General features: G+C 30.7%; 10 protein-coding genes across 13 annotated transcripts in view; 7 read left to right on the top strand and 3 right to left on the bottom strand.

Annotated features, from left to right (window-relative positions):
• Window positions 1–3,035: 3,035 nt before the first annotated feature.
• Window positions 3,036–5,831, top strand: LOC124840304 (uncharacterized). Its single transcript, XM_047316345.2, has one exon. The coding sequence runs from the start codon at window positions 3,297–3,299 to the stop codon at window positions 5,661–5,663; it is 2,367 nt and encodes a 788-aa protein (XP_047172301.2). The 5' UTR covers window positions 3,036–3,296; the 3' UTR covers window positions 5,664–5,831.
• Window positions 5,832–8,596: 2,765 nt separating this feature from the next.
• Window positions 8,597–11,470, bottom strand: LOC124840305 (putative protein phosphatase 2C 63). Its single transcript, XM_047316346.2, has 4 exons — window positions 11,029–11,470; window positions 9,951–10,324; window positions 9,229–9,465; window positions 8,597–9,138 (listed from the first exon to the last, which is right to left on the bottom strand). The coding sequence occupies exons 1-4, from the start codon at window positions 11,291–11,293 to the stop codon at window positions 8,869–8,871; spliced, it is 1,146 nt and encodes a 381-aa protein (XP_047172302.1). The 5' UTR covers window positions 11,294–11,470; the 3' UTR covers window positions 8,597–8,868.
• An 8,725-nt stretch (window positions 11,471–20,195) lies between these two features.
• Window positions 20,196–22,562, bottom strand: LOC124840309 (RING/U-box superfamily protein). Its single transcript, XM_047316352.2, has 3 exons — window positions 22,198–22,562; window positions 21,828–22,012; window positions 20,196–20,834 (listed from the first exon to the last, which is right to left on the bottom strand). Exons 1-3 carry the CDS (start codon window positions 22,336–22,338, stop codon window positions 20,435–20,437), a joined length of 726 nt encoding a protein of 241 aa, XP_047172308.2. The 5' UTR covers window positions 22,339–22,562; the 3' UTR covers window positions 20,196–20,434.
• Window positions 22,563–28,763: 6,201 nt separating this feature from the next.
• LOC124840313 (uncharacterized) lies at window positions 28,764–29,610 on the bottom strand. Its single transcript, XM_047316356.2, has 2 exons — window positions 29,461–29,610; window positions 28,764–29,260 (listed from the first exon to the last, which is right to left on the bottom strand). Exons 1-2 carry the CDS (start codon window positions 29,502–29,504, stop codon window positions 28,996–28,998), a joined length of 309 nt encoding a protein of 102 aa, XP_047172312.1. The 5' UTR covers window positions 29,505–29,610; the 3' UTR covers window positions 28,764–28,995.
• Window positions 29,611–32,934: 3,324 nt separating this feature from the next.
• LOC124840303 (putative prolyl 4-hydroxylase 9) lies at window positions 32,935–36,187 on the top strand. Its single transcript, XM_088097504.1, has 9 exons — window positions 32,935–33,141; window positions 33,227–33,343; window positions 33,934–34,091; window positions 34,691–34,793; window positions 34,887–34,982; window positions 35,194–35,259; window positions 35,354–35,473; window positions 35,669–35,821; window positions 35,973–36,187. The coding sequence occupies exons 1-8, from the start codon at window positions 33,052–33,054 to the stop codon at window positions 35,747–35,749; spliced, it is 831 nt and encodes a 276-aa protein (XP_087953630.1). The 5' UTR covers window positions 32,935–33,051; the 3' UTR covers window positions 35,750–35,821; window positions 35,973–36,187.
• A 3,643-nt stretch (window positions 36,188–39,830) lies between these two features.
• FAR1 (FRS (FAR1 Related Sequences) transcription factor family) lies at window positions 39,831–45,008 on the top strand. 4 transcript variants are annotated; one of them, XM_047316351.2, is made up of 8 exons: window positions 39,831–40,171; window positions 41,178–43,307; window positions 43,397–43,453; window positions 43,568–43,636; window positions 43,730–43,798; window positions 43,897–43,965; window positions 44,058–44,108; window positions 44,217–45,008. In XM_047316351.2, exons 2-8 carry the CDS (start codon window positions 41,247–41,249, stop codon window positions 44,262–44,264), a joined length of 2,424 nt encoding a protein of 807 aa, XP_047172307.2. In that variant the 5' UTR covers window positions 39,831–40,171; window positions 41,178–41,246; the 3' UTR covers window positions 44,265–45,008. The 4 variants fall into 4 exon arrangements, with proteins under 4 accessions (XP_047172307.2, XP_047172305.2, XP_047172304.2 ...); XM_047316349.2 differs by having other exon boundaries at window positions 39,832–40,171; window positions 41,182–43,307; window positions 43,727–43,798; XM_047316348.2 differs by having other exon boundaries at window positions 39,832–40,171; window positions 43,727–43,798.
• Window positions 45,009–46,140: 1,132 nt separating this feature from the next.
• LOC124840317 (myosin-2 heavy chain-like protein) lies at window positions 46,141–50,196 on the top strand. The gene is made up of 5 exons (XM_047316359.2): window positions 46,141–46,375; window positions 47,116–47,274; window positions 47,364–47,536; window positions 47,702–49,604; window positions 49,782–50,196. Exons 1-5 carry the CDS (start codon window positions 46,274–46,276, stop codon window positions 49,836–49,838), a joined length of 2,394 nt encoding a protein of 797 aa, XP_047172315.2. The 5' UTR covers window positions 46,141–46,273; the 3' UTR covers window positions 49,839–50,196.
• Window positions 50,197–51,845: 1,649 nt separating this feature from the next.
• Window positions 51,846–53,411, top strand: LOC124840319 (uncharacterized protein At2g23090-like). The gene is made up of 3 exons (XM_047316362.2): window positions 51,846–52,072; window positions 52,156–52,196; window positions 53,111–53,411. The coding sequence occupies exons 1-3, from the start codon at window positions 52,000–52,002 to the stop codon at window positions 53,228–53,230; spliced, it is 234 nt and encodes a 77-aa protein (XP_047172318.1). The 5' UTR covers window positions 51,846–51,999; the 3' UTR covers window positions 53,231–53,411.
• Window positions 53,412–56,053: 2,642 nt separating this feature from the next.
• Window positions 56,054–58,789, top strand: LOC124840316 (leucine-rich repeat protein 2-like). Its single transcript, XM_047316358.2, has 7 exons — window positions 56,054–56,324; window positions 56,614–56,746; window positions 56,921–56,992; window positions 57,454–57,597; window positions 57,709–57,780; window positions 57,874–57,945; window positions 58,428–58,789. Exons 1-7 carry the CDS (start codon window positions 56,069–56,071, stop codon window positions 58,492–58,494), a joined length of 816 nt encoding a protein of 271 aa, XP_047172314.1. The 5' UTR covers window positions 56,054–56,068; the 3' UTR covers window positions 58,495–58,789.
• A 1,824-nt stretch (window positions 58,790–60,613) lies between these two features.
• The window catches only part of LOC124840318 (uncharacterized), a 3,732-nt gene continuing 3,397 nt past the window's right edge, over window positions 60,614–60,948 (top strand). Inside the window, exon 1 of the mRNA XM_047316360.2 lies at window positions 60,614–60,948. This exon is cut by the window's right edge and continues 250 nt beyond it. Coding sequence (XP_047172316.1) covers window positions 60,830–60,948 — 119 coding nt within the window. The 5' untranslated portion in view covers window positions 60,614–60,829.

Genomic DNA, 60,948 nt, shown 5'->3' with positions numbered 1-60,948 from the left:
CATTTCATGAAAATATCCCTTTTAATTTCTGAACCAGTGGTGTTGAGATGTTGCCGACATTGGCATCTTACATGCATTCCTTAAAAATGAATTCTTTTTGAAGATGATGAAACAGTAAATATAAAATCTTTTGATGTTAGTGAAGAACTGTGAAGTGAGGCAATTGCCTTGACTTTTGTGAGTCTGGTTTCTCTGACAGTGTTAGCACAATCCTGCATAACAGGGTGAGAAGTTTAAAGAGATGCGTGCGAACACAGAGAAAACGAGTGACGAGGTTGCACCTTAAAATAGTAGTATTACTGAAGTGAAATCGTGGAAGGAGTGTCGGCAGAGGAGGCTTGGTATGCACGGAGATGGAGACAAATTTATTATACTGCTGCCGAGACCTCTAATTCATGCATACATATTTATGACACTGTCCATGTGGTACCATTGCTTCCCACTACACAAATTCAGTATCCCACTCTAAACATCTTCTTTCACTCTCACATATCTCTATACCCTATTATTGCCTTTGCCACCAGGGGAAGAACCACCCTATGCAATTATTACTTACCATATTTTTAATATCCCTTTGCTGCTACTATATTTTTCACAGCTTTACCAAAATAACACAATCTTCTCTCATTTTTATAAAATTGTGAAAAATCTTAACTTTACAAGATTGAGGCAAAAACACCAAAATGTTTTTTTTGAGTCAGATTAAAATGATTTTTGTGTATATAGGTGATTTGACAGTGGCGTGTGATGTATAGCAGAAAATTCAGTATGCAATATATGTCGTTGAGAGGATCGTGAAATGGGCATTTGCACGTGCAGAGTGTGCTGTCATTTATTGTCCACCAGGGTGTGTTCGTATTCTGTACCTGCACACCTTCATGCAATTTAAGGAGGGTATTAGCAACTCTAACATGCCTTGTAAATAACTCTGTACTGTACTTCTCAATTAATATAACCACTCAAATGTAATGTCAATTTAATCACCTTTAATATATTTAATAATGTCAACTTTACAAATGGACAAACAACCAATGCACTCCATTCAAGATTAAGGTTTCATGTCGATGATATATTAAAAATTTAATTTAGTTTCATTAAATTGATTTATGAGACGAGGTTTTTAATCACATGTGTAATGTAGTCTTGAGTTTATCTTTAGTTTATGAGTGGAATTTTATTACTCAGTTACTTTTCTCAATCTATATCGGTGAAAATACCAATATCATATTTACATAGCTGGATCTACAAAAATATATAAAAGTACGTTAGAAAAAATCGTTGATAACGTGTTCAACTATTTATGATCTCATCAAATCATTATAATAATATCTTTGTATATTTTATACAGAACATATGAAATAAAACAAGTGCATCCAGAATTTTAAAATTATAAGAAACAAATATAAACCATACTTTTTAAGGTTATAGGTAAGTAAGTATAAGAAGTGTAAAAATTGTTATTAGAAGAAAACTTATTCTATGTATGTTCCGATTAATCATAAACATAACTATCAATTATAGTCTAATTTATCAATAAGTGATTATCAAGTAGATTGGTGAAACATAGATCGAATTGATCAGCACAAATTATCTCAAAAAATTAACTATGAAACTAATAAAAGGTAAAGTATAATTATTCATGATCGTAATTAGATCAAAGTTAATCAAAAGTTTCCTCAAAACTTACGGTAGATGTTTTAGATAAGGAAGTAAGTTATTATATTTATTGTTACATTAATTACTAACTATCAAACATTGAGTGTTTTCTAGCTATTTGAACAAATTTATAATTTACTTTGTAGACAATTTTTTGAATTTTGATTGATATTACACCCATCTAACGGTTGAACTCGATTCTATACACGATTACTTATAGAATTGTAAGTGTTATTAGTATTATTTTCAAATTGTATTTAAAGTTTTATCTTAATAATATATTGTATATTTAAGAAAATGCAAGTAAAATACTAAATTTGTTGATATCAATGATAGGTATGTATGATTTGTCTTTATTATAACATGGGTTGATAGCATTGAATTACATAAATAGTTTTGATGAGGGTTTCCATCGGTAAGAGCTGTATTGATGTGCATATTGATATCATAGACATGAATTTGGACCGCAGGTAGGTAACTTTATAATTATTATTATTATTAATATTATTATTATTATTATCACCTGCACTCAATGCATCATGCATGCACCTCTGTCATTCTTTTACTGCAGTACATGTTTTGTGAATAAAGATTGTATTTTTAGGGACCAAATAAGAAACTCTACCATAGAAATAACAAACCAAATTAAAAATATGGGATAGTGTCCTCTTTATGAACAAAGAAATAAAGGTTGAAGTGTATTATTGTTTCATGCTTCAAAATCATGGCACCATGTGATGGCTAGCTGGCATATACTGGATTACATCCCACAAAAGCCCACTCACTTCCTATTTTAAACTATGGGCTATCATCACAAAAAACAGAGGACATGTCAAAGAGTAAAACTGTGGGTGTGAATAGCACCAGGCTTTGCAAATTATGGAAGATTCATTTAAATGCCAAACAAAAAACAAATAGATGTCAAAGATACTTGTCACTCACTGGCAAGTCCTAAACGAAGCAAAGTATATTTTGGGCTGGGTTTTGCAACACTATGGGCCCTTTCCTTTCAGGCGACGGACCCAAAAAAAATGGAGAAATTTAGGAATAAATAGAAATTTAATAATTAAAAAAGTTTAATTAAATTTCTGACTTGTAATAAATATGTATATTTTTAATTGAGTTTTTATAGTTTTTTTATTTATTAAATGCAGTAAAATTTAATATTTTTTAATTAAATTCTCGTCATTGAATTTTTCTTTTGAGTCGAACAAATTAAACTACATATATTCAATTAAAAAATATATAATTTTGTAATAATTAACATAAAGAAAAACTAAGAGGAACTTAATTTGTAAAGAAAGTGGTATTGATTAAAACTTTAATTGTATAAAGTTCGATTTTTCCTAAGTTTGAACAGTTGATTTGTTAATGGAAGTGGGTCTTATCTTTGAACAGTTGATTTATTAGTGTTATCAAGAGAAAGTTAAATCTACTTCAGAAGTGTGAGATAAATGTTATGTTTAGTTCATAGTCTTCCATGGATGAGCAGAGGGAGCTCTACGATTGTGGGAATTATTTCTTGCTGCAACTCTCAGCTCAAATTCAACTGTGATCGTGAAAATTTTCTGCCCAGGCTTAAAAATTCAACTCTGTGATTGAGATTTGATTGCTTTTGGAAACACACTGCATCACGTTCCATGGCACAGAATGTTTCTGTCCCTCTCATCCTCCCAAACCCACCCACAGCCACACCCTCAAACACCACATTCCCAAAAACCCTAACCCTAACCCCTCTTCTCCAAGACCTATTTTTTAACAAAAAACCCTCTTCTCCGCCTCGTCTACACGTCACCACCTCCACCCACCCCACTCCCCGCCTCTCACCTCAGGCTCACCGAATTCTCCAAACCCTAATCCATCCTTCCTTCGATTCCAATAGCTTCCACCAAATTTTCCCTCTCCTATTCCACCAACCGGCTTCTTCCTCTCTCTCCTCGGACATTCTCGGCATAATCAAGGCTTTAGGGTTTAACAACAAGTTCGACCTCGCATTGTCCGTCTTCGATTTTATTCGAACCCGAAACGACCTCGTTTCGCTCTTGAACGGTTCCGTAATTGCCGTGATTGTCACCCTTCTCGGTAAAACGGGTAGGGTTTCCCACGCGGCGTCGCTGCTGCACGATCTAGAAACCGACGGGGTTGAGGTTGATGTGTATGGCTACACCTCCCTCATAACTGCATATGCAAATAATAGAAAGTACAGAGATGCACTCAAGGTGTTTGGCAAAATGAAAGAAGTGGGGTGTGAACCCACCTTGATTACTTACAATGCAATTTTGAATGTTTATGGGAAGATGGGCGTGCCTTGGACTAAGATCATTGCTCTTGTTCAGGATATGAAGTGCCGTGGCCTTGCCCCTGATTTGTGTACTTACAATACCCTTATAAGTTGTTGTAGGGCGGGTTCTTTGTATGAAGAGGCTCTTGATCTTTTCGAGGAGATTAAGGTGGCTGGATTTACACCTGATGTGGTTACTTATAATGTGTTGTTGGATGTTTATGGTAAGTCCAGGAGGCCGAAAGAAGCCATCGAGGTTCTGAAACAGATGGAGCTGGATGGTTTTCTGCCTAGCGTTGTTACTTACAATTCGTTGGTGTCGGCTTATGTTAGAGGTGGCTTGCTGGAGGATGCCTTGGAGCTTAAGAGGAAAATGGTGGAGAAAGGGATTAAGCCTGACGTTTACACTTATACTACGCTTTTGTCAGGGTTTGTGAAAGCGGGGAAAGATGAGCTTGCAATGGAAGTTTTTGGGGAAATGAGAGATGTGGGGTGCAAGCCTAATATATGCACCTTTAATGCGCTTATTAAGATGTATGGTGACAGAGGAAAGTTCGAGGAAATGGAGAGAGTTTTCAAGGAGATCAAAGTGTGCAAGTGTTCCCCTGATATTGTTACTTGGAATACACTTTTGGCAGTTTTTGGACAAAATGGAATGGACTCTGAAGTGTCGGGAGTTTTTGAAGAAATGAAGAGAGCTGGGTTTGTGCCGGAGAGGGACACCTTCAACACTCTGATAAGTGCGTATGGCAGGTGTGGTTCATTTGACCAGGCTATGTCTGTTTATAAGAGAATGCTGGAGGCTGGAGTGAGTCCTGATCTTTCTACTTACAATGCTTTTTTGGCAACACTGGCTCGAGGAGGGCTTTGGGAACAATCTGAGAAAGTACTTGCTGAAATGAAAAATGGTGGATGTAAACCTAATGAGGCAACATATTCTTCTTTGCTCCATGCTTATGCCAATGGAAGAGAGGTTGAAAGGATGAATGCTCTGGCAGAGGAAATATACTCTGACAGAATTAAAACCCATACTGTTCTTTTGAACACACTTGTTCTAGTAAATAGCAAGGTTGATCTTGTAGAACAAACTGAACGTGCATTTTTGGAGTTTAGGAAGAGAGGAATCTCGCCTGATATTACTACTATGAATGCAATGCTTTCCATTTATGGGAGGAAGAATAGGAAGGGATCCAAAGCCAATGAGATTTTAAACTACATGTATGAGAGTGGATTGACTCTAAGTTTGACTGCTTATAATAGTTTGATGTATGGGTACAGCCGCACGAAAAAATTCCAAAAATCAGAGCAAATCTTGAGGGAGATTCTGGATAAAGGTATTGAACCCGATGTTGTCTCATACAACGTAGTTATTTATGCATATTGCAGAAATCGCATGATGGAGGAGGCAAAAAGGATATTTGAAGAAATGAAAGATCCTGCTCCTGCTCCGGATGTTGTAACTTACAACACATTTATAGCAACTTACGCAGCTGACTCAATGTTTGTGGAGGCTATTGATGTAGTTCGGCATATGATCAAGCAAGGATGTAGGCCAAACCAGAATACTTACAACTCCATAGTTGACTGGTACTGTAAGTTGAAGTTGCGAGATGAGGCATGCAATTTTGTTCAAGACCTTGGCAACCTTGATCCACATATTGCTGAGGAGGAAAAAAGCAGGTTACTTGAGCGCATAGCAAAGAAACGGTCACAAGTTAAACCATGAATGAGAGAGAGTCTCCTGAGCCTTTTTATTATTGGAAACTTCGTCATCCCCTTGTCCATTCTCTTAGGCTCTGTTTAGATCAACTTTTCAATAAACACTTTCACGACAAGAAATTCGATGTCAAAATGATTCAGAATTTTCTTATAATATAAAAATAATTTTTATGCACCTGATCATCAGGAGTTTTGTGGCAAATAAAGTTTATAAAAAGAATATATATAATAAGTTTTATTCTCTTAAAAAAAAAATTTCTATAAACATGTGACTTGGAAAGTCTATCTAAATGGGATCTTAGTCATTTCCTTCTTATCAATCCATGTATGTAACACTTGGCTTGAAAGGTTGGCATATACAGTCATAACTGGTTATTTGATCTGAAGAAAAATCAGTACCACGAGCTCTACTTTGCCAACTGTTGGGAAGTTACATTAAAGATAGTGAAATTATTTAATTTTTAATATTTTTAGCGAGCTAGTTATTATATTTTTTAGTTTTTTTTATTTAAATGTTTATTTTGTTATTATACTTTTGTCTCTGTTATCATAACTATTTTGTTCTATATTAATTAAATTAAGAGTATAATTTGGAAAGATATTAATTTAAAATTTTTAAAACTAGACCATTAAAAAGAACAAAAATATATTAATTTAAAAAAAAATGTTGAATACAGAAGATGCGCTGCCGACTAACACCGTTATAATAAATTATGTATTTTGAAACTAATTATAAAACAAAAATTAGCTTATGAAATTATCTCATAAATTGTTTGTATATTGAAAAAAAAAATCAGAAATTTCAACTAAAAATAAAATGTTAATTTCTATTTCGACAGTTAATAAGTAAGGAAACACTATAAAATATGAAAGTGTTATAAATTTGCATAGTTTATATTTTTAACATTCATTATTTGTGCCCTGATGTTTTCGAAACATTTCCTTGAAGTAACTGCACATTCTTTAAAGATTGACCATGACTTTTTATTATAGTAAAAATTGTTTAAAGCTAATTAATTAGTTAAATATGATTTCTTCCATGTAAAACGGTTGGGAGAATAATAAAAATTCTAAATTTAAAATTTCATAGAATAAAACTATTAACCTAGCTTTTAATTAGTATAGTATAAAAATAAATGTTGGTTAACATAAGAAGCATGAAATGGCGAAGAAGAAGAGGGGAGAAATGAAAAATGTTAGTTTTTCCAAAAATGTTTATTTCTTTCAAAATCATTAAAAGAAGTTGAAAAAATAAATTGAAAAAATGGTGTCGGCTATAAAAAAAATCAGTTTTATGTTAGAAGAAAAAGCTCGAAAATAACACTTATTTCAATTCTCATAAACACGTTTAGACTAGATGAACTTCTCTTCAAAAGGGAAATATATGAAAAGAAAATTTCAAAATATGAAAAATCCATTTAAAAATCCTTATAAAAAATTATATAAAATATTATCGAACATTTTTTTAATTTTTCAATGAATATTAAATATAACTATTATATATATATATATATATATATATATATATATATATATATATATATATATATATGTGTATATATGTATGTATATGTATATGTATATGTATATGTATATGTGTGTGTGTGTAAAATCGATAATATATTTAAAAAATGAATTCTTATAATAATGTTTTGTTATTTCTTTTTCTTTTCTATTTCATTTTAGTTAAATAATTTGAATTCTCAAATATTTCTCTTCCCTACCTTTCTAACCTACGTACTCTTCTTTTCACAAATTTTTTTCTCTTCCAAACAAATCATCAATGAGTTGGTAGAAGATAAGTTTGGGTTTATTTTGGGAAATTTCTGTCTAACTTGAAAGGCTAAATGAACCAAATCTATGGTCTAAGGAAGTGCTTCTTCAAACGTTGAAAATTAGAATTCTTGCATATGATGCGACTCGAGGAAGAAGGTTTACGCGACATTCGTGAGAAATACCACTTCAAATGAAAACGAGTATTTTGGAAAGTGATTGAGGCCACACCTGCATTGACTTTGGGGCCCAACATCCCGATTGACTTTCTAACAAACCTAAATTATTATTCATACCACATTATTACAAACTATAATAACTACACACAGTAGATTACAAAACCAGTTAATTATATCTTAACACAATATGTTCTATTTAACTGATTTACTTGAAATACTTATTAATTTATTAACTAAGAGCGAACCAAATAAGGATTATTGTTGACCTAAACAAATCTGTTACAATCAATAATTAAATTGCATCTACATAATCACAATTAAAGGACAAAAGCAACTTTTAACTTTTTTTTTTATATTGTAAAATTGCAATATAATGAAAGTTAAAATATAATTTATTTGATTGTTATTGTTTAATTTAAACATAAAAAAGAAATACAATTAATGATATGAAATTATAATTTAATTTGAAATTGATAAAAATAAATATTTATATGAAATGGAAGACGAGCGATTGGTTTACTAAGAATGACAGGCTTTAGGCGTATATAGGAAGGCATCAAAGTATCCACTTTTGAATAGTCTGTCTATTACATTGATTTTTAATATAAGCTTTGTCAGTTTATTCAATTAATTACTGATCCTAATTCTTTATTCACGATAAGTCCAACAAAATGCCGACTCAACGTTGCATAAGATAATAACAATTGAACATGATCCAAAAGTTTCTTGGTTTCCAAACTCAGAAAAAGTCAAATGTCTGATGAAAATCAATGCGTCTGATGAATAAAATGCAGGCTGTTCCAGCATACTTTAGAACGCATCAATCACAAATTTTCAGCCTGTTAAGGTGGGAAATGACACAACCAACTTCCTATCATGGCTGTGATCAATATTAGTACCATGGCAACATGAATGTGCTTGCTTGTGAAAGTCTCCACTCACCCCTCAAATTCCATTACCCTCCATCAACATTACCGGGAGATAAATATCACGACTAAACAATCAATTTAATTTAATTTTCTTTCTTTCCAAAGAAAAACAAAATTGATACCATCAAACCCAAAAAATAGACTTCAAAACTATACATATGCATATCTGCATCAGAAAAAATCTGTCAGTCACTCCAAACTACTATATCTATGCAGTAATTTGTATGTTCTGTCAATAACTTCTTTTAGTTTACCAACAATATTAATCGTCACCTATAAATATTTTCACCCCGAATAATGTCAGTGTATGATCCTTTGAAATAATCACTCTTCAGGCAATTGTACCAAGCATTCTCTTTTCTGCTTCGTCCGCATTTTGGGAAAAAATATCAACAGGAGCAGTTGTATAGCCAACAGCAGTTTGCTTGAATCTACCATTAGAGGATCCCGCATGGTGATCAAGATAGATTACAATCACGGTGATATCATCATGGAAGTGTCGTCGTATTCCTTTGTCGATTTTTTTTATGTCATCATATCTCATCTCTCTCTTCTTTGCAGCTTCTTGAAGAGCCGCTCTCACCAGTCTCTTGGCAATTCCCTGCAAGTAACGGAACACAAATCAAAATCCTTGTAAGGATGTACCAAGTTTATCATTATATGCAGCTCCAGAATAACAGTGAAAACTCACAGCTCTTGGATACTTGAAAACAATCTGAACTGCTGCTTCATCACTTAATTGTTCCCACAGTCCATCGGAAGCAAATATCAAGAATAAATCCTCCGACTCAAGCTCCCTGATAATGATTGAAGGTTCAGCTGTCATCACGGGACGCTTCAAAGGAATAGGATTTCCAAATTGCTGAAAAGCAGGGTCTCGGTAGAAATCAGGTTTCTTTAAATACACATCACCAATAGATCTTGAAACCTGCAACACCAAAACTGTCTATATTAGTTATCCTGACCCCATTCTTGAAAAATGAGATAAACCAGGCGTAACCTCTCTGTGTATTTCACTCCAATGGAAGCAAAAAAACACACGAAAGGCAACAAAGGGTCACTTGTTAGAGCATCCAAATCTTTAGTTATAGCAAGTCACAGGAAACCACAAATTCTCTGACATCTGAGTAGAATTGCAGAACTACATCAAGCTTGTAAAAACCATGCAAGAAAGTTGAAAGAAGAAACATGGAAAATAGATCAATTGGGCTAACTCAGGTGATAACTGTAAATAAAACCTGAAGAAAGTATGCCACAACCAGACACATTTAGCAAACGCGATCATAGACTACCTCATGGATATATTAACAATGTACTTATATATATATACTCAACATGAAGTTTAAAATCATATAAAAATTGTAAAGAAGAAAATGATGACACTAAAAGGTACAATGTATCAGTTTGTTATACCTGAATAATGCCCTTTATCCTCCAAACTCCTCGGCTATAAACCACTATGTGTGAGTCATCAGGATGGAGAGCTTCAACTTCTCTTCTCACCTCCGCATCAGCTACATTATGATCAGTTGACAAGCGCTGTGCCACCACTGGACTGTTCTTTCTCTGGACATCCCTCCTTCCAAGAACAGCTCTAGAGTCTCCGAGGTTGGCAACGTACAACACATTATTAGAAATTGCACCAAAAAGACAACAGGATCCCACAGAAGCAATCTGAGGACTAATGGGCAAGGAAAGCTTCACCAAGTGCAGGAATTCCTCCTCTGTGGCACTAAATGCCTTTTTTATCACATCCACAGACAAACCGCCTTGCTCAGTGGCAAATTCTACAGATTAAAAACAAGCAAGTGAGCATGGTGCTTATTTAGTTCAAACTCTTCGTTTACAAATTCAATACGAATTAACATGACCAATCTTAAACTGGGTAAAGACTAAAAAAAGGGGAATCAGGAAGGGAAGAGGCGGCTATTGATAGCAACTTTCCAATCAATTACAAATGACTCTTTGACGAATGAACCAACCAAAACCATTTGCCTCTTCTATTTGAGGAAGCATAATTGAGAAGACAACAACAGTTAGCATATCACCTTTCAGTTTCTAAGTATCACAAAACAAAGGAAACAAAACAGTCAATCAATTCCAGAATATCAATATCCCACAATTTATACCTTCCAAAATATTCTTCGTACTTAATAAAGAAAAATACTAAATTAAAAAAATTTATATATTCTCTCATCTCATAAGACAAACAATATTTTGTACAATTATATTGATAGTTAATAATAAAGAAACACTAGTCCATACCAGAATATCGATACCATATCTCCCAGAAATATTCTTCAAAAAAAGAGGCTATTAAATTAAATAAATATACTCTTATGTTAAAAAAAATCAAAGGCATTCAATATTTTAATTTTAACAACAATAACAAATGAAATTGAGAAAAAGAAATGAGTGAGGGTTGAACTGGTTCCGGATCTTAAACTCAAGAAAATAAAAGGATTCGTCTATGGATGGACGGATGAATTACTGTGTAAATAAGGGAAGAGTCGTTTGTTGACGAATCTAGAAGCTTCGGGGCCGCCGTGGCCGTCGTAGACGCCGACGTAGGTAGCGGAGGGGGAGGTGAAGACTTGGCTCTGATCCTCGAGACTGTAATTGGCCTGTGCGACGGCGATGGAGAAGTCGCCGGAGGCGTGGGGCTTCAAGTCTGTGTGCCAGAGCAGTGCGTCGGCGGCGCGGCAACCACGGCGTCGGAAGCAGCAATCGAGAGGAGCGTAGCACAGACGCAGCATGATCTGTCCGAATCCGAGTGGGCGCGTGATGAGAATTTGTTTGCTAGGTCGAAGAAATTAGGTTTGCAATATGCAGAGAAGAAAGAAAAGTGTAAAGAAGAATGAGAAGAGAGAGAGAAATGGGAATGGCGCGTTTGGAAGAGGAAGAGTAGAGAGAAGGCTTTGGAAAGATATGATATGATATTGATTTTGATTTTGATATGCTTATTGTTGTCGTTCTTGTTAGTTGAGTTGACGCGTATACTACACAATATTACAATTACAATCTACAATTTCTGTTTTCTTCTCTCCTCACTTTTTCTTTACTAAATTAATTACTTTTTCTTTTTCCCTTTTTACTATACACCTCCTTTTTCCTCTCATTCAAAAATAAGGTTTTCTTCGTAATAATAATTTTTATTTATTTATTTACTGGACAGAGACCAAAATAAATTTTCAAATATTTAAAGTCTTTTTTGAAAAATAGTTTAAAATTAACCTCAGAAGTTGGGACCCATCTTAATCTGTTCTTATCTTAAGAAACCCATTCATAACGTGCATAGTTTACGACTTTTTCTTTTCTGTGGCCATTTTCATTGACTACAGTGGGAACAAAATTTCTTTAGCCAACTCATCCCACACCAAATTAAACGTTATCATTAAGACTTAATTAAATGTGAATTCAACTTATAATACTTTAACCACGTAACATTCATTCAAACCTTACATTATTTTATGTAAAGTCTAAATTTCTAATTTAATAAAAAAAAAATCAACCATGAGTAATTCATTTCAATACAATAAACAAATATTAAACATACGAGGTTACAATAAAAGTAGTTTATATTAAAAAATAATTATCAATAAAATTTTAAATATTCCTCGGTAACGGAAATAAAACAATAACCCTTTTCATCTGTTTTATGTTTTTACTTACATAGGTTCCCACCTATTCATGATGAATCTTAAAAATTATATTTAAAAGTGTGTGCATTGAAAAGAAATGAGAGTATGAGTAGACAAAAACGTTTTGCTTTATCTAATTATGATTTACTATCTAAGTTGTTAAAAATTAAATCATTTCAAAATTTTCAAATTCTGCTTATGATAAAATGATTATATCAAACTTAGTGTACACTGGTTAAATGCTAATTACGTTTTTTTAAAGTAATTTAATTTATGATAGTGAAAAAAATATTACAATAAGTAATTGAATTATAATTTTCAAAAAATTTAAAATCATCAAACATGATCCTAATATATTTCTCCAATTTAATCTTACATGTTTTGTTGACGCTGGTGAAGACAATTCTAGTGTAAAATGGATATGACTTGTAACTATTTTTTTTTATTGTTTTTCACTTCGTGGTGTTGAACGCAACTTTTAAGCCTAATTTGATTAAGATTTTTTGTGTTTGGGTTCTTTGAAATCTATTTCAAAACTTTGGACATTTTGAAAACTAACATATTTACCTGTCAAACATTTATTCGTTTCATTAAGGTAAAATAATTTATCTAGGATTACCTTCATACGAAACTTACAGTTAAACTTTACTTTATATGATTAATCATTTATATAAACAAATCATTCGTAATTAATAAATATATAGTTTTGTCTATAAGAATATAAGTTAAGGGTATTGGAAATATCGATACAAAATCCATTTCAAATAATTAAGAACATTACTGTAAAAGTAAAAAAATATGAAAGAGAATTTAGTTAGCATAATTAATTATAACTTTTCGTTAGCAATGATAATTGTGACACTTGATACTAGTGGTTGAGTGTAAAAAGTACTATCATTTAGAGTAAAATCGGTCAAAACTGTGAAAAATCTTAAATTTAAAAATCTAAAAAACAATTAAAATAAAATATTTTTCATGACAAAATTAAGTTACATTAAGGATATTAACAAAAAAAATCATATAAGCAATCAGAATCTCAAAAGTTTCATATATATATATATATATATATATATATATATATATATATATATATATATATAATAATAATAATAATAATAATAATAATAATTTGGGAGACAATCATCCCTTCTGTCACAACTAAGTCATTGCTCTAAGAGCAAGTAAACTCTTCATAAAAAGCGTATTAATTTGTTCAATTAAAAAAAAAGTTCAAATATTTAGTTCAAATTATAAGAACTAAATAGTGTCTATATTTTAAAAAAACGTATACATTTGAGTCTCTAATTAATAGTCTTTTTTAGTTAAATTGGATTCTTTATCTTCCTGTTACATTGTCCATGTATTTTCTTTTTCTTCTTCAAATAATTTCTCTTTAAGTAACTTAATTATATATATATATATATATATATATATATATATATATATATATATATATATATATATATATATATATATATATATATATATATATATATATATATATATATATATATATACACAAAAAAAGTGCTAGCAATCCACCAATCAACTTCTTGGCCCTATGTACACGTTTTCAGGTTGGAAGAAAACCAACCCAATTTAGTGATAAATTGGAATCTTGTTAACTCAAACCATGACATGCAATAGACAAACTCTCAAATCATTAACTTTTTTATATAATAAAAACATATCAGAATAATTTTAAATTTACAATATTATCTATAATAAAATTTTCAATATTATTATATTTACTTTTATAATAATAATAATAATTTTATTATTATTTTTTATCAATGAAAAAAAAGTGAATTACAAAATAAAAAGCGATGACTTATTCAAATAACTATTGTGTTTTTGTTAAATTAAAAAATATACACGATAAAAAAAATGAAAAAAAGGGATGATTAATTATACAAATATAATGAGTGCAGATACTTTTGTAGTGAAATATAAATCTATTATATTGGTTCTATATAATAAATACTTATTATATTAGTTAAATTAAGAGTTTATATAATAAGTTAAATTTTAGTTTTGAATGTGATTTTTTTTGTTTACTTGTCATCTTCAAATTTATTGAACTTCCTTAAAAATTTATAAACTAAAAAAAATTAAAATAATAATATAGGCCAACAATAATACAAAAACATTTCATTAATGATAGTAAACTTGCAATTAATACTTAAAAAATCTCAACAGCTATTAGTTAAAGATATATATTTGTCAATATTAACTATAAAAATATAAATAAATTTCTATTAAAAAATAATTTAACCTACAACCAAAAAATAACTAAAAGATATTTAAAGCAAGAATTTTTTTTTGTAACCTTTTATATTAGCATATTAAAATAACTAATATAAGTATCACAATTTAAGATATTAAGCACAATCATTAAAATATATATTTACATTATATTTGAAACATTGAAAGTAACGCACATGCACACACCTAAGCACACCTGCATAAATTTGTATACTCATGCATTCCTAGTAACATAATTAAATCAGTTTCACAAATAAAATTTTAAAATTTAATCAATTCATTAGTTAAACAACAATTTCAATTTCATCCATTCGAAATTCATTCATTGTAAATAAACTACTTTTTCTTATTTCAAATGAAAATTCTTTACTCGCAGAGATCTCACACATAAAACTCTTATATAATTCTATATACACAAAAAAAAATTCAAATTAATCACAAAAATATTAGAGATTTAAATTGGGCAACCTAATATCACCTCCAAATCTCATGGAGCTCACGGCAATAAAATTAAACATTAGTTTAATGAAAAGAATAAAAAAAAACCTATTTACTGAGAAATATTGTCAAAAGGATTAGTTGTTCTTAAAATCATAGAATATAATTGAATATTGACATATACAAAATGTAAAGTTAAAAATTTAGAGAGAAAATAGAGAAATTATTTTGGAGAGTTCAAAAGTTTTACAAAATTAATTTCATTTTATTGAAATTTCAATTATGAATTTATTTTTTAATAAAATATTTTAATATATTTCATATGATTTTTTAAAGCTTTACACATTTGATATTAAACTATTTTTTATTTGATAACAATTAACATATTCTACTAAAATAATATAAGCCAAGTCATTTTTTTTTTTAGTTGTAAAATGTGAATAATTGAAGATACAATGTAATAATGATAACTTCTGTTAAGAAAACGATAAAAAAAGATAATAAAAGTAGGCGAAATTCTTTTGTCTGTAACGGAGTTATAATGTACCTTAAAGTTCAGGAATGATTTGGTTTGTTGGTTTAATTAGAACAGTGCCTCACTTTAGAATGTCTGTGCTGTGCTCTTGTCTATCATTAATAAGATGTAACCAACACCAACACCAACACACAGGTTGACTTCTTCCTTTAGGTTTTGTCTTTCCTTCGTAACGCGTAATCGACAACACTTCCGTCTATACTCCAAACTTGGAATGGGAAACACGATGTCGCGTTCCATTAATTAAATCCTCATATTTTTTTATTTTGTTATTTAGATAGTTGCTTAAATTATTAAAATTTATATAAAAATTCCTAAAAAATATGTATCATTTAACATTTAATATTTGTTTTTTCATGAAAAATGCTACAAGATCATTAAATATTCTTAATTATTATAAAATAATAAATAGTAATTATTTATGCTTTTTTAATCTTATTACACTCGATATAATTCCAAAAATGTATTTTTCCGACCCATAAAAAAGTTTCATCTAGGATTGTTTACTTTGATTAAAAATAATATATAAATAAAATAACAATTCTATAAAATTCACATTACTACTAATAGTAATTTTCCCACGGGTTATTATTTTTTTTTCCTGTTTAATCTAGGGATTTAACGTCACTTTTTATTCTCCCAAAGAAATTGAAAATAGTTTTTAAGCCGTAATTTATTGGAGCAATCAATGATATGTTTGCAGAGAATGCGATAAACAGTAGACAGGGTGAAGCATGATGATTATTGTTGTTTGTTGGAAGTGAAGTTTAGGAACACATAAATTATTAATCCAATGGAATTAGGTCTTCTTTTTGTTTAGGTTACGGATATTAGAACTGAGAAAAAAAAAATCTTATTCGATCCAATCCCACCAAATCCATGAATTAAATCCATGAATTTAAGATGGGATATCAGATAATGTTAGATAAATAATATGAATAAATGCGATCGAGTTTAGAGGTTGAAACTTTATGAATAGTTGACTTAATTCAAATTCAAATTCAATATTTATATTTCAAATTTTAATTTAATATGAAACTATCTTATTAAAATTTGACAATAAATTATATAAAATCATAGTATGTTATAATAATCATTACTAAAATTATAATATTATTTTTTAGTTACAAATTTATTTTATTTATGTTATTTATTTAAAATAAAAGTATTTTTCATTAAAAATTTAATTTAATATAAATTTGTAATTCAAAATATTTGACCAAATTAACCTATAATCTAATACATTAAATGGTTAAATATAAATTTTAAAATATTAAATTCAGGTTATATTAAATTAGTTAAATTCTATGTATGAGATTAATCTTTTTTGTGAGTTTAATATTAAATTTGTCTTCGTTGATCAAGATCTTATCATCCTTATCGTCACACCTGTCTAGACTATTATTTTCATTTTCACAAGCTAAATCCCTTGTTGCTACTCCCACTCTCACAAGACATGTATAATCTCTTATTGTTTTGTTCACAAAATACTTAACACAAAGTCTTTATTCGAAACTCAATTTTCTAATTCGTTGTGACACAAAACCTTCATCTATTCATCTTTATCATCTCAAGTCCTTCTAACGGTTTTGTTCTCATTGTCTAATTATCAGTCTCGGCATCACGAAAAGGAAGAAACTTGCTATTGGAATACTTTTCTAAAAAAATCCTTTAGTTGTCTCGATGATATCCACAACGAAAATTGAGAGATAGATATTAAATTCTAGTTGGAATTCATCTAAGATTTTTTTTGGGATAGGAATTCTAATCACGAGCTTCTCTCTTACTGATAATTGAAACAAAACCTTTATTTAAGATGAATAGATGAAGGTTCTTTATGTCGCATAACGAATTAAAAATTAGGTTCAATACGTATTTTGGTCCCTCTTTTCGTAGGATCTGTTCAAATTGGTCCTACTTTTTTTCAAAAGTTCACTAAGATCCCACTTTTCGCAAAAACGATGCACGTTAGTCCTTTTTTGTTACGGCGTTAAAAAGACTAACGGCACACCTGCCCAGCTGGCATAAAACTGATGAGCTGTACATTTTTTGTTGAGGTGACACTGTGAATTGGTGATTCAATCCAGTTACAAAATCGAACCTTCAAACCTGCTTTTTTTTTTATTTCTAAAAAAGGGGAAGAAGCCTAACAGTGTATCCATTCTCCTCTTCCAATTTCTATCCAACCAAACAGGTCGTATGACAAAGACATGCATCCTGATACTTGTTCCATATCTTTCAAAAACATTTTCCATGGAGTTTCAGCTTCACCCAAAGCTCAACTTTCTTTTATGCTTATTCATCCTTACCCTTTCATTTGCCAACGTTCAAGCTACTACCTTTGGATACTGCGGTACTTCCTCTCTCTCTTTTATTCTCTTTCAAATTGTACCCCTCAATTCTGATTTTTTTCGCCCTTCACATTGATCCCCCATATTAAAATTTTACACTTTATTTTTGGGGATTAAATTGTAGTCGGACCCAATTTGTTGATAACTTCTGTTTCTGTCTTCGATTCCATTGAAAATTTATACAGCTGATGTGAACTATGTCGTGAAGGTGTCTGGAGTTGAAATCACACCAGACCCTGTTGTTCGTGCTAGGCCTGTAACCAACAAACCCTAACTTTTAATTTGGGAAAAACAACCATGAATCCTATGTTTTCAGGATGAATCACCAATTCACAGTGCCACCTCAACGAAAAATGTACAGCTCATCAGTTTTGTGCCAGCTGGGCAGCTGTGCCGTTAGTCTTTTTAACGCCGTAACCAAAAAGGACTAACGTGCATCGTTTTTGCGAAAAGTGGGATCTTAGTGAATTTTTGAAAAAAAGTAAGACCAATTTGAACAGACCTTACGAAAAGAGGGACCAAAATACGTATTAAACCTAAAAATTAAGTTTCAAATGAAAATTTTGTATCAGTAATTTTGTAAAGGAGATAATAAAGGATTTCGCATGCCTTGTGAGAGTAGAAGTAACACCCAAATTTAATTTATGGAGACGGTATGGAGAAGGAAGACGAAGATAAACTCAACATTAACTCTACAAGATAAATTAATTCCATACATTATTTTTCAATGATATGTTTTCTATTCAGTTTCTTTTGGTACAGCACTTCCCGTGTCTGTACCACCCTACCCTAATAGATGTTATTTATACATTTAATCTATAGTACATTTAGTTTTATAAAATTAAATATCTGTTTTTATCTTATGTATTTTTTGTTTGCTACTTTGCAAACATTGTGAGTGAAACACAAATCTACAAAAGTTAGAAGCTGTTTGAAGTGAAACTGGCAGGTAGTTTTCAAATATTGTAATAAAATCATCACATCTAACATTAAATATTGGATGTGATAGATTTTAAATATTGCTACATGAACATTACATATTTATTAATTTGTGTAACATTACTCATTAACTTCTTCCATTAATAAAATACTAATAAATAATGATTGTCGATAAAAAGAAAATTTTAACCGAGGGAAGTATTAAAAGGAATTTCTCATTTATCTTAATATAAATTATATTTTTAATTTTCTTTAAATAACAAAGTAATATAGATATGATAGATTGTTTGATTCCTTAAAATATTTGAATTTCCTTTTTATTTTGCACCTTTCTATAATTTTTGGATATGTATGCGGAGAACATAAAATCTAAAAAAATATATTTTAAATTATAAATAAATATTATTTGTGATCATGAAAACTACTTGGAACAGTGGAATTTATGTTTTGTATATTGAATTTACCATAAAAGGAAAAAAAAAGGTAAAGAAAAAGAAATAAGAATTAAAATAGAAAAAAATAGTAACACAATATTAAATTATATATATATATATATAATTATAAAATTGTGTTATCACATCAACAAATTTTTTAACGTGGACTATATTCTTTCGTTAATATAATTTAAAGACAAAAGTGATTCAATGTTTTGCACAAAAACAAAATTCAATACTTTTAAAAAAATTTATACCATTATTTACTCGCATACATTAAACTAAAATTCATTTTCTATAATGATGTTAAATCTTTTGTTTATTTTTTTCTGTCGTAAATATTCAACCAGTGGTAGATTTGAGTATAGAATTAATAATATTCTATAAAATTTAGTTGATTTTTATAATCAAATTATAGATTTTTTATAATTTAAATATTTATCAGCATACATAGGTTTAAATTTTAAACCTTCACAAGACCTCAAGGATCATTTGAAACTCCTTTTTTTTTTACAAACTTATTAAACACGCTTAAATTTACTACTGAACGAATATTTGATTTTTTACTTTTGTATACTTTAATATAAAATCACATCAATTTTTTATATATCTATAGTTTCTCATACTTTACGAAAAAAAATTAATTATTTTTCAGGTTAATGTATTGTTTATCAAATTTTAAAATATATTATATCTGTGAGATAAATTTATTTATAAAATACGATCATCTTATATACTCACTCGAAATAATATATAAATATAATATGAAAATAGGATCTTGAAAACTTTCGTTTACTTTCTTCATATTTGCTAACGACAAGTCCAGTCCATGAGAGCAAGGTACACAGATATTATTGGGCTATGATTCGGCTCTATTTATGAAATTCACATTGTGGATCCATATTCAACATATGCGCTTGCAACAAATTATTTGCACTTGATTTTTTTTTTCATGAAATGGTTTAAATAACATTTCCTTTTATTAATTCGTCAAACAAAACTGTTACAACAAACCGTATTCTAATAAATGAATATTCAAACAAATGAATAAGAAGTTTCTGGTCAGGAATACAAATATTAAAATTACTATGTACGGGACTGGTTACAAGAACACGTCTTACAATAGGGTCTTATTTAGACACCCATATCTTTCCCATTGTCACCAGGAGAGAAAGAAAAACTACATAATTTCGTGATAAGATACAACATGGTTACAAAAAAACAGCTCCATTACAGTATTCTTATCCTTTCATACAAACACGGAACAAGACAAAGTCAATTAATAAAAAACCAATTACTCATGGTCGTATTGTGGTAAGTGAGTATTTAGAACTACACGTCTTCGACAATATGGGCAGTCTCCACAGCAGCGAATCCATGGATCCAAGCAAACAGAATGGAATTTATGTCCACATGGCAGACGTATCAGCTCATCTCCATCCGTGAAAGTTTCCAAGCATATACTACAGTCCTGCATTACCCTGGAATCCAATCCTGCCTCGCTGCTGCTAAAAACTTCCTGATCCAAACAGTCCAAGGCCTCCTGAGTAAGCCCTGGTGGCTTTTTGTGTAGTTCCTGCAAGAACTGGGACCTTCCCATCTGTGAAGTCAAGTCAGTAACTAGAGTGGCCTGAGTTGCAACTTCATGTGATGATTCACTTTCCCGATCCTCACCCCATGAATCTACATGTTGCCTAAGGAAACAAATAAAACACAATTCCATCAGCGAATAAAAGGGCAATTGCTGATCTTTTCAACAATAATAATCAAGAATACACTAAGAACTTCGACCGCGACATCAGTTGGAGCATCTATTACGATACATCGTTGTATGAAAGAAGATAAAAAAAAATCTTATTATTAGCTACTATTAGAGCAGCATCTCCTTCAGGAGTTGATAAGTTCTACATGAAGCAAGTGTGCGCTATGAGAAGCTCAACTAATGCCAAACCCTTGGCTAGTAACCAAGAGACAAATAATTGCATGTATTCATTTGAATAGAAAAATTAACCGTTGATTAGTTCCCTAAAGATAAAATTGAATCCAGAGTAAACGGCTCGGTGTGCAAAGTAGGCATCAACACGGTGACCAAAAGAGTAGTCTCCACATGTTCTAATATTATAGCAAATACGTAGAGCATGGTCTGCACACACATCGCGACAATGCATCAAAGACAACAAAACCAACTGTCCATATGCAATTAAGGATTTTCTTTTTTTTCCCCAAGGATTGTTTTGCAACAAAGGAAATAAGTTAATGTGTGCCCAAGAGGGTATCAACTGGACATTTAAGCAACGACATCAAGAAAGAATTGTCATATTAACATCATAGCCACACTTATCAATATTAAATAATCAGATCAAGTTTGGTAAAGAGATAAGCATCTCAAAACAAAGTTTAACTTGATCTTAGTGTCACGGGGATAATAGAACTCGATTACCTAGTAAAATCACGACCACGATTAATGAAGACAGACTATTACAATGTCATCCAATATCCATATCCGTGCATAGATGAAAAGGATGCTTACAAGGGTACATCATAATGTGCTATTTTAAAAACTTCCAAATAAAGAAAAAAAAAATGATAAATGAAAATTTTCCGGACCAAGCAATTAATATATTTATTTCAGGGTGGGGCAATGACATAATGTAGATACATTAACATACAAAGAGGTAAAAGCACACCTGTTTCTAGACAGAGGTTCCCCTCTCAACCTCTGAATGAGTCTGGCCCGTGCAAGAACCACACCCACGGGTAGCCTCTCACTGTTACTCCCTCCAAGACTGCCTCTTACGTTTTCTTCGGAATCAACGCTATCATTTACAAAAGACCGTCGATACCTCCCACCGGCTCTATCAGATGCACGCTCCTAACGACCACAAAATTCACCTCATTAAAAATCTAATCGCAGCCACAAAAATAATATCATATCAACTTTCCGCTCCTAATAACAATTCAACAGATACTATGCATACAAATCTTCAGAAATTTCAACTTTCAATTGCGGCAACTGATATGCGGAATAGGGCAATAACAAAAGGAAAATGAATATACCGGGTGGTGACGGAGGCGGCGGACGTGGTGGCGACGGCGGAAAGAATCGGCGGCTTGGAGTTCTGTGTCGAACCCTAGATCGATAGAATTTCGTCCCAATCGATGCCTTCTGGTGTGGAATAGCTCCGAAGCGCTCGTCATACACAGCGAATCACGATTCAATGTTCCTGTTTCGACGAGCGAATGGAGAGTGATGAAGAGATGGAGAAAAAGGAAACGGAAAGATAGAAGGGTCAAAGGCAATGGCAAGTTCGATGAAGAAGCGGCACAGCCTGCGATTCTTCGTTCATCCAATCTCTTTTTTTCCGAGAAAGTTCTGGGAAATTGAAATGATCGATTAAATAGAGAAACTAAAAAAAAAGATATTTTAATGATTTTGTCTAATAATAGTTTGTAATGTAACTTGTTAGACACTAAAGATATTGTTATTGTTAAGTTTGGGAGCCATTTGAAAAAACGAAAATGATTCACAACTGCAACGTATTGATCTAAAACTGTTTCAATTTTACTTTCGAATATTGTTTTACTATTATATAACAGTAATTTATATTTTCTTTCAATTACAATGTTACTGTATATTTATATATTAAATTTCTAATGTATATAAAAATATAAGTTATTGAATTGAAAGAACATCTATTAATATTAAAATTTACTATTGATGACTCGTGGATAACAGCGAGGTATAATAGCTTAAACGGTCACATCAAACTACCAAAAAACGTGTTATTAAATTAGATGAATTATTTAATTAGTACAGTACTGATTTAATTACAAAGTTGTTAATTAAAATGAATAAATAAAATATACAAAATAAATAAATATATTTAGGCTATGTATACAGTCCTTATACTTTTCACAACTACGTTTTGTGTACATGATTTTCTTACAAATTTATTTTTAAATAATTAATATTTTAAGTATCACGTAAGTCTGTAAAATTTGGATTAAAACTGATCCAGTAAAAGGAATTCTATAAATGTATCATAAAAAATATGATTAAAAAAAGAATTCTATTGGTTGCACACAAAAAATATTTCAATTCAATGGACGCAAAAAAATAGTTAAAAAAATATAAATCGCATAAAAAATTACTTGTATGACAATTGGTAGATGTAATTAATTTGTAATCCATGTCTTTGTTGTTTTATTTTTCAGTATAATCGTTTTGATATTAAAATAATAAATGCTTTAAAATATTATTTTACATAATAAATTATACTGATCTTAGAATTGATTATGAGTTATTTTTTCTATTATAATAATAATAATTTAACTGGAATAATAAATAAAATCATTTCATTATTATTTTATTTATATCTTATTTTAACTTATCGAAGGTATTTTTTCATTCTAATTTTTTCCTGTTTCACTTTATTTCATATCATCGAAATGAAGTATTAGACTTAAACGAAAAGATAAGGTTGTAGATATTTTGTTAGAAGATAAGGCTTCATTTTTTTTAGTGTTAATCACTTTGGTCCCTATTTCAGTCAAAAACAGAAAAAATTCTCTGAAACATCTACGCTGCGTGTCGAGAAAATTGGCCTGATATGACATTACGAAACGACAATGCAATTTCGAATATTTGATAACACAACGCTTCCAAGTTTCAACAAAATGTCTCTTTTTGCCTCTATAGCCAGTTAGGTAGATTTCATAAAGTATCTCCATAAGAAGGACATTTTTTTAGCAAGGTAGATTTCATAAAGTATCACCAGAAGGGTGTGCTTACTTTGAATGGTGGATTTGAGGAGACGAAATAGATGTATTTTAAAGATTTTAGAGTAAATTGAGTGTTGTATTTTTCAAAGGATTTGTGGGTGAGTGAAAGTAAAATTGAAAGTGAAATTTGTAAAAAATAATATAAAATTTGACATATGTAATGTAACAAAAAAAATATATTTAAATTTATAAAAAATAAAAATTATCAAAATATGATAACAATAATATAAATAATATTTATTAATAATATATTTATTGATAAAAAAAATATTATAAAGAGAAAAAAAATAAAAAATATTTTTTAAATAAAATAATTAAAACAATATATTTTCTAAGATTATTATTATTATTATTATTATTATTATTATTATTATTATTATTATTATTATTATTATTATTATTATTATTATTATTACTACTATTATTATTATTATTATTATTATTATTATTATTATTATTATTATTATTATTATTATTATTATTATTATTATTACTATTATTATTATTATTAACTACATGTACTTTCTTCATTATCAATTATTCACATTTTCAACTTTTCTCATATTCACATCAATAGAGCATAGTATCATTAATAGCAATGGCTATTTTGTAATTTTGTTTTCTATCTGATAAAAAAATTCCGTGTCTACATATATTCGCAGATAAAATCCACGACGGATAGCTGGTACTTGGAGATATTTACTATCCGTAGATATCTGTTACTTGCAAAAAATATAAATAAAAATTTAATTTATATTTTATTATGTTAAATGTGATTAAAATTAAAATTAATTTATATTTTATAAGGTTAAATTTAATTAAAATTTAATTTTAATTTATATTTCATTTAATTTATATTATATTTTATATAATTTTGTAATTTTATTTTAATAACTTATAAAAATATATTTTTTTAAATATTTGCAAGTATTCGCGGTTTTAAAATATTCGCAGGTATTTTTGATGCAGGTATTCATGCGGGTAGTGGATTAGATAGTGGGTAATTTTTTTTTTCGAATCGTGTTGCGGGTGACACTATCTATGTCCGACCCGACCCATTGTCATTCCTACTTATGAGGGATTGTTTTTAATCCACATCCCCACCCACAAATCCACCCAAATAAGATAAATTCATCCATTTTCTTCATTTTCCTTTCTCACCAACCGTGCATTGATTATCCTAAAGTGAACACGAAGTTAGTGATATGTTTAATGAAAAATAAGTAGGAGAAAACAAATGATAAAGAAAATTTTTTAAAAAATAAAGTAAAAAATTGAATAGAAATTAATTGAGACTTTTGATTTGTAAACTAATTATATTTTTTATTAATAATAAAAAATATTTAAAATAACGATAATTTTTAGTGTATAAATTAATATATAACTTAGTTAATATAATGATTTTTTTTCTAAATTAATTGTTATTTAATAATTTTATTATAATGTAAAAATATTTAATAAAATAAATATTATAACCTATTTTGTTTTAATTATGTCACTATTATTTATTTAACATTTTACAGTTGTTTAATATCAATGTTATTTTTATTTACCATGTATTATATCGTGTGAAAATAGTGAGACGTTCAATTATGTGTAGTTAAAAAATGATAATAATTAATAATGATTAGGTTCTTATAAGGAATTGTGCTTTTTGTATAATCTTCGTTTTTAAGAATCAAATACGATTCAAATGTTCATAGTGAAAAACTTTACTATACATCCACCAACAAAATAAAATTACTTTTTAACTCTTAAAGTTGTTTTTGTTTATTTGACTTGATAGTGATTATAGGTAACTAACTCAAATACGCTCAAAATTAATCTATGTATGTTTGATTTTTAATCGCAGTTAAATCAGTTTGTTGAGAATATAACTCTAAGGAACAATTTAATGAAAATGGTAGTGTAACAAAGATAAGAGAAACTAATTTTAAGTCTTGCACTTTTGATTGAGTTAGATTGTTTGGTACATTTTAATTTTGCCTATAAATAAATTTTGCTTGACGTGTGAAATTGGTTGAATTATAAATTTGTCATCTCGTGTTAATAAGATCTTTTGATACGTAAATTTGGATTGAATATGTGAATTAATACCTCTATTGATAATGTGTTATGTTATAAAAAAAATAGTTTGTTTTTACTATAATGAATATGAGTATACTTCATAAAGTTAAAGGTATTGTTTGAAATGCAGATTATGTGTTGACGTTAGATAGACTCGTTGGGCAAACATGTTTTCTACTAAACCAGTGCTAAATTTGAGTTTGGTAGAGAATCAATGGAGATCAAAAGCCAAATTCAAGTTTAGCGAAGAGTCAGGGAAGACTTAATAGTTGGATGAGTTTACTCTCGTTGGACAAATCTATTTGTAGTTATGTTTGTAAGAGTAGGAAAGTGGGTGAATGAGAAAGAAATATTGAATCAGTGATTTGTATTAGATTTGTGATTATATAGGAAAAATACTGTACTTGTTAATTTAATGTTATGCATTGATTGGAGATACACATCATGAACGATGGTAACCTCTACTAGACATTTGACTCATAGATCATGAAGTTTAGGTGATAAGAGTTAAAGAAGGCTCATATGATGGGAAACTCTTTTTTTGGATACACTATAAGCAAACTCACACTATCATGATGAGATTGTGACCGTGAAGTTTAACATAGTCGATCAAAACAAATGTTTCATAATCTCGTCACATGTATACGACTTTTAATTTCCAATTCAATAATTCAATGCATAAATCCAGAATTAAGTTTTGTATAATTATATCATAAGGAATACTTTGTGCTCTCGGTATAGATAAATGCTAATTTTTGTTGGCTTTATGTCTTTAGGTAGTATATTATTAAAAAATTATGAAATATCTATGTTTAAAATTATTTCTAGTTTACCCTATATCTTTTAGTGTGTTTTTTTTGTGTTTCTCTTTTACAATTATTTTTATAATGGCTTGAGTAGATAAATATACTGGTGAGAGTGATGCTAAGTTACACGAAAGATTTGATTAAGTATAAGTTTTATGTTTCATGATTATATATGTTATCAAGTACAATGTCCAAATTTATATTATTTTAATTTAAAGAGTTAATTATTTTAAATTAATTATAATAGAATCAATAATTATTAGTAATAACTTAATCATTAGCATTCTGCTTTATAAAATTGTAAGAAAAGAAGTTTATGACATTAATCATGCTCAAAGATCAATTGCATGAAACTTGCCTACGCATTACAGACAAAGAAAGCCCTCCCCTTCCCATTTTGTCGTTATGTTAACAACTTGTTCCGAGAATAAGAATTAGTTTTGAAAATAAATATAAGGTATTAATATTTTAAAGGTATATGTTATAGAATGTTTATCATATACAAAAGTATTTCATAATTTTTATTTTTATTTTCTATAATAACGGTTGATAAAATAGATTTATGAACCGTTATTCATATTCATTATATATTTATCATATTCATTATTTAACTTGATATAGTATTCATAAATAAATAACATAATCTTATACTTAAAACTTTTCATTATAAATTTATTATAATATTTTAATAAATATTAATACACTTAAAATACAAGAGAATCAAACTATACAAAATTTGGGAACTGTTTTATGTTGTTAACTAACTCAAAATATAAAATATTATATTTGAAATATTATACATACATATATATATATATATATATATATATATATATATATATATATATATATATATATATATTATATGTATACACACACGTATATGTTATATTTAAAAATAATAAAAAATATGATTCTTTTTCTTCAGTTGCAAACAAAATTCAAAAGTAAATTGTTGTATTAAAGAAAAAATAGATAAAACAATTTAAATTTGGTTTAAATTATGTGGTTAAATTTTGAAGACCTCTATTTACAATATCACTCTTTGCTCATCTTCAAAATTTTAAAAATAAAACCTTAAATAATTTAGTAATCAAAATATAAAGTTATATCAAGTTCAATTTTGTAATGAAAGTTTTTTGAGAAATCACTTATGATAAGAATAAGGACTATTTTTTAATAATTTTTTGACAATAAATTATGTGTCACTGTTTTATTGGTCCATATATTTGAAAGAGACCAATCACAAGCTATCATATAGAAAGTTGTTAAAAAATTGGTAAAAGAGATGGTGAAAAGAACATTTTCCACAAAGGAAAATAACTTTTTAACAACTTTTTTTTGACAATTTTTTCACAACAACTTACGTGGTAGCTTGTGATTGGTCCGTTTCAAATATACGGACCAATAAAATAGTGCACGTAGTCTCTTGTAAAAAAATTATTAAAAAAAATGGTTAAAATATATTGGTCCTTAGATCAATCTGATGTATTAGATAGATACATGGGACAAAAATTATTGTGTAATGAGTTTAATATTCATCATTTGTTTTCTTTAGTACTACACCAGAAGAAATCTACTGTGAGATAGATAACAATGGAATCTAGCATAAATGCTTTCATGATTAAAAACGCATTTTTTTCCTGTTACATTCAATATTCCACACTCCGGCTCAGAAGCAATGGCCTCAGGTAATGGAGCAACACAAAGCCCAAGCTGCACCATAAACTAGGCTTTCATAAACGATTCCTTCAGGACAATTTCAACATACATATAACACAAAAGTTGGTGATGTAAAACGTAAACCAGAATCATATCTGGAATCGATCATGAACTTTTAGTGATCAATATTGCCTCCTTTATCAAGTGCTCACAACTATGTGGACTGTTCGTACTCCGTAACTGTACCATATAGCAACTAAAAAAAAAAGGAAAAAGAAAAAGGTAAGAGACTTTTACAGATACATATAGTTTAATAATAAACTTGCTATGATATATATAATCATCTTGCTCATGCATGGTTGGGAGTGTAAGAACACGACAGTGTTGTCCTCAACCAGCAGAAATTATTACATGTTTGGAGACTATTATTCCGAGTACTTATCTATGTATAATATTCTTATACTTTCAAGTTCGTAGGAAGGGTTAACAATGTGTGACACAGGTACATGATTTCGGATCAGTAGAATGTTGTGGGACACTAAGGTTGTTGTTTGGGGATGTCAACACCATCAACGTTTCTGAACCAAAATATCTGGTTCAAACGAGCTGCATCCTCTGGAACATCTTCCATCACCCACTCATGTCCTTTCGGGAAGTAAATTCCTGTGCGTGGGTGTGGGACCCACCAAGAGGAATCCTCTATCCTCCTACCAGTCTTTGAGACTTCTGCAGAGCTTTCTGCAGTAGAAGCCTGAGCAGTACCAGAGAATTTGTTTCGTCCACTCTTTGCTCTCTTAGCTCCCCTGCAGTTAAAGCTTGATCTTTTCAACTTCTCCACAAAAAGAAAAAAAGAAAAAAAAAAGTCTGAAAAGGTTATAAAACATCTTCTCCATGAATTCACCAAATCGGTGTTTGATTGAGTGGAAATACTGTATTGAAAGCAGACAGAAAGACTATGATGTTGATAAATGGTAAAAACTATGTAGGAGATGAGAAAAGTTACCCCAGAAGCAACAAGTTTGATTTGGTGATGCCTCCTCTAACCATTAGCTGCAAGAAACGGAATAAGTAATAAGTGAATGATTGCAGTACTGTCTGGTACAACAAAATGTGTCAAGACACGAAGGCTGCTTTAGGAAGTATGGAGAGCCTATGAGGGTATTTATAATGACAAGAATAGTGTAGCAATAGCAAGTGGTGGAATAAGTTCGAACGCACGTGTGAGGCACGAAACGATATATTTTAGATGTGAAAGGCGAAAAGGGTTGTTTGTGTATTATTGTGCTGTGGAAATGAATCTGCGGCTATAAAAGCTTGCTTTGGATACAAAACGTTTCTAGAAATGGGAGGGAGTTATAAAATTGTGGATTTTTTCTTCCAATTATTTGATCTCCTATCTGCAGGACGATATGGAGGTGTGGCATTGTACTTAGAAAGTTTTTTTTGTGTTATTTAATTATTGTTCTGATGAATCGATCGTAGAAGGGTCCGTTGTCCGTTGTGTTGTATTGTGTCTCGTGTGTAATCCGTGTGAGAATAGATGCTATGAGGAGTATGGTGTTTTGTTCTTCTTTTTCAATATACCAATTTAACACCATCAATGAGTTTAAGCGCGTGCATAAAAGAGTTGAGCTAGTTATAAAAGTGGAAATAAACAAGTGGGTGAGTGGGTGCATTAGAAAGCAGACTTAGTATGTAGCTGCTCTTATTCACACATCCTTTTGTAATTTCTCCTCAAAAACCAAATATAATTAATATGTAATTGTATGGTGACCCTGGATTGAGACGGGTAGGTTTCCGAACATTATTAAAGTAAAACACCAATTAAGGATGATGAGACTGTGGATTGGACCATGATTAATGTTTTGCTAATTCAAAATCCACCACCAAAACTATAAATACAGGTCAACGATGAGAAGTAGACAAATTCATTAATTATGCATTTATTACCGCACTTAACTTACCGATCGGACTATTACTGACTTTGGCATCAGAGCACCTATAACAGCTACACCTTCGGTCGGTGCACAAGTGTATGGAGAAAATTGTGCAGGATTTAGGTGACTTGACCCGTACCGGAACAGTAAAATTAATGGATGAAGAGGCTTTATTCACTATTAAATGCTTCTTGAAGGGTACAATTGTTGTTTTAAAAAAAAAAAATCTATGCCTTAATTTCCCAGTTAACTATCTCATGAATGAACATAACTTTACCATAGAATAAAACAAAAGCTTACAAGAATAAAACATCACCTATGTACATGCACCTGCCTTGGGTATTCGAATATGTCGTTTCATATCAAATGTTCATTTTACACATTATAAGTCAAACTTCGACTCTTAAGAGCATACTCAGATTTAGATCAATATGTGTTAGTGGAAACTTCAAATTGTAATGAGGTAGTGAAATTTGACCAGATTAATAAATTGGTTTATATTGGAAGAGACATCATATATTTTGTGACGGAAATTAATGTGGATTGCATTTATTATTGTTAGCCGGCTTCACCATTTTATCCTTAAAAAACATATTGAAGATTGAAAGAAGAAAGAAATACTTCAACTATATTTGATTTTAAATTTTAAGAAATGTGAAACTATTGAGTGTAATAAATTTTAAATAAATAATTCAAGTTATTCTTATTGTTTATTTGATTTATTTTCATAATTCTTATGATAAATATTATAGAGAATTAAATTTTATTTTATTTATTAAAAATATAATTTTATATGTTAAATATTCTATATTAAGTTATTAAATTTATAATAGAAATCACACAAATGTAATTATTTTTTTAAACTTAGCTACGTTTTTAAATCGGTTTATGAACATAGATTTTTATTTTATTGTCGACTTTGTTTTCAGTGAGTATGAAACTGTAATTATAGTTTCGTTAATTATATCTTTTTTGGAATATTTATTTATAGTATTAAGAATTATGTTTAAAACTTTGAAATAAATCATTAAGTATGATTATTTAATTAATACTATTAATTAAATAATAGGTTTGATTTTTATATACTAATAAGAAGAAGAATGTGTATTAATACGAAAAATTATAAGTATAATCTTTATGATAATTTTTCAAAAGACAGTTATATCACATATGTCAATTTTTGTTATTCCATCACAGTGTACAAAATTTGTATTAATGATATAAACACACACACACACACACACACATATATATATATATATATATATATATATATATATATATATATATATATATATATATATATATATATATATATATATATATATATATATAAAGAACATTAGAAAAATTGTAATGTTCTTGTGTAATGTTTAAATGATTTAGATGCCTGCTATTTATTTATCCAATAATATAAGTTGACATTTTTATTTTTAATACTATAAAATGTACTTTTTTTGTCATTATTACTTTTTCACATCATGATAAATAAATATATGTAAATTAATAAAAAAATGATTAAATAATAAGATAAACAATAAAGAAAGAATAATTACTTTATTGAATTTGTAAAATAACACATAAATAAAAATAAAAATTTATCTTCTGACAGTTACAAAATTAATATAATATAATTTATACACGGTAAGATTACTAATATTTTCATAATAATTATTTTTTAATAGATTGAAAATGAAAAAATGTTCAATTAACGGAACTTAAAAAACATTTCGCTCTTAAGAATTAAAGAATATATATATATATATATATATATATATATATATATATATATATATATATATATATATATATATATATATATATATATGGTTCTAAGGAATAGTTTTCATCATTACAAAATAATTTTTTTGTTGTTTGATAAACAAGAAATTGAACAGAAGAAAATAATAAAATTAGTTTTTTTAGTTTAGTAAAAAAAGAGAGTTAAAAATAGTTTAAAATAGCGGTGAATTTTACTATATTATTTTTTATGCAGGAAATATTTAAAAACCTTGAATCAGTCCTTTAATGGATACAAATCCATCTAAACCAACCTAAATGTTATATTGTTTATATATTTGATTTAATTATTCATTTGATATAATTTAATTTTTCCTTTAAGTTTCTTAAATCAAATTAATAATTTTTCATAAAAAATTGAATAAGAATGGATTGTTTTATTCTAACATAATGTTAGCGTTAATTTTGATGAAAAGTTAACAGTTCGATTTAAAAAATTTAATGAAAAGATTAAATTATATTTTTTTTAAATCAAAACTAAATTGCATCATTTTTAAAAATTAAAAATTAAGACTAATAAAAATACTAAGAGATTAATTTAACATTTTTCTGACAAAGGAGAGACTAATGATAAATTAAACTATAATTTTTTTAACAAAAACAGAAATGTCTCTGAATGTGGAAACAGAAGAAAATAAAAGAAAAATCTCCCGCCTTGCATTTGGTGACATGTTCCTTAGAAACAAAGACCCGCTACCAAAGCCAGGATCTTTAATAATCTTCACTGTTATGTCCTCCTTCACACCCCAATGGGTAGTTGCAGAATCGTTTAAGGAGAAAAAGTAGAGAGAAAAGGAAAAGAAGAAGAAGCCTTCATCCTTTTAATTATTTATTTATTTTTTCTGTGAGGAGAAACAATGAAAGGCAAAGTGAAGAGTTTCAAACTGAAGTTGGGGATACCTGCATTTTTCTTCATTTGCTCCCTTTTTGTCTTTGCTGCCTTTTTTGTATCTCCTCTCCTCTTTCAGGTTTCTATATTGCTTCCTTTCTTGGGTTCTTGTGCTTTCATTATTCACTAGCAACGCATTTCAGGATTTGGACGATGTGAGATCAAAGTCAAGAATACTCCAAGAATTTGAGAAGAAAGTATATGAACCTGTTGAGCATGGTGAATCCGGGGAATCCTTTTTTGATTCAATCCCATTTCAGGTGAATTCCCTTTGTTTTCTTTCCTCTGGGGTTGGATCAGTGGATTTTGGTTTAGTCACAATTTGATGTATATTATCTGATGATTTTACCTGATTAAGTTTTTGATGATATGATTGTGCATGATGGTTCATAATTCATATTTTTTTAATTAATAAAATTTAGCTATTAATTACTGATGTTTCTGGATTGTTATCAGTGCCTTTATTCGTCAATTTTCCTGCACCTGTGATATCATTGACAATTTAGCAGTAACTCATCAGTTGTTGGAGGCACTTTCTCGAGAAAGGTTTTGTTAAAATCTCTTACAAAAATATTGGAAAATATGTTAACTTGTTGGACATTGCAAATGTAAAAGACATATTAGTTTTATGGAATGGGATTTGCTATTACTGGATTGTACTTGGCGTCAGTAAAAGCCACCACAGGCAGATACATTTGATTAATTAACTCATGCAGCATTGGTTTAAAAGTGGATGGTATCTGTTTGACATAGAGACTCCAAATAGAAATTGCTGTTTTATATATTTTGAACTCAATTCTGCTTATGATCGTCACTTCATTTTTTCACTGTGATCCCGTTCTTTTTGCAGATTTTAAGTTGGAGACCGCGGGCGGTTTATTTTCCAAACTTTACTAGTGTGGAAGCATGTCAGCAAATAATTGAAATGGCAAAAGCAAAACTTGAACCATCAAAACTGGCTTTGCGGAAAGGAGAAACTGCTGAGAGCACAAAAGACACTAGAACAAGGTACTGTTTGAGCAAACCCTTTTCCCATCATCTATTGTAATATATGTGGAGTAACTTTTTGGACCTCTCGCAGTGAGAAAGATGCATGTGGAATAATTTAGAATCTCATCGATATATTTTCCTAATATATGATACATGGATGGATAAGTGAATCGGATAACATACATGTCTGATACAAATATACAGGATATGATACCTACACAGAATACATATTTAAGTTTGTATGAAAATCCATAAAACATACCAAATATATAAGTGTATTGTGTAAATTCAAATTAAAAACATTTTTTTAAACATTACTGAAATGAAAATTAAAAATTAGTTTTTATTACTTACATTTATAACACTACAAATCTCGTTGTTAGTTTAGAATAATTTCATAAAGAGAACAATTCCCTTTTAAAGATACATTGTTTCTATATTTTTATATTATAAATATTTACATATTGCTCGTTGTTATATCGTAGATAAATGCTAACCGGTTAACTCGGTTTTTTTGGTAAGTAACTTTTGATTTTGAAAGTTAAAAATGTTACATATTGAAGATGACGGTGAGACATTTGTGTTGCTGCTATATGCTAATTTTTCGCTGGCAACAGTTCAGGCACATTTATCAGTGCATCAGGAGACAAATCTGGCATTTTAGACATGTTAGAGAGGAAAATTGCTAGAGTTACAATGATTCCAAGGAGCCATGGGGAAGTATGTCTCTTTCCTAAGTATTTTTTGTGACTTTCCACAGCACTGTAAGTGTTCATGTATGAGTAAAGCCGGAATGCTGTCACAATTTTGCAGAAATTCAATATATTGAAGTATGAGGTTGGCCAGAAATATGATTCTCATTACGATGCGTTCAACCCAGATGAATACGGCATTGTTAAGAGCCAAAGGGTATATTAAGTTCTTAATCAGCACAACTTGTCAAACACTTTGTATGTTTTCATAGGAATATGCAAGTATAAATTTATCATGTTATTCCAGCAATTCCTTTGTATGCAGGATCTCTCTGATGAGTATTCATTCTATATGGAAAACATTTGGAGGCAATTTGTGTAACTTGCTCATTCTTTTCTGAATGCGTCTTTGCTGGTTTATCATGCAGATGGCTTCCTTTCTGTTATACCTATCAAATGTTGAAGCAGGAGGAGAAACAATGTTCCCTTATGAGGTGGATTAGGAAACTAATTACTGTCACTCTCCCTTATACATTATACTGTGAAATCTTAAAGTGTAAGCAGTCATTTAAGTATTCAAATTTGCAGGGTGGTTTGCATATTGATACGGATTATGATTATCGAAAATGCATTGGTTTGAAGGTTAAGCCACGACAGGGCGATGGACTTTTATTTTATTCACTGTTACCAAACGGGAAAATTGATAAGGTACTCTTTCATTTTCAGATATATGAATATGATTGACGTTACTTTTACAGTACGCATGAACAGAGAAATTTTCATTAAGCAAAAAGGGAAATGAAATACATGTAAAAACTTAGAAATGTAGTAATTTCAGAACTTGGTGAAAAGTGGTGATTTTGTTTGTCAAACCCACTTCTGGTTTTCTGAATATTTCTGCAGACTTCTCTTCATGGAAGTTGTCCAGTGATTAAGGGAGAGAAATGGGTGGCAACAAAGTGGATTGATGATGAAGAGCAATAGTACTACAGCAAAAATGATTTTAAACAACAATGAAATACTATGATCTAAAGAGTAAAAACCGTTGCGTAAATTGTGAGTATAGAAATTCATCTTCTAAAATTTTGAATATTTGTATTTTAATATTTAATGAATATTATAATTTGGTAACACGAACAGTTATGTTACTTTTGAACAAATATAATTTTTGTACACTGAATTATCTTAGCTTTTTTTATTTGTGCAGTGTCTTTGTCATGACATGTTTCTTTCTGTAATACTACGTTGGTTTGAGCGTATTCTACTGTAGACAGATATTTGAGAAAATGAAAAAGCTAGATTTTTGTGTTCGTTTGAGATGACATGGGGTGATGTTGTGGATGAAAAGGAGGGATCATTCATCTTCTCTCATCTCTCGTATTAGAAGAGATTTGAAGAATGAAGGTTAGTTTTATTATATTATTCCTACAGTTTTAATAATAATAATATTAATAATAATAATAATTTTTTTTTATAATAACTTTTACAATTATATATAATATTAATAATTATAATTTTATATTACTTTTATTACTACGAATATTTTAATAATCTTCCATTTTTACTAATTAAATATTTTTTTTTAAATAAATACATCCTAAATGTCCAAGTCCAAATATCATTAAGTGCGATAATAAATCAAATTTATATATTTTATTATTATTTTTTTTAGACTTTAATAGTTTTAATTGAAATTCACTTTTATAAGATCAGGAACCGAAAACACCCATTTGATTTTATTTAATAAAGATTTCCACGATGTTATAATTCAAGTTGCTAACACAGATTTCAGGATGTTATAAACTAAAAACAATATTTTCGAAACCTAAAAAACATTTAAGCTGCAAACAAATTAAAAATGGACCAAAATAAAATATCAATAAGGATTACTATTTGGAGAAACCCGTTGGGTTGAAGAAAAAGAAAGATTAAAAAGAGTTGAAGAAGACGATAAGATTAAAAAGAAATAGAATACGTAAAATGAGAAGAGATATACTTTAATTATAATTCAATATAAAAGCTAGCGTGGGATTTATAATTAGCAATAAATTGATTTTACTTTTAGTTAAGGCAAAATAATAAATTTAATAAGGCAAAATAATAAATTTAATAAATAACAAATTTAATTAAAATATATTTTAATTTATAATTTTAGTATCATGTAGATTTCAAATTTAATTTAATCTTATAAAATTATATTATAAATAATATTTGTATCCAATTATATATGATGATTTTATGACTATTTGTAAAATTTTCAATGTAAAGAAAGAAAAAAAAATGCATAGATCATAAACAACTTGATAAAAAAATGAAAGAGTTTAAGAGAAGATGAAGGTAAAACTAAAAAGGAATTATCATAGAAATAACGTACAAATATAACTTTACTTAGTATTCTTATTATGCACCTTTTGTTTTTTGAACTGCATAGCAATGCTTAGCGTTGCAATTTCTGATAATTAAAATTCTTTCTTTTACTCAATTTTGATTTACTTTTATGTTCATTTTCAATAAAAAAAATTATGAAATTGTTTTAAGTTTAAAATGAATACTCTTCTTCTCTCGTCTTCATTGATGTTCGCCAATATTCATTATATTATTTTTTAAATTACTTTTCATATTTTTGTATGAATATAAATAAATAAATTTTAATTAAACTTAAATACTAATCTGGTTTTTATTTTTTTGAGTTTATTCAATTAGATTTAATTGATTATAACTTTTGTCATTTATTTTTCTGTCGTTTAAATAATTAATCAACAATTAATTATGTCTTCACGTTGGTGATTTTTTTAGTTTTTTTAATAAATAAATGTTTTTAATTTTTTTAATTTAAATAAAATGTTTATGTGTCAAATCAATATTGCAGGTGACATTTGTAAGTTTTTATATTCGTTATTTTTGTTTAATTTATTTTTATTTTAAATAAAATTTTCTTGTCTTTCTACAAATTGAGATTAATTTAATTTTTATATAATTATTATATTGATAGTTTTATTAAAATCCACATTTTAATTGAATATTTTTAATTTATGATTGGAGTTGGATTTAAATTAGAATTAAAAATTTTAAAATAAGGAGTAGAATTAAAATGAAAATTCAAAAACAGGGAACAACACATCTGATACCAAAACGTAACACTCATTCAGCATGTTATTAAAAACTTAAAAAGAATTTGCTCATATTTTAAACGTAGCTATTTTACATCATAAAATAAAATTATAATATTTATTTATTTCATTTTTGAAGAATTAAAATTTATTTCAAATGATAAAAACATTTAAAAATAGTCAATAATTGAAATTTATTCAAAATACATCCGAAATAAAAGAAAATGTATTTCCAAAGTAATATTCAAGTTCTTAACTATTGTGCATATGAACCATTATATACAACATTATCTGATCATGTATAACCACAACTACGAACCTGTAAAAGTGAGATAACTTAAAAGAAAACATAATAATTAAACTTATGATAATAACACGTCATGTAAACATGGTCCAACATGTTCAATCATCAATGTTATATACAAGAGATTTAAAAAGGTTTTTTAAGAAACAAAAACATAGCGCTGAGAAAATAAATGTTTAATATTTTATGATTATTACAAGGATCATCCAAAATATCTTAAGAGTATTTAAGGTTTTAAGAGTGAGAGTGAAACTCATCGATATATACAGTATGTGAGTGAGTGTTACGAGTGGAGTATATGTTATTATTATGATTGTGATGACATGTCAATGTGTGTTTGTTTGAAAACATAAATGTATCTTTATGTATGGTGACTATAGGAAAGATGGTGAAGGATAACTCCAATTGTACAATATGTATACTTAGTTCTCTAGAGAGTAATAAAAAGTGATATACATATACTTTGTGGGGACTCTCAACAAGAATAATAGTCAATCAACTGCTTTTTAACGGTATCAGTCCTTGTTTTTTAATTTTCCGTCTTAATTTTAAACCTTGTAATTGTAAACTAAAAATAATTAATAAAATGTGAATTTTAATAAAAATATCAATATAATATTTATATAAAAATTAAATTTAGTTTTAAGTTAAAAAAATGATAAAATTACTTAGTTTTAAAAAATTGAAAAAAATATAAAAATCAAATTAAATATAAAATATTAACCTTATATTACTAGTTTTAACACATGACATGATTTCACCTATAAATATATTTTTTTAAAATTAAACAAAAATGGATACAAATAAAGCTGTCAAAACGGATAATCCGGCTCAATTCGACTCGGCTCACCACGGGTTGGTCACTTTAGTGAGCCAACCCAACCCGACTTACTTATTAGCGAGCTGACAAAATTCGAATCCGGTTCTACCCACCACAGATTGATGGGTTAAATAAGCGTCACACTAAAATGATGTTAAACTCCAAAGACAATTCAAAGTAAATAAATAAAAGTATCATATCATTCAAGGGTAATAAAAAAAACATGTACAAAAGGCAAACAAATAAGTTTTTAATATTGATAATTTTTGTATCACTTGTCCATTTATAATATTAGACTCTTAAATAGATAAATCTATAATGCTTTTCTCTATTGAAACATTTTCTTCTTTATCACCATCTACAATATAATAAAAAAATGCTAACTAATAATATTAAAACAAAAAATAAAAAATAATTAAATTAAATTAGGTGGATTGGTGAGCTAACCCGGCTCACCGCACCACAGGTTCAACCCGGTGAACCGAGTTTTAAGTGAACTGGGTTAAAAACTAACCTGCATAAAAGAATTACATTTTTGTCAAACCTAACCCGACTCAAACCCGTGGTGAGACGAGTTAGTTCGTGAGTTATAACCCATTTTCACAACGCTAGATACAAATATCATTAAGTGTATGTGAATTATTTAAACAATCTTAATAAAAAAATGAAAATCAAATTAAATTGAAAAAATTAAAATTAAATTAAAATAAATATTAAAACTAATTTAAATAAATTTAATAAAAATAGAAATTATATTAATATTTAAGTTTTTTAATTAATAGAAATAAGGAAAAAAAGAGAATGGAGAGGACAAAGAAAGAGTGAGTGAGCTAAACGCAATGTCGTGCAGAGTGGGGAGAAGAAGTCTGTACACAGAAATATGAAGAGATCGAGCGTGTGTCACGCGCTACGTCGTCGTATGGAAGAGAAAGATAGAGTGAGGGACGCGTGTGGGCAAGGAAGCAAAACAATAGAAAAAAGAAATAAGAAAAAGAGAAAGTGGCAATAAGACGCGCCGTGAGTGCAGAGTGAAAGACGAGCGAGTGAACCAAGCGAGTTGAGTTGCCCTCCGATCCCATCCACAATTCAACTGTTTCCCCCAAATTTCAAAACCCTAGCTTTCCCACTCGCGCTTTTACCCACTCGCGCCTCGTGATCTCCCGCTCTTTAAGGTTTTCCCTTCTCCCTCTTCCCTTCTGCTTACCCGCTCCTCTTTTCAATTTTCTGTGATTTTTTCTACCAAAGGAATATTTTTTATGCTTTCTCAATGCTCACGTACTGAACCTACTTGCTCAAACACCATCTGGGTTTTCTAATTCCATTCACTTCACGCACATTTCTCACGTAAAAGTTCTAAATTCACTGAAAAAATATATACTTGTAGTCTAAGAAAAGTAGAGCCATTTTAGCTGGAACCCAAACCCACAAGTTTGGGTAAAATGTGATTTCTTAATGAAGAGCTGGAAACTGCGTTTGCTCACTCAGTTGTCACTATCAAACTCTACTCACTCAATGCGTCGTTTGCTTTTTGTTGAATGATCATTCTGTGCTCACTGATAAACAAGTTTTTAGCTACAGCAGTAGCTTGCTTATCTTCTTGTTTTATCTATTTTCCTACGGCAGCATGCTTTCTTTGAATTTAGTGTTACTGTTTCTGTAGTTTGGATTGTTCATTTAGTTGTGACTTTCTTGGCGTTGTTGATTAGTTTCAACTCTTGTTCTCTGGTATCATTGGGTTGGGATTTAATGTAATGGCCCTCTGCGTGATTAACAATGTTTGAATTTCTACTGGAAGGGGGTGTTCACACTGAGTATTTCATGATATCTAAAATAGTAATGTTTCTGAAGGGGGGTACAAAATGCTTGTTGGAAACCAAAAAACAATTTCTTGTTCTCTGATTTTGCACACTTCTTGATCAGTGTTCCCAGACCTGGAAACATCTAGAACCTTTGTATTTTCTTACATGTCTAAAGTCAATTTTTGTTTTATAACCTCAGTCCTTGAATTTGGGGCTGGCTAACTTTTTCTGAGTTAGTTTAAGTTGCCTACAATTTCACTCGTGACATTGCAAGGTGTGCGTCCCCTAACCTGTCAAGAATCGCTGTAAATTCAATATTTGGATCATTACACTTTTCTGTTGTACTGATTAGAAACTTTTTTATTTGTATTTTTCAAAGACAGGTAGCATCCAAAGTGCAATTTATAGTGTAGCAGGTATTCAGGAAGCAGTGCATGTGAGTGAAAATATGGGTGATGCACTAAATGAAGTGCAGCACAGGGGTGGTGTACCCGCTTCTTCTCCCAAGAGGGACATTGCATTGTTTGAAGGAGACAAGGATTTTGAGCCGCACAATGGCATTGAATTTGAATCCCATGAAGCAGCATATTTATTTTATCAGGAATATGCCAAATCTATGGGATTCACTACTTCAATAAAAAACAGCAGACGCTCAAAGAAAACAAAAGAATTTATTGATGCCAAATTTGCATGCTCTAGGTATGGAGTTACGCCTGAGTCTGACAGTGGCAGCAGTCGAAGACCAAGTGTAAAGAAAACAGATTGCAAAGCTTGCATGCACGTGAAGAGAAAGCCAGATGGAAAATGGATCATTCACGAATTTATAAAGGAACATAATCATGAACTTTTACCAGCTTTGGCATATCATTTTCGGATTCATAGAAATGTGAAATTAGCTGAAAAGAATAATATTGATATCTTGAATGCTGTTAGTGAACGCACCAGAAAGATGTATGTTGAAATGTCAAGGCAATCTGGAGGCTGTCAAAACATCGGGTCTTTTGTGAGTGATATAAACTATCAGTTTGACAGAGGCCAGTATCTGGCTTTGGAAGAGGGAGATGCCCAAATTATGCTTGAGTATTTTAAGCATGTGCAAAAGGAGAGTCCCAACTTCTTCTATTCTATAGATTTAAATGAAGAACAGCGGTTAAGAAATCTATTTTGGATTGATGCAAAAAGTATCAACGATTATCTTAGCTTTAATGATGTAGTTTCATTTGATACCACTTACATAAAAAGCAATGACAAGTTGCCGTTTGCACCTTTTGTTGGAGTGAACCATCACTCTCAGCCTATTTTGCTTGGATGTGCATTGGTTGCTGATGAGAGTAAACCAACATTTGTTTGGTTAATGAAGACATGGCTTAGAGCTATGGGTGGGCAAGCTCCCAAGGTTATAATCACTGATCAAGACAAAGCCTTGAAGGCAGCAATTGAAGAAGTCTTTCCGAATGTACGTCATTGTTTTTCTCTTTGCCACATACTAGAGAGGATACCAGAAAATCTCTCTTTTGTGATCAAACAACACAACAACTTCTTACAAAAATTTAATAAGTGCATTTTTAAATCGACAGAGGACCAGTTTGACATGAGATGGTGGAAAATGGTCAGCATATATGAACTCCAAGATGATGTTTGGTTTCAGTCATTGTATGAGGACCGGAAAAAGTGGGTGCCGACTTACATGGGGGATACCTTTTTAGCTGGAATGTCTACACCTCAGCGCTCTGAAAGTACGAGCTCTTTCTTTGACAAATATATTCATAAGAAAATTACCCTCAAGGAGTTTGTAAAACAGTATGGGATAATTCTGCAGAATAGGTATGATGAAGAAGCCATTGCGGATTTTGAATCATTGCACAAGCAGCCAGCACTTAAATCTCCTTCACCTTGGGAAAAGCAAATGTCAACAATTTATACGCATGCAATATTTAAGAAATTTCAAGTTGAAGTTCTGGGTGTAGCTGGTTGTCAATCTAGGATAGAGGTTGGAGATGGAACTCTTGCAAAGTTCATAGTTCAAGATTATGAGAAGGATGAAGAGTTTTTGGTAACTTGGAATGAAATGAGCTCAGAGGTCTCCTGCTTTTGTCGATTGTTTGAATATAAAGGTTTCCTCTGCAGGCATGCTTTGAGTGTTCTCCAACGTTGTGGTTGTTCAAGTGTTCCATCTCATTATATCTTGAAGAGGTGGACGAAAGATGCCAAAATTAAGGAATCAGTGGCTGATAGGACAAGAAGGATACAAACTAGGGTGCAGCGTTATAATGACTTGTGTAAACGAGCCATCGATTTAAGTGAAGAAGGATCATTATCTGAAGAGAATTACAATGTTGTTTTTCGTGCACTTGTTGACGCCTTGAAGAACTGTGTATTGGTGAATAATTGTAACAACAACGGTGCAGAAACTAGCAACAATGCCTATGGTCTTCGTGAAGCAGAAGAAAATCAGGGTCCTCTTGCTTTGAAACCAAATAAAAAGAGGAACGCAGCTAGGAAAAGAAAGGTGCGTTCTGATTTTTGTGGCTGATTTGCATATAAGTTATTTTGGCTTTTGTGAAGATCAGGAAATTGATTTGAAAATCTCTTTTATAGGCACAATTAGAGCAGGATGTTATACTTGTTAATGCTCAAGATAGCCTGCAGCAAATGGTTTGTGTTACCTACGTTTCAATCCTGATCTATTTTAGTTTTTACAAATCTAGAGTGCATTTGATACGTTGAAAATTGTTACGCTTCTTGTAACTCGTGCTTTCGTTCTTTTAGGATAATCTCAGCTCGGATGCAATGACCCTTAATGGATATTATGGTACCCAGCAGAATGTGCAAGGACTGGTATGTTATACTTGTCTGTGAATAAATGATTACATATATATCCTGTACTTTAAGAGTCAATGCCATGATTAATAATTTTGGTTTTTGTAGCAGGTACAATTGAACTTAATGGAGCCGCCTCATGATGGCTACTATGTTAATCAACAGGGCATGCAAGGCCTGGTAAATTGTCCCAATGATGATTATATTTTGCAGATACGAGTTTGTCATATATAATTGTATTTTAACAGAATTATAAATTGATATTCGGATCTTCGTAGGGTCCTTTGAATTCCATGGCTCCAAGCCATGATGGGTTTTTTGGAACACAGCAAGGAATTCATGGGCTGGTAGTGTACTTTTTTTTAATGCAATGTTGGGAAGTCAGATTATTTAATTAACTTCATGATGAAAGTTGGCTAATTTTTGTTGGATCGTGTAGGGAGGGCAATTGGAATTTCGTCCATCAACTACTTTTGGATATAGCCTTCAGGTTTGCGTACGAAATAGTCCATATACATACAGTACCATCTCCTTAGACTTGGAATAAAATAATTTATGCTTTGTTTTCACTGTCTTCATCACATAACCTTGATTGCAGGATGAACCTGATCCCCAGTTTCATGGCAACAGTTCAAGAAATACTTAGATTTTTTTCTCTTCACTGAGATGATAGTTTCCTTAGAGGCCATCAAGTTTCTATGTGGTGACTGAAAAGACGATTGAAGGAAAATGGGCACTTCGTTGTCTTGATACAACAGTCTGTACATAGTTGCTTTAACTACATTTACAACTGAAATTTTTGTTCACCTCACATCTTGACAACATTTCAGCATCCTGTATTGTACATTGAAGTTGCCCATATGAGCTCCAAAGTCTGTCTCCACTTCTTTTTCCTTCATTGTGGTGGACACCTCACAATGAATATATGAATGAGTAAAAAAATCTTGCTTTCTGCCTTGTCTTTGTTTATGGTGGCACAGAAGTGAGGAATCAACTGTTCTCAAATTGGAATGAGAGGATGTCACGAAATCCCGTGCTAGTATGATGGGAAAGAAGATATTCAGTTTTACATGTGAGGTGTGGCTTGTGATCGGAACAATTACTTTTCATGATAACCAGAAGGTGTCCATTAGAACGATCTGTATAATCAGTTATACGTTTATATAGTGAACTTTTATATCATAGCTTACTACTACAAGATCCTTTTCTGAATATCGTTCTAACTGTTGTAGTATTCATGTTGTATTTGTGGTGAGTGGGATATTAGTGTTAAAAGTTTCTGCATTCTCCACCCTCTATTTTTAACCCTTCGAGAGAAAAGCTTTACGAGTTCCCTTGTATATAGTAGAACGATTTTGTTATTTGTTCATCCGCATTGGAACCATGTTAATACAGGAGAACTGATTCATGTTAATATGGTTTATGTTTTGGAGGGATTTCGTATAGTTTAGGTGAAATGTGTGTCCAAAAATATAAACCAAATGTGAACAAACAAATAAATGTAAATGTATTCGAGCTACCATTGCTTTATTACTAATAAAATTATCTATTGAAATATGTAAGTGATTAAAACTTACTATCTTAACAAATTTAATTAATAGAATCTTATTTTTAATCACGATTTTTTAATATTAATTAAAATAATTAAATTTTTTTAATAGAGAATTAATTAAGGAAAAATAGATATTAAGTACGAAAAGTTATAAAATGTGTATATAATAACTAAGTAAACAAATTGTTTTATTTAAAAATAAATGAAGAAATAAATAATTACATTGAAAAGTTGCACTTGCACCTAACCAATTATTGTTCACAATTAATATACAAATTATTGTTCAAGCAAATATGACACCTTGATAATTGAGTAATACTGTGTATTTCTCTTAAAACCACTAACCATTGCTGTAAGTGGCCATGAATTTATATATGCAATAAATTTGCTTTCGTTTCTAAGCAGGAATAAAATAAATGCAATGTTTTTTTCTTCTTTAAAGTTTCTCCAACCATCAATTCGATTTTCCACGTCAGCCAAATTCTTAAAAGAAAGTTTATGAAATAAAAAATAATGCATAATTAGATTGGCCTATTTAAAGTAATATATAATGAGATTTTGTCATTTTATATAAAAAATCATTGTATAAACCTGTGTGATGTGAAAAAAAAAAGAATGAGATAAGGTATGATAAAGTGAAAGTGAAACTACAATAGGGAAATCCATTCCATGTTGATGTGTGATGTGCTTTTTTAAATTTCAAATTTTAAAACACATAAAATTAATATAAATATTAAATTTCGACTTATTGAGGTAAAATAAAGTAATAGAAAAAGGAGAATTTTTTTTTTGCTTGTGTTTCCTTAAAGATATTGCACAGTATGATCTAGGAATATAATATTCAAGTTAATTTAAATACAAATATGTGGAATAATTGTAAAAATAGAAAAGGAAAATAATTAATAATTTAAGTGGCCGTTATAAATCAAGGCAACGGCTAGTTTTCCATGTGCCACTTTGTGAAGTAAAAGGAGGGTTTCGTTACGCGAAAACTAAACTTACTTCATCTTATTCTTTGTTTAGTCGAATCTGAAGCTGAGAAGTTCCGTGAATCTGAGAGTGAAAGTAAAGACAAAACAGTGGTGTTGAAGACATCGGATGTAATGGACGTTGGGTGCAACTCTGGGTCAGAGAATCACTCCCCCAATGCCTCTGCTCCTCCTCTTAATTCTCCTACCGCCACCGTCAATTCCAAGATCGGAAAGGTAAGTTTTCCATCTTTATGTTCAAAACGTTTTTCGTCTTCCATTTCGCCAGGCAAATCAGTTGTCTTTTGTCTTTTTTAATTTTCTACATTCTTTGTTTCTGATTGGTGTTTACTGATTCAAATCATTAACCTGGTTGAGCCACTGATCCAATGCTAGTTCTTTGAGAAACCCTAGTAACAGGGAGGGTCGTAGAATTACCTCATATCCAGGTGGAAACTAACAATTTAGACTCCAGTAATTCCAGAGATGAGTGTTGTTCTAGAACTGATCTTAATGAGGAGTTTCTTTTATCCAGTATCATGTTTGAAATTGGTATAGTTAAGATGATCTGAAGGAACAAACCCTAGGGTCTGAAAATATCTAGCAAATTCATGTAACAAACGACAATTGCATCAACCAGGATAATTTAAGTGCCTAGTTGGATACGTGTTGCATTATCCTAACTCACGTTTAAATTTCAGGTAACTTGATTTTGGATCCACAATTGATTTGATTTTTTTGTTAAAACAACTTTAGACAGCTTCTTGAATTGAATATATATACACACACACACACACTATCATCGAATAATTTGATAATTCAGGCTGATTATGACATTATTTTCTAGAAGAATTCAATAAATAATTTTCATGTTTTGCAGCTCTATTTATTTATTTGTTTTTTTATCTGTTTGTAATTTAAATAAATTGTTTAGCTGAGTCTATAACAACTCCGTTTTCTTTTACTGAATGGTGCAGAATAAATTGAGCAGGGAGTCTGGTCAATCTACATCAAGTGCTCTTAACAAGTGCAAATCACAAATTAGAAAGCCTCCTCGTCGTAAAACCTCGCCTGTTAACTGGTTCCCACGCAAAAAAGGGGATACCTACATGAATAGGAAAATTAAGATGCTTCAGGTTTTGCCGTAAACACATATATTTGTTACTATTAGTATTTCGTTTATTATTACTGAATTGCAATGCTAACACACACTTGACCTTTCCAGGAAGTAGATGGTATAAATTTGACGCTTGATCAGACGCTAGGCAGTTCTAACCCACATTATTCAAGAGTGCTGAGGGAGAAAATGGCAGCTAGAGAAGCGGCGCATAAGGCAATGGAGACCCGAAGAGCTGCATTAGTCGAAGCCTCTTGGTGTCGTATTTTACGTTCTGCCAGGTAAAATTTTTCTGCAAGCTGTACTTAGCGTTGTTGAATTCTAATTTGTATATTGTATTTTATGTGGTTCCAGGTAAAGTTTTCTGGAAACAGCCATGGTGAGCATTGTCGATTTCTAATTTGTATATTGGATTTAAAGTCTGTTTTTGGTATTGTTGTTTTCAGGATTCCTAGTGATGATGCCGAGGCTCAACTCTTAAAGGCAGAAAAAAGTGCGGAAGAAGCTTTTGGGACAGCCCAGGCTATGGGTGTTATTATGTTTGACTTGCCAAACTGCCCTAGGAAGCTTTGCCAAACAGAGACATCCTCAGTTCATGGAGAAGGATCATATACCCATGGTGTTACTGCATCTTTTGAAACTGCCTTTGAGGTGGACAGAGAAGTGGCTGCCGCAGTCAAAACTGCATTTATTAGGCTTGCAAAGTGCACTTCATTTAGTAAAGGTGAATTCAAAGAATTGTTAAGAAAAATTAGTGAAAACCCAGATACGGGTGAAAGTAATCAGGACCTGACTGAATTCTGTTCAGAGTATAAATCTGAGTCCGGGACAGAGTTTGATTCAGCCTCTCAAAAGAGTGACTTCAACTCCCAAGAGTTAGATTCCGAGATACCTTTTCTTGGGAAAAGCAGGGGGAGGAGGAGACAGTCTCTTGAGAACAGAATAAAACTTGTGGATATGATGATTGAGAGGTTAAAATGTTTTCAAGAAGATGAACTTTCTTCCCTCGCCACTATAGTTGCAACTTATGGTTTGAATGCTTCCTTGGCTGAAGTGCAGAATGCCAAACTGCATAATCTAGACTCTTCAACTGAGTATTCATCCTCTTCAGCGACTAATTTTCCTGCGAGAAGAATGTCATCGTTGGGATTGGGAAAGTTAGCCTTGGATGTGACGAGAAAGAAGCAAGTTGAGCCAGAAGTACCAAGCCTGGATAAGTTTTTAGTTAAGCACGTGACAAAACTTGAAAGAGAGGTTTGGGAAGCCAAACAGACCCGAAAGACAAAGACAGAACCAGTCAGGGATAGCTCTCGTAAATCTGTTGATGAAACTCCACCAGAGAATGTACCTGATTTGGGAAGTATTCTAGTGAAGAATTATTCAAAATTAGAGAAAGACATCAAGGAGGCAAAAATTAAGTCCGGAAAGGAGATGCCAGCAGTTTCAAGCGACATGCCACACAGGCCAAAGGATCACATAGAAGTACCAAGCTTAGATATGGTCTTAGTGAAACATGTCTCAAGACTTGAAAAGGAGGTCCAAGAAGCAAAAAACAGAAGAATCAATGAGAATAACAGTTTGAAGAAAGAAGTTTATCCAGATACATCAGGTGAACTGGATTCAACTTTCTATTCTGATGAAGCATTGGATAGGAAAGAAAACATAAATTCGAACATAGGGTCCAAATCAGGGGAAAACAAAGATGGGTTGGAGAAAATACGGGCAAGGCCAGTGCACAGATTGGAAAGAGAGAAGCTGCATGCGTTGTCATTGGGAAGCCGTGAAAACTACAAACAAAGAATGAATCATGAGGCAACGAATGTTCCAGAATATGAGAGCTTGGATAAAGTTTTAGTAAAGCACGTCTCTATACTAGAGAAGGAGAAAATGAGGAGCAATCTGGAGGAAGAATGGGGCCAAGTTAAGAGAAGCCACAGAAACATCCATTTAGAAACAAATGAAGGCGGTCTGGATCAGGTCTTGGTTAAGCATAAATCCAGACTGGAGCAAGAAAAGATGGTTGCTGCACAGCAGCCAGAGACCACCTCAGTTAGTCGTTCAATGACTCGTCGTGAAGCAAAGGAGAGAGAGTTGCAAGAAACGTGGGGAGGATTGAGCTTAGGAAACGTCCATTTGGAAACAAATGAAGGTGGTCTGAACCAAGTGTCGGTAAAAAATAAATCCAGACTTGAGGGAGAAAAGATGGTTGCTGCTGAGCGGTCAGAGAACTCGGTAAGTCTTTCAGTGTCTCGTCGTGAAGCAAGGGAGAGAGAGTTGCAAGAAGCTTGGGGAGGACTGAGCCTAGGAAACTCCATTAAAACTCGTGTCTCTAAGCTTGAACGCGAAAAGGTTAGTCCTATCTAGCATGTCTAATTTAGCTGTTGGAACTTCAAAAGCTTTTCCCAAAACCAACTTGCTATCATTGAGTGGTGTAACTCTAAATTCCTTTCATGCTTTTTTCTTCTACATTGACAGTTGCAAAAAGTTATTGACTCTGTACAATCTGCTTTGCTTGGTAATTTTTAGGCTGCCTGGATTAAAGCCGAAGAGGAGGAACGGAAGCAAGCAATGAAAGCACTTTGATTGCAATATCTCGTACAATTCATTCATTCATCCTTGTTGATAAAAATGTGCTAATACTGTATTTTGGCTATTGTGCTTCAGCTTCTGACAAATTGTCCATCTCATAGACGTCCGTTTTGATTTCATCCTTGCATTAACAGAGAAGTCAGCAAAATTATAAAAATGTGAGCAACTTAGTCAATATTTCGGCCCGGGATATATTTCAGCCAGCATATGAGACTGTCAGCACGTTATAAGCTCTCCATAAATTTGTATCAAATGGTAGCCATTGATGTAAACAAAAGATGATAAACTACATATGTAAATGATAAATTCAGACATTACACTTTAATAATTATTTCGCGTTTTAAAATAGTAACAGATTTTGGAAGTCTGTACTTTATTTAGTAATGGCAATGCAGAAAAATATCATTTTTATGGATAGTTAGTATCTTAGTTTAAAACAACACAATTATTTAAAAAGGAGCCAACTAAAAGTATATTTTGAATTTTTACAACTCTGAGATCAATGGAAAGCAGAAAATGAAAAAAAAAATGAACTTTGTTGTCTATCTTTTTCTTGAAAAGTTTACTATTTTAATATAATTTCTTCAAAAAAGATTATAAATATTATAAATTTGAGTTAATTTTACTTAAGAAACACGATTCCAACATTTTAATACAGGACCTCTCTTTGATATATACGATATTTCCCTCCACCACCACACCTTTCTCCCTCCACTTCCCATTTACTATTTTGTCCCTAAGTAAAATTTTATTTTTAGGGTTATTTTTTAATTTTACCCATTCACAACCTATTCCTCTAATAACCTATTCTAGTGCCCCATTCATGAGTAAAATACTTTTCTTTCATTTTAACATTATATTTCTTTCTCTCTTTCTTTCGTCGCTGTGAGATACTACAAGTTGCAAAGGTTGGTGGTGGTGGAAAGAATTATCAAGCAGTGTCACTCTCGTGGTGCAGTGTGTGGAGGTGGTGCAGTGTGTGGAGTGGTGCAGTGCGTGTGTTGCTTCCTCAAAGTGCGTAAACCTTCAAATAAAACCCTAAAATAAAAAACGTAACCTTTAAGACATCCTTCAACGGATGTCAAAATCCTTCAACGGATGTCAAAATCCTTCAACGGATCTCAACATCCTTCAACGGATGTTAACATCCGTTTAAGGTAAAACGGATGTCAACATCCATTTTGCTTAAACGGATGTTGACATCCGTTGAAGGATGTCGGTTACGTCTTTTAGGATTTGTTTTATCAGTTTATTCTTTATTTTGGAAATATTTTAATAATTTAATTTAAATGTTTTGATTTATTATTTTTGAATATATTTTTAATGTATTTTAATAATGTAAAGAAAATGAAGAAGAAAGAAATGGAGGAGGAGAAGTGAAACGAATAAGACAAATGGAGTTGCAGAGTAAAACGAGGAAATGAGAGATGGAAAGATTGGGTGTAGGGAGTAAAGTAGGAGAACTAGGTTTGAAATAAATTAAAATAGTAAAAATAAAAAATTTTAATTTTAATCTGAGGATATAATTGGAATTAAAAAAATTTGGGAAGGTAGAGGGAAAAAGGTGTGGTGGTGAAGACAGCAACACCCTACTGTATTTGATTTGTAATTAAATTGTGAGTATGAACAGCTTTTACTTCTTTTTCTTTTAATTGCATTTTTTTTTCTTTTTATAGCAAAGTTGTTTGATGAATATAAAAAAAATATGCCGTACATATTAAATACGATTTTTGTATTTTATAAAAAAATTAAAAGATTGAAATAATTGTAAAACGTATTTAAGAAAAAAAGTCCTATTTTTGAAGATGGACTTTACAATTTAATAATCTTTTTGATATTTAACCATTCTAGTAACTTTCCTAGAAATTACGTATGCAAATTTTGCTCATTTTTTTCTCCATTCCAAGAAAAGCATCTCCCTACCACCCATTTATTAATATATTAGTATTATTTCATATATATAAAAAACTATTAATTATATAGAGGATAGTTCTAGAACGGTCGGTGAGGTGGCACGGGAGAGATGATTTAAATTCCAGGTCACAGCGTTGCAGTGACAAAAAGCTTCCTAATTAAGCTACCTTTTCACTCCTTTCTTCTCCCTTTCATCAATCCATTGTGTGTTCTGTGTTTTGCCGATCATAACAGAACAACCATGGGAGGAGGCAATGGCCAGAAATCCAAGATGGCGCGTGAGAGAAACATGGAGAAAAATAAAGCTTCCAAAGGTATTCCTTCTTTTTTTCTCTTCAAATTCTCGTTGTTTCCTTCTCTCCTCTTAGATCTGTCTTTTTATTTTCTGATTCTGTAGGAAGCCAGTTAGAGGCGAACAAGAAGGCCATGAACATCCAGGTGCCTGCACCTTTCACCCCCACTCAATCCCATTCATTATATATATATTTTTTCTATTTACAATTCACTTTTCTAGTAGATACCATTATGATTATGATAAGCCTAAGGACTCTGGTTCTGCAAATTGTGACCCTAATTGCCTGACCTAATCATATCTGCTTATTCTACTCTAATTTATTTGTCCTCACTCTCTGAAATTTGTTTGTTACTTCTTATTCAAATTAAATTGCCGTCGCACTCTTTAACATATTCTTTTACGAAGTAATAACATTTATTAAGAAAATGTGAAAACTTAGGAGAAAGGTTATTAAAGAAGAAACAAGACTCATAACATGTTTGGATTAGTCTCTGGAAGACATGACTTGAGTCTGGCGATGGGTCAAAATGGTTTCTTGCATTGACCATGATGCTTGGACGTGTTGGAAACACTTGGTTCAAAACTGTGAACTCAGTCTCATTGAAGCATTTGGAAGTAGCTTTGCATTACACTAAAATAAAGTCTTATATTTGTTCCAAATCCACCTGAGTTGAAGTTATGTTTGTCTGATGAAGGGTAAGACAAAACACGTTTTGCTAATTACATAACCAAAACAGTTTTAATTGCAAATTTCTGAACAACACTGTTAAAATCGGTTTTTATTTTTTATTTTTTATTATTATCTGTTGTCTAAACAAAAATAACATTCACTTTGCTTAAAATTGACTCTACAAAATTAATTCTACATGTGTATATCCAAACATGCACTTAAGTAGCTTTCTGATTTCTAATACATTTCAACAAGAGTATGCTCTTTTATAGACAAATTATTGACTCCGTTTACGTGCGTGATGACTTTTGTTCCTGTCTCTGTGGCTGGTGTTGTTGCTGGCTGTTGAAATTGATTAATCTCGGGGACAATGGATAACGAGTGCAGTGCAAGGTGTGCATGCAGACATTCATTTGTACCACTTCGGAGGTTAAGTGCCGGGAACATGCTGAAGCCAAGCATCCCAAGGCTGATGTCTATGCTTGTTTTCCTCATCTTAAAAAGTGACCATTACATTTTGTACAACATGCCTATGTAATACTGCGTTCACCAACCAACTATAGTTGGTTAATCAAACTATTCATAACATATTTCTCAAAGTTAATGTCAGATGTTAGCTAATTCCAAGTTAATCTGAGATTAAGATTATAAATGAGTTATTATGATTTTTCGTTGTCAAAGATTTCAATTGATTGTTTTTTCATTTATCTTCTTTGTGAATCTTTACTTTCAAGAGATGCTCACCAATCTTATTAATTTGGTTTGATGTCGGATCAAGTTAAAATTAAATATGAACTCGTCATCCACATCCAAATCAATCACACACTTATTTCCACTATGAATTTGTGTACTTGCTAGTTGTGGGTGGGAGATTGGCAGGGATGGGTAGGAATACCTCTTGGTTTTTCTTAAGGTTGTGTTTTTTTTTTGTGAAGATAAATTTGGAAGATAGTGAGGGGATTTGATAAAAATTTTGAGTATTTTTAGGTCTAACTGAGTGCACTCATAATGAAATCTTTGAGTGATTAGATTGATGTGACAAATTAAAAAATTAATAAATAAAAAAGTAATATTATGAAATTGTTTTTGAATGAGTTAAAATTATTATTTTTTAATTCTTATTTAATAATTTTGAAAAAAGTTAATAAAAAATATTTTTAAATAATATCTCTATTTTTTGAAAAGAAAAATTTAAATATTTAATACAAATGCAGAGAAAAAAACTATTTAAATCCATCTTTTTAAATCTGTGTTCTATTTAAAGTGAAATCTATTTAAAAAAACATAGTCTAAGTGAGTAAGAGTAGACTATTTTTTAACGAACATAGTATACGGTGTCTTAAATTTACATAATTGTGCCTTAAATTTACATAAATAGTACGGTTTTTGCTTAGGTTAAAATTCGAAAAAAAAAATCAGTAAGAGTATCTTCTCCCCAATTGTATAATTTGGGTTATTACAACTGTGTTTTGTTCTTGTTTTCGTTTTTTTTAATTAATAGAAAGAGAAGATTCATAGTTCCTTTCAATTAATATCTTATTTAACTTCTTGTAATTATATATATATATATATATATATATAATAAAAGTCTAACTGAGCATAAAATAGTTAATACTTGTAAACTTTAAATCCTCCAAAAGAATAAAGAACCTAAATAAGTGTTTTGTAACAGAGATTATTTAAGGTCAATTTGGTAAAAAAAAAAGAGAACGAAATGGTAAAAATAGGAATTATGAAAAAAAGTAAAATATAAAAAAATGAAAAGTGAATACAATTAATAGAGAATTAAAATTAAAATATGAAATAGATGTCCCTCTAATTTTACTTTATTTTCAATCAATTATTTTCCCTTTTATAAAAATTCCTCACATCTCATTAGATTTCTTTAGCCGTGGCAATCTTCTAATGAAAAGTAAACTCTTTAAGGCCCTTCTGATCACTTGTCAATACAACAATTCACAGCTTTTTCCTCCGTTTATTTTTCCGTAAATCACAAATAAAAAATTACCAATCTCACTTCTTATTTTGTACACATTTTATTCTACATAGTTTTCTTTTCAGACGCTGTTTGCATTGTGACCGATACATGCTATTTTTTTTCTTGATTAAATTTTCCTTCGAATACTTTAAAGAGTCAATAAAAAATCAAATTTAATAAACGAAGAATAAAAAACTACAATTCAAAGTAAATAATTTTAACATCAAGCTGCTTTTTTTTTTCTACTATTGCTTTATATTTTTATTTGACAAATTTGTCGTTTCTTCTTGTTCTTTTAGAGCCAAAAATATTCAGAATAATTCAAAACGTGAAGTCTTTTCATGTCCTGCTACATTTGAATTTTTTCTTTTTGTGAAGTGGCAGGTATAAATGATTTCTTTTACCACGACATATCAAAATGGTGTTTGTATAGATTCAAGATTCTTTTCACATGTGAATTCTTATTTTATTCAATTTTAAATCTCCACCTCAAAATCAAAATATATTTTTTTAATTTATAACACCATTATTTCTTCTTTTTATAGCAAAAACGAACTCCTCGTTTTAAATTATTCAAACTTAGAAATCTATGATAAAATGACAAGTGTTGTGATTTTTCATTTTTCACATCAATGATTTCACTTTCAAACTTTTTTCATTTTGCACCCTTACGGTTCATTCACTCTCCTTCAAATTCTTCATATGAAACCGAAATTAAATTGTGTCCATGCTTAGAATTTTCGTATTTAAACCAAAGGACTGAATAAAGTGTAGCTAGAAATGCTCAAAGATTAACATAATAATGTGAATCGTTGAATTCGAAGTTTTGCAAGTCGAACCAGCCAGACATTTGGATGATGAAATAGTAGATGCATGTTCTGAAAGAAAGAAAGTTGATTAAAAATAGTACCAAAAGAGGAGTAGTCCAATCTAACAAATGCAGAGTGGTGGCATTGATACACAGCATCCACAGTAGAAGACACAAAGTCCACAACTTTCATTCCAATTTAGTGGAGATGTTAGGTGGGAAGAAGACAGTGATGAGGAATCACGTTTATGGTCATGTCCACAAGTTCAGACAACTTAGTTCATAGTGCTCCATTCTGTCCTGCAGTCAATACTGTTTCCTTCTCAAGTAACCATAAACCATGTAAGAAGTAACACCAACAAAACAATAAACAATAATAACAATAAGTTTTTGTAACTCACAAGTCACCAAGTTCCAATAGATGGGGTGGGGTACCCCACAGAACGCGCTTGGAAGACTATCTATCTCACCACTTACTCCACTGAAATCTCACACAACACAACCAATGCGTGACTTTTCCACTCATCGCCCGTTTGAACCATAATATAATAATTTGACCATGACTCAGTCTTCTTTTTCCAACCACTGCCAACTTGGTCCACTTTTTTCTTCTCTTCTCTCTTCTTTAGTCCTTGCCCTTCACCTTTTTTTCCTTCCTCTTTCCAAAGTCTACCTCTTTCTTTCTTACTTTCTCTCATTCAACCAAAAGATTGCTCACAAAGGAGGAATAATGGCAGTGACACCTTTCGTTTCCCTCTCTTTCTTGTTTCTCTTTCTCCATTACCCCCTCCTATCCCTGTCCACCAATCCGGAAGGTATGCCCTACTGCTTCATTTTTCTCAGTTGAGGATGCTCAATTTGGTTTCTCAAGAGTTAATGCCACCTGGGGAACTTAATCCTCAAAGCTCTTCTTATGGCTAGATCATATGCTGTTTTGTTTCGATTGTTTGGTTTTCCTTTTCTTAATTTTATTTTTCTTGGGAATGGACATGCTTAAATGCATATTGTGTTTCCAAAACTATCAATTTTCTTTGGCCTCTTCTAAGCTAGAAAAGGGACTTGGTTTGGTCTTAATAGTTTGATTTGATCCAAATTATTGTGTAGGGAATGCTCTGCATGCTTTGAGAAGCAGGCTTTCTGATCCCAACAATGTGTTGCAGAGTTGGGACCCAACACTGGTTAATTCCTGTACTTGGTTCCATGTTACCTGTGATTCCAACAATCATGTGATTCGCTTGTAAGAATCCCTTTGTCCTTTTTCTTTTCTTTCTGTTAGTTTCTTCTAGAGATATAGGTTTCTTTTTCTTTTACCTGTGACTCCAACCATCATGTTTTGTTTTTCTTTTGAGTCTTTTGGTTGCAGTAACCTGGTTCGGGCTTTCTAATAAGTTGTATAATCTTTGGATTTCAGAGACTTGGGCAACTCCAACGTTTCTGGGACTCTGGGCCCAGAACTTGGCCAGCTACAGCATCTTCAGTACCTGTATGGTCTTCTTCCCTTGCCTGTTATAGCTCAGAGTTCAGAAACTAGCTCCTGTTTGATCTGTTGTTTGATTTAAAAACATGTGCCATCTGACAATTTTCAAACAGTGCAATTGAACGAGTTAATTTTTGGGTTTTATTTTGTGCCAGTTTACATTATTTTTTGTCCCAGGCTAGAGTTAGGAGAGCACCAAACTATGGACTATTCCTACAATTTAGTTTAATCGCGTCTTGCACGTGTTTGCAGATTATTTGTAGAAAATAACCACTTCAATGACTAATTTCTCTCTAGAAACTGATAAAAATCAAGCCATTTCTTTAACTAAGTTGAACCAAACGCATGTCGGGGCAACTGGATTATATTTTTGCTTAACCAAATACGCAAAAGTTTTGTTTTTCTTTGTGGGGTGGAGGTTAGTTTTTCAAGAAACGGATGAGAGATTGTGAAATTCTTGATTACAGGGAACTCTACAGAAATGACTTAACAGGAAAGATTCCTGAGGAACTTGGTAACTTGAAGTCACTAATCAGCATGGATTTGTATGATAACAAGTTGGAGGGAAAGATTCCAAAGTCCTTTGGAAAGTTGAAGTCACTTAAATTCCTGTAAGCGTGTTTATGCTGATTTGCCAAAATTTTGTTGACCTTTTGTTCTTGATTTTTGTTTTTACTGATGTAAAAATTGCTGGCTGTTTTACTCACGCATTTTTGAATTAGGCGGATAAACAACAACAAGTTGACAGGATCCATCCCAAGAGAACTCACTCATCTCACTGATCTCAAAATCCTGTGAGTTTTCTTTGCATCTTGTGTTCTATACTTGTTCTTTTATATACTTCTGCGATTAGTTTATCAGCAACTTTTGAACACCAATTTTTGCAGTGATGTTTCTAATAACGACCTATGTGGAACAATACCAGTCGAGGGCAACTTCGAATCTTTCCCAATGGAAAGGTATACCAAATCTTTCATTGTCATCCCATATTCTTAATAAGTGGCTTACCAATCCAAACATGTTTTGATAAACAGACAAGGTTTAGTCATTTCAAACTGACAACACATTTTCTTGCACCAAGCATGTAAAAACGTCAATACCAATACGAATAGTTAGTGTTATTTTTCTGTTAGATACTTGGATTCAAACACGAAAAACCAGAAATCATCTAGTGCTAGCTTTCTTGCAATACTTCCTCACTAGTATCATTAGGCACGGTGCCGAGGTTATTCCTCTACAGGATTAGATGATAGGATTTGACATGCATGCATGAGATCTAATTGATTTGAATGAAATATCCAAAAGATAAAATACACTGGTGCATTTGCAAACGTGATGGCACAAAATCTTCGCCTGTGAATTAATTTGAAGCAGGAATAGTTTCGATTTCAACACTAATCTAATTGATTTAGTATTTACGAAATGTTTCTCCTTGTTTCAGTTTTGAAAACAACAGGTTTTGTGGTCCTGAACTGAAAGGACTTGTTCCATATGATTTTGGATGCTGAAGAAAGATATAAATCGCAAGGAAGAGGCTTAGTTTACTTGGGAAAGGAAGGGAAAGGGTGGTGTTAATTGCCCATCAAAATTTCCTCACCATTCTTACACTCTTAGATGGGAAAAAGTTGAAATATGTGTTTTTCTTATTTTGTTATAAAGAAAGAAGTGATTTAAAAATGTTCTGAAAAACAATTGTGTGTAAATAACATTGTTAATGATGTATGTTTGACCCGAATAGGAATCTAAAAATGTCAGGCTTGTATGTCCATCTATCTAATAACATCTTTCCATGGCTTTATGGCATAGTTTTGCAGTAAGATGTATATAATAAGTGAAACTTAAATACCTCTCACAGTCACACTGGTAAAGATTATTTTTTTCATGGAAGAAACTCATGAAGATTCTTAACCATGCAAAACATTCGAAGATTAAATCAATTTTTAGTTAAAGTATTTTAGATCTAATAAAATTTTGATGAGGGCATTCCAAAATGGTTAAGACTTCTGATGAAATCTATTAATAGTTTCTGAACACTCAGGACACAGAATATACATTGCAAATACAGACTCAATTGTAATAAATCAAAGAAAATAACTTTATCTAATTCAACTGTCAAATGATAGTAGTATAAATCAAAAGTACAGTAATTTACACATATAAGTAAAGGTATTTTACAGCTTTTAAAATAAATTACTTGTTAAACATAGAAAATTTGAAGACTTCTGTATCTGCATTTTGAGAGAGGAAATAAAACTATAAAAGTGACTATTTGCTTTGAATTGCATCTATGACTCTGCATTTCCTTTGTGAGAAATGAAACATAAGAGAAAGTTGTGCATTGTTTGAGACAAGAAAGAAAACTAAAACCAAAGGTGATTACTTATTTTGTACTGTGTATGAATGACACAATCTGCATTTTGTTTTAGAATCAGTGTGTATGAACAATTTGATACTATGTTTATTCATAATTATACAGTAAAAGGGGAATCCTAATTATTTTAATTTTAGTAGAGTAAAAGGAAAATCCTAATTATTTTAATTTTAGTAAAAAATGCTGACAGTTATGCTGAAATTTGAAAAGAAATAAAATCGAAGTACTAATAGAGGTATCACTCCTATCAAACTTACATTTTACAAGTACCAAAATTTTACAGTGATTCAGAATGACCAAAACCAAAATCAAAATAAAATGAAAAACTATTCTTAATTCCATGACACTTTTCTCTGTATAAAAAATATAATAAGTTATTAATTTGGAACAATATTTGGGTAATAAATTATTGATTTTTAAATTAAAAAATTAAATCACCATAAGAATGACTGAAACCATAAATGAAGAAGATTTTGATTACAAGGTCTTTAAAAAAGAGGAAGGATGACGACAAACTATAATTATGTAAACTAATTTAGAGATTATGGTGAGATAATTTGAAATTAGTTAAAATGTAATCATGATATTATTATATTTAAAATTGGTATGGGAAGATTGTTTCGTGTACACACAGGTTTTCCTGAAATTACAAAATTGATTTTTCAACTTTGGCAACCCTATAATTCAAAAACAAATATAGTTTATAGCAACAACGTGTTAGGTTAAATATATACGTGTCATCAAAAGAAACTGACATTTACATGCGTGGCACAAAACTATCGTTGTAATTTTTTTTAATGTTTTTAATTAAACTTAATTCAAACATACAAGTCTAACTCCTGTTAATATATTATTTAATTGCTAGCGGAAATATGTAATTGAAAATGGGAAGACTAAATTTATAATTAATGTTTTTATAAAAATAAAAGTATATTTTGTAAAATTATAATCCCTACAAAAGTGGATTTAATTCTTTTTAAGGTTAATAAATGAATTATAATTTTCTAATTAAATAAATAATTATATTTTAATTTTTAAATAAAAAATTTATTTTAAAATAGTTCCATCAAATGTATGAATTCATTAACTATCGGTAATTATGAATTTTTAAATACTTTCAAAGAAATTTTGATATTTTATGTGACTAATAAAACGTCTAAAAAAAAAAACAATTTTTGGAACTTTAGAAAAAAAAAAAAAGAGAGAAAAAGAAAACTCTATAATAGAAACAGACTCAGGTGATTGATGAAGAAGGGGCTGGTGAACCTTTGCATGTGCATTGAACTGAAGTTGGGGTTTAAAGTCCCCAAACCCTTTTTCCTTTTCTGACTTCCCATAACCACACACACCACAAAATTCCCGAACTGGGATGTTTGACAACTGAAACTTTAATTTTCATCTATAAAGATTCAACCTTTCTGTGTTGAAGGCAGCCCAAAACCCCCAAACCGAAAACTTCAGATAAAAAAAAAATGAGCAGTGCTTTTCGCATGAACTCTGCTAAGATTTCTCATGTCATGGGGATGCAGAGGCACTTCATGTTGGTGAACCACGTCGTTCATCCAATCAAAACCTCTTCTTTTCTCTACAA

The sequence above is a fragment of the Vigna umbellata genome, chromosome 8, assembly GCF_029865625.1.
Source record: "Vigna umbellata cultivar VRB3 chromosome 8, Vumbellata_1.0, whole genome shotgun sequence".
Lineage (NCBI taxonomy): Eukaryota > Viridiplantae > Streptophyta > Magnoliopsida > Fabales > Fabaceae > Vigna > Vigna umbellata.
Note: the sequence above shows the minus strand (reverse complement) of the source record. Positions and strands in the feature narration are given on the sequence as shown.

Excerpts from the sequence above, each read along its gene's own strand:
- LOC124840304 (XM_047316345.2), top strand. The coding sequence starts at position 3,297 with ATGGCACAGAATGTTTCTGTCCCTCTCATCCTCCCAAACCCACCCACA.
- LOC124840305 (XM_047316346.2), bottom strand. The coding sequence starts at position 11,293 with ATGCTGCGTCTGTGCTACGCTCCTCTCGATTGCTGCTTCCGACGCCGT. Across the intron at positions 9,466-9,950 it reads GGATAAAGGGCATTATTCAG|GTTTCAAGATCTATTGGTGA; the intron begins GTATAACAAACT and ends TTGGTGTTGCAG. Across the intron at positions 9,139-9,228 it reads TTTTCAAGTATCCAAGAGCT|GGAATTGCCAAGAGACTGGT; the intron begins GTGAGTTTTCAC and ends CGTTACTTGCAG.
- LOC124840309 (XM_047316352.2), bottom strand. The coding sequence starts at position 22,338 with ATGACGAGCGCTTCGGAGCTATTCCACACCAGAAGGCATCGATTGGGA. Across the intron at positions 22,013-22,197 it reads GCCGCCTCCGTCACCACCCG|GAGCGTGCATCTGATAGAGC; the intron begins GTATATTCATTT and ends TGTGGTCGTTAG. Across the intron at positions 20,835-21,827 it reads GAACCTCTGTCTAGAAACAG|GCAACATGTAGATTCATGGG; the intron begins GTGTGCTTTTAC and ends TTGTTTCCTTAG.
- LOC124840313 (XM_047316356.2), bottom strand. The coding sequence starts at position 29,504 with ATGGTTAGAGGAGGCATCACCAAATCAAACTTGTTGCTTCTGGG. Across the intron at positions 29,261-29,460 it reads TCAAACTTGTTGCTTCTGGG|GGGAGCTAAGAGAGCAAAGA; the intron begins GTAACTTTTCTC and ends CTTTAACTGCAG.
- LOC124840303 (XM_088097504.1), top strand. The coding sequence starts at position 33,052 with ATGAAAGGCAAAGTGAAGAGTTTCAAACTGAAGTTGGGGATACCTGCA. Across the intron at positions 33,344-33,933 it reads TTGATTCAATCCCATTTCAG|ATTTTAAGTTGGAGACCGCG; the intron begins GTGAATTCCCTT and ends TTCTTTTTGCAG. Across the intron at positions 34,983-35,193 it reads GCATTGTTAAGAGCCAAAGG|ATGGCTTCCTTTCTGTTATA; the intron begins GTATATTAAGTT and ends TTTATCATGCAG.
- FAR1 (XM_047316349.2), top strand. The coding sequence starts at position 41,247 with ATGGGTGATGCACTAAATGAAGTGCAGCACAGGGGTGGTGTACCCGCT. Across the intron at positions 43,637-43,726 it reads AGCAGAATGTGCAAGGACTG|CAGGTACAATTGAACTTAAT; the intron begins GTATGTTATACT and ends TGGTTTTTGTAG. Across the intron at positions 43,966-44,057 it reads AGCAAGGAATTCATGGGCTG|GGAGGGCAATTGGAATTTCG; the intron begins GTAGTGTACTTT and ends TGGATCGTGTAG.
- LOC124840317 (XM_047316359.2), top strand. The coding sequence starts at position 46,274 with ATGGACGTTGGGTGCAACTCTGGGTCAGAGAATCACTCCCCCAATGCC. Across the intron at positions 47,537-47,701 it reads CGTATTTTACGTTCTGCCAG|GATTCCTAGTGATGATGCCG; the intron begins GTAAAATTTTTC and ends TGTTGTTTTCAG. Across the intron at positions 49,605-49,781 it reads CTAAGCTTGAACGCGAAAAG|GCTGCCTGGATTAAAGCCGA; the intron begins GTTAGTCCTATC and ends GGTAATTTTTAG.
- LOC124840319 (XM_047316362.2), top strand. The coding sequence starts at position 52,000 with ATGGGAGGAGGCAATGGCCAGAAATCCAAGATGGCGCGTGAGAGAAAC. Across the intron at positions 52,073-52,155 it reads GAAAAATAAAGCTTCCAAAG|GAAGCCAGTTAGAGGCGAAC; the intron begins GTATTCCTTCTT and ends CTGATTCTGTAG. Across the intron at positions 52,197-53,110 it reads AGAAGGCCATGAACATCCAG|TGCAAGGTGTGCATGCAGAC; the intron begins GTGCCTGCACCT and ends TAACGAGTGCAG.
- LOC124840316 (XM_047316358.2), top strand. The coding sequence starts at position 56,069 with ATGACTCAGTCTTCTTTTTCCAACCACTGCCAACTTGGTCCACTTTTT. Across the intron at positions 56,993-57,453 it reads CTACAGCATCTTCAGTACCT|GGAACTCTACAGAAATGACT; the intron begins GTATGGTCTTCT and ends TCTTGATTACAG. Across the intron at positions 57,598-57,708 it reads TTGAAGTCACTTAAATTCCT|GCGGATAAACAACAACAAGT; the intron begins GTAAGCGTGTTT and ends TTTTTGAATTAG.